General features: G+C 41.0%; 4 protein-coding genes across 6 annotated transcripts; 1 reads left to right on the top strand and 3 right to left on the bottom strand.

Annotated features, from left to right (window-relative positions):
* Positions 1-6,847: 6,847 nt before the first annotated feature.
* On the bottom strand, positions 6,848-7,956 carry LOC133461002 (zymogen granule membrane protein 16-like). Its single transcript, XM_061741749.1, has 4 exons — positions 7,868-7,956; positions 7,722-7,774; positions 7,398-7,521; positions 6,848-7,289 (listed from the first exon to the last, which is right to left on the bottom strand). Exons 2-4 carry the CDS (start codon positions 7,771-7,773, stop codon positions 6,965-6,967), a joined length of 501 nt encoding a protein of 166 aa, XP_061597733.1. The 5' UTR covers position 7,774; positions 7,868-7,956; the 3' UTR covers positions 6,848-6,964.
* A 25,220-nt stretch (positions 7,957-33,176) lies between these two features.
* On the bottom strand, positions 33,177-45,726 carry abrab (actin binding Rho activating protein b). The gene is made up of 3 exons (XM_061741735.1): positions 44,849-45,726; positions 38,381-38,785; positions 33,177-35,244 (listed from the first exon to the last, which is right to left on the bottom strand). Exons 1-3 carry the CDS (start codon positions 45,592-45,594, stop codon positions 34,761-34,763), a joined length of 1,635 nt encoding a protein of 544 aa, XP_061597719.1. The 5' UTR covers positions 45,595-45,726; the 3' UTR covers positions 33,177-34,760.
* Positions 45,727-50,648: 4,922 nt separating this feature from the next.
* Positions 50,649-56,599, bottom strand: rnmt (RNA (guanine-7-) methyltransferase). 3 transcript variants are annotated; one of them, XM_061741733.1, is made up of 11 exons: positions 56,463-56,599; positions 55,134-55,292; positions 54,866-54,995; positions 54,302-54,427; positions 53,912-54,027; positions 52,699-52,880; positions 52,321-52,485; positions 52,051-52,168; positions 51,800-51,895; positions 51,678-51,711; positions 50,649-50,853 (listed from the first exon to the last, which is right to left on the bottom strand). In XM_061741733.1, exons 2-11 carry the CDS (start codon positions 55,287-55,289, stop codon positions 50,816-50,818), a joined length of 1,161 nt encoding a protein of 386 aa, XP_061597717.1. In that variant the 5' UTR covers positions 55,290-55,292; positions 56,463-56,599; the 3' UTR covers positions 50,649-50,815. The 3 variants fall into 3 exon arrangements, with proteins under 3 accessions (XP_061597717.1, XP_061597716.1, XP_061597718.1); XM_061741732.1 differs by having other exon boundaries at positions 55,134-55,381; positions 56,463-56,591; XM_061741734.1 differs by having other exon boundaries at positions 55,134-55,315; positions 56,463-56,577.
* Positions 56,600-63,096: 6,497 nt separating this feature from the next.
* si:ch211-133n4.6 (uncharacterized protein LOC797776 homolog) lies at positions 63,097-67,931 on the top strand. Its single transcript, XM_061741808.1, has 9 exons — positions 63,097-63,163; positions 63,599-63,660; positions 63,763-63,786; positions 63,866-63,898; positions 64,568-64,600; positions 66,091-66,123; positions 66,666-66,695; positions 66,817-66,858; positions 67,135-67,931. The coding sequence occupies exons 1-9, from the start codon at positions 63,153-63,155 to the stop codon at positions 67,356-67,358; spliced, it is 492 nt and encodes a 163-aa protein (XP_061597792.1). The 5' UTR covers positions 63,097-63,152; the 3' UTR covers positions 67,359-67,931.
* Positions 67,932-71,350: the final 3,419 nt, after the last annotated feature.

Genomic DNA, 71,350 nt, shown 5'->3' with positions numbered 1-71,350 from the left:
TTTCATTGGTCATTCCTTTAAACTTGTTACGGTTGCAAAAAGACAATAGGATGTCACCTGTGGGAGGTACTTGTCACCTGTCAAAGTGTGCATGCATACTTTTATTTTTCGAAGCAAAGATGCCAGTAATCTTTTAATCAAGGAAGTTCTGCAGGATAATCATGTACATGATACTGCTGCTCGTTATGACCATGTTTTGGGTCATGTTAACCAAATTCTGGTCAAAGTTGTGACAACAATGACCTGTAAAGATGTCATTATTATAAACAGAATCAACAAAGTGCAAGTTATTTAATAAAAATCACACTGGAAAATGTTTTTAACTCTTTTTTATATTTTTCAACGTAGGCAGCCCTTGTTTTAGCAGGCAGTGAACATTGCTAACTTAGACCTTTGAAACTCTCTAAAGTTTGCATCTTCAGTTGGGTTTGGAGTTTCTTTTTTTTTTTACTTACAATCTGTGTTGTTATGTGTGCAATCCCTTGTATTCACTATTAGTGGGGTTGGATGCATATGTAATTCTTCTCAGTCATTTCAAATTGGTGTTAAAGTTTAGTTTTCACTTCTAAGTTGAAGTTTAGGGTCTATAGAACAATTTGAGTCCGAGTGTCAAACACACAGATAAAAAATGGCCTCTAGGGGGCGCCGCAAAATATGTAAACTGCTACAACTTTTGATTAGATTAACCAAATTTAACATATGAGGTATGTATGGATTCAGAATTAAAAGGAGAAACTTGTATACTAAGCATTTTGCGACCCAATACAAAATAAACACACTTTTAGCCCAAAATATTAAATAGACACAAGCGAAATTATGCTTTTTTAAAGATAAAGTCTGAAAATATCCTCACAGTTGCTAAGGAATTTTACTTTTTAATGTGATTTCATTAAGTCAATACTGTGTGGCGATTAAACTGAAATTGAAATGCTCCTCACTCTTCTATTCTATGTAGTAACAGCCATAATCTTTGTATGTATGGATATAGGATCAGGAGTCCCAACTTTTTTCAATGAATCAATGAATCAATGAATCAATGAATCAATGAATCAATCAAACAATAAATCAACGAATCAATCAATCCATCAATCCATCAATCAAGACATCACGCCATCATTTTATACACAAGTAATTTCCACTAAAGAACTTTATATCTGGAAGAAAGTAAATCAATAACAATAAGAAGAGAAACAATAGTTTTTCTGGCATTGAAAAATGAACAGAGGACCATGGGGCTAACATTTATTCTGAGAACTTCACTCTACAATGATAACTATGGTTTACTTCTTTGATTTATTCTATGTCAGTCTTAGAAGTTCTGACATGTGCACTTGCACAGACGTGTGCACTTTAACTTTGCCTTCATGCACTTGCACCGAGAACTGGCAGGTTGACTTGTATAAGTACTTGTACAACCGCACTTAACATCTAGTTGGAATACGTCTTTTGCAAGTGGTAGCGTACGGTAGTCCAAATGGGAAGAAGTTTGCTGTCCTCTTCTTTCCACCCATGGTCAGTGGGGTTGTAGACAGGCATTGTTGACTTAAATGAATGAAAAATAGATAAATAAATTGACTATTTTTTTGTGATTATATAGTACAATACTCAAATCCATACAGGTGCATACTTACATGTGGGCTGTCGTCCAGATGCTTGCTTGGAAGACACTCCTTTTGAGATGTAGATCCAAAGCATCCATTGTTGGGGGGATTCTTTCAACATCCCTCGTCTTCTGTGAGAATAGTCTCATTCGAAGAAGATCAACATAATTTTCCTAATTTGATTCACTGGAGTACAGCCTTCAGGTAAATCATTCTTGATGTCTTTCCAGTTTTGAAGCAGATCCAGATTTCTGCAGTTGCATTCAGTGTCTTGATATGATGGAAATTACTCAGCAAGGATTACAACAACATCTGTGTCTCCAGTATAGACCATCCCAACTGATGCTGTTTGGAGGGCATGGAGAAGATGCACTAGGACACGAGAGTCAGCTTCCTCTTGGTTGCAGCGATCCATTGGAGGACTGTTTCCAACATGGTGGATGCAATCATCTGCTGTTATGAAGACATCTTTGTCATCTGAGAACTGTCCATTTGTTACAAGCGCAGTTGACAGGAATGAAAACAGTTCTGTCTTATTATCTCCATTTGCCAGAAATGCCTGCCAATCTCTTGGGACTTTGGCAGTGCCAGAGATGCGTTGTCGGGTGCCTGATCCTCGTTTTTCTCTTGTTCCTCCTTTGATTGTCAAAGCACGATACTGGTCCCAGACGATGTCCACTCGTGTTGATCTTTTCAAGTCACGTTGAACTGTTGGGCAGAAGACCTTGTCGAAGTAGGACTCTAACCTTAACCCTAACACTAACTCTACCATAACCTTATTTTTGAAAAATCACAGTATTATCTATATGGATGAAAACAGTAAAATAATTAAGAAGTGCAACAATAACAAAAGGCCTGCAATTTGGGTGCTACATATCATGTAGGCTATGTGCAGCCATATGGGTATGGGTATACTAGCTATCTTTGTGCTATAGGGATATTCTGAACACCAATCTTAAATCCAGTTGAGTCATTACACAGCATTTATTTATAATAACTTTAAAAATCATATTTCATAGCAACTTTGAGGACATTCCCAGACAGACTCTTCAAAAAAAGCACAATTTTGCTTGTGTCCATTTAATATATTGAGCTAAAAGTGTATTGATATTTAATCTGGTCTCCAAATGCTTGATAAACCTGTTGCTCCTTTTAATTCTGAATCCATACATACCTTATATGTTAAAATTGGATAATATTTTACATATTTTACGGCGCCCCCTAGAGGCCATTTTTTATCTATGTGTTTGACACTCGGACTCAAATTGTTCTATAGACCCTAAACTTCAACTTGGAAGTGAAAACCAAACTTTAACACCAATTTGAAATGACTGAGCATTAAACAACCCCACTATATCTGTAAAACAAACACTCTCTGACCACAACAGGAAACAAATGCATTATGAATTCTTGTATGACAGAATCCACTGTTCAGTACTGGTGAAGGAAGTAAAACCACAGACCCTTTTCACCACCCAACATATCCTTGACTTCCTTATCTAAATATACTTAGATTTTACTTTCTGTGGTACATCCTAAACTGGCAGCAACTTCTCTTTAATTGGTAGAGGATCAACAATATTTCCAGTCTCTGTACGTTGCAATGCATTTGCATAATATTACAGTAAAATGATGCTTACAATCAAGACAAACCCGCAGTACATTGCCGAAAAGGGTCATTTGCAGTTTTGCACCACTATTCTCTTGCAAACTTCATATAATTGTTTTTATTTGTATTGAAAATAATTTAAAGAAAGTAATTAAAAATATGTTATTGCTGCTGAGTTGTATGATGAATATAACAGCATGTGGAAACAATGTAAGTGTAGCCTCGGTCCCGTAAGTCAGGAGTGGCCGTGGCTCAAGGTTGTGTAAATGTGTTAGTGTCAAGTGTTGGGTGAATATTGAAACAGCATATTTACCTAACTTTTCTGAATGATAGCATGTGCATTAGTGAATACAATTGATTTAGGCAACATATGTTGTTGTTATTACTATCATTAACATGATTAGATTGAATAGGATTCTTCTATTTTCTTTCATTGCCATATACTTTCTTGTATTTTTACAAGTTATGCAAAAACATAAAAAAAAAGAAGTGTTGATCCAGTATTTGCCGACCTGTCAGAGGTGGGAAAGTCTGCGTTTTGTTTTCTTATCATGGTGTAGGAAGACACTGAAGCAACACTTATCATGTAGAAATCAACCTGTGCACAGGAATTTCTAAAAAAAAAAAAATACAAACTGTTTGATCTGAGTTTGACAGTCTCTTCTTCTTTTGCAATAAAAACGTAATCAGTAATCAATAATAATAATAATAATAACACACGCAGTATACACTGTATGCACTTTAAAAGACAATACCAAAAATTAAAAATACATATCAGCACTAGTGACACTGGAAGATGCCTGCAGAGCTGGGAGGACAGCAGCATATATGTGCGTGTGCGTGTGTATGCGTGCGTGCGTGCGTGCGTGCGTGCGTGCGTGCGTGCGTGGTGCGGCGGTGATCCAATACGGTTCATTGAATGGAAAGCAGCGTTTACCTCGCTCATCAATTCGCCATTCAGAGAGCATTCAGAGAAAGGCTCTCCAATTGGCCAAGGATTCAAACTAAGGATGCTGAGGCGCTCAGAAACTTCTCAGACTTTCTGAATGCCTGTCAAGATGCCATGCCTCATGTCAAGGGCCTTGACATATTAAATGACTGCGAGGAAAACCAGAAGCTTGTTCATAAACTACCAGACTGGGTGACTTCACGCGGGAACCGTCAAGTCACACAAAGCCTGAAGGAGAGGCAAGGATTCCCCAGCTTCAAGGACTTTGCTAGCTTCATGTCAACTGAAGCTGAGATTCAAAGTTAAAGTCAAAGTAGCTTTATTATCGTTTCTTCACATGTCAGACATACAAGGAATCGAGAGGACGTTTCCCACTTCCCTCGGTGAAACATATTAAGTGCGCAGGCACAGGCACAACAGATAAGATTTTTTTTTTTTTTTTTTTTGTACAGTATGTAAAACAGTTTTATAAATATATATTAAAAACAGTGAGCAGTAAATTAAGTGAATTTAAAGTGACACAGTGGTGATATTAAAAGAGGCAGTTGTTTCGTAGTCCTGAGTGTTCATGGGGGGGGCTTTTGGGGGGATTTCAGTTCAGTTCCCTGTCGGTCTGGAGGGTTTGGCTGGGGGTAGTGAGGGGAGAGAATTTAGCATCCTGACAGCTTGGTATGCGAAGCTGTTACTGAGTCTGGTGGTGCGGCAACGGAGGCTCCTGTATCTTCTACCTGAGGGTAGGAGGCTGAACAGACTGTGTGCGGGGTGGCTGGTGTCGCTCGCAATCGCGATAGCTTTCCGGGTGAGGCAGGTGGTGTAAATGTCCTTCAAGGAGGGGAGTGGGGCACCTATGATCTTCCCAGCTGTGTTCACTATGCGTTGCAGTGCTTCCCTGCTGTATTCAGTACAGCTACCGCCCCACACAGTGATGCAGCTGGACAGGATGCTTTCAATGGTGCCCTGGAAGAAGGTTTTCAGGATGGGTGTGGGAGCTCTCGCTCTCTTGAGCTTGCGGAGGAAGTAAAGGCGCCGCTGGGCTTTCTTTGCCAGTGATGCAGAGTTGGTGGCCCAGGAGAGGTCCTGGCTGATGTGCACCCCCAGGAATTTGGTTCCGCTGACCGCTCCACAGCGGCACCATTGATGGTCAGTGGTGGGAGTTCAGTGTGGCCTCTCCGGAAGTCGACCACGATCTCCTTAGTTTTGCTGACACATATATATATATATATATATATATATATATATATATATATATATATATATATATATATATATATATGTATATATATATAGATGCCAGTGTAGTCAAATGGGTCATTAATGTAGTTAAAAAAAAAAATTCTCAGAGGTTAATGAGTTTTTAAAAATACAACAAAACTAAAAATCATATTTCTAAGTTCTTTTTAACAACTATATACATATATATATATATATATATATATATATATATATATATATATATATATATATATATATATATATATATATATATATATATATATATATATATATATATATATACATGTATATATATAGCTGCCAGTGTAGTCAAATGGGGCATTAATGTAGTTTAAAAAAAAATTCTCAGAGGTTAATGAGTTTTTAAAAATACAACAAAACTAAAAATCATATTTCTAAGTTCTTTTTAACAACTCCATCTATTTTCTATGCATGTATGAATTTGTTTGGGTCTGTGAGCCTGATCACTGTTCTCACTGATCCGTGTGGTATATCCTGGACAGGTGAGCCGTGTATTACAGTGCAACACAGAAATACATGTAAGTCCTCTTTCCATTATCTTTACCACTTATTCTCATTCATGAAGTCACAGGGATCTGCTGGAGCCTATCCAAGCTGTCTTCAGGAGAAAAGCAGGGGTACACCCTGGGCAGGTGCTGCACTTGTCTATATAGACCAGATATAGACAAGCAACCACATTGTCACACACACAGCCGTAGTAACCAGAGAAAACCCACACAGTAGGAGGAGAACACGCACTATCCTCACACACGGACTCCTGCCAAGATTCAAACCAGGAAATTTCTTGCTAATATCCGAGTCACTGCATTTCCCCATAAATGAGACAAAAACACAATAAACATATGCTGGAAAAATATGATGGTAGTGAACACGGAAACACCATGCTCGAATAATACAGCTGAGATGAACAGATTGTTCCTTCAAAACTCTTGAATGTGATGCTAATATTAAATTCTTGCATTGTTGACATTTTATAAAAACAAAGAAGATGGCCATTGAACACAGAAAATCGGCATCTCCACTTGTTTCTCTTTAATGAAAGTTCAGATGATTTAATAAATTAGCAACAGACAATTTCAGAAATCTTCACATCTCTGGAAGAGAACACCCCCGTGCTCATTAATAAATACAAAAAATCAAAATCTGAGTAAAAATCTTTCATTTTATTTTGTTCTTAATATGTTGTTAATTTTGCAAGAACTTGAACTAAAAGAGCAAAATCATTTTACAATTTATTGGCCTCATCATACCTCATCAAAATAAAGGTCAAAAGGAACAAAAAACAACTGATAAATAAACAACAGAACCAGGATTACAAATAATAGAAATAGATACAAGCAAATTAAATGTAATTGATTGAATTAAGTTATCAGGAAACGTTAATTTAAATTGTTCAAGTTAATAGTGCAATGATTTTTAAGAGACAAACAGAACTCATTGTAGTTGTATTTATTTATTTAATTCGACAGAGACAAACAAACAAACAATGTAAATGATCATTTTGTGAATATAGTGAAGTGGCTTTCTCATTTAAAGCCAGATCCCTGCTCTTTAGTGTCCAGCTGTGCTGTTGAAGGATGGATTAAGAACAGCCCAGTGAGTCCCAAGGGAGCTGATGCCTACATGCACCCAACCGCTGATGAAAACCAGTTCTGCCCCTCTGTGTTCAGGGTACATGTTGAAGGAGTGACCTGCAGGCTTGCCCGCATACAAGGAGCGGCCCTGGTTGGTGGTGAAGACCACAGAATCCAGATACTGAACGTACTTCCCAGACACCTGTACGATGGCTTCACCTTCATACAACTCTATTTCTTGGGTAGTTCCATGAATATAACCAACAACGGGAGACCAGACAAAGCCGTATCGGAACTGGATGCTGTTGAAAGGAGGACAGAAAACAAAATATGAATTAGAAAACGTTCTGTCTTGTCGAGTTTTAATTGGAAATATCCATGCCTCAGTATTGAATGTTTTTTTAATTTACCCTCGGATGTAGCCATTGTAGTTTTCCCATACTCTTATGGCAGTGATCCTTCCCTCTCCAGTGATGGTGTATGGGCTGCCAGTTCCTGACCCCACCGGTGGGGAGAATGAGTATTGAGGCCCGACTGCAAGAGGAAAGCACGTAGACGCCTCAACACTGAGCTAACACCAGTAAATCTTTTCAACTGCAAACTTAAACTTTCTGATCGTTTAATTTTTATTTTATGACACATATCTGTAAGTCAAACACAAACTTAAGATCCACAATCGCTCCTTTTGAAGCCATTTTGGTGGATTGTGATCACATCTGCACAGAGACACTCACCCTCAGATGCAGCACAAACTGCCAGGAGTGCAAGAAACGCAACGAAAAGCATTCTAGGAAAAGAAATCCCGGTATGATTATTGTAGTCAGTATATTTGGTGTAAATCTCACATACTGTACAAGAAGGAAAATAATTAGATTCTTACCTGTCAGATTAGTTGGGTTCTGAAGACAGTCAGAAGAGAGCAGACATGAGTGGACGAAGGCTCAGTCAGTGTGTAACTGTGCTTGTATATGTATATTTATAGTAAAGTGTTCTTTTCAGAAACCGATTTCATTGGTCATTCCTTTAATCTTTTAATCAAGGAAGTTCTGCAGGATGATCATGTACATGATACTGCTGCTCGTTATGACCATGTTTCTGTCATGTTAACCAAATTCTGGTCAAAGTTGTGACAACAATGACCTGTAAAGATGTCATTATTATAAACAGAATCAACAAAGTGCAAGTTATTGAATAAAAATCACACTGGAAAATGTTTTTTAACTCTTTAACTCTTTTTTATATTTTTGTTTTAGCAGGCAGTGAACATTGCTAACGCAGACCTTTGAAGCTGTTGTGCGTCGCCCATGTGAACTCTGGACTTATAAATGTATGAACATTTTGTGATTATGAAGACCAGTAAAGCCAGACTCGGCCCTTCTTCCTGAAGTCAGTTTTATGACCCCCTGCTGCTAACTTCTGGTTATCTCGGCCTGGCTCGAGATAGTCCGTTTACGACCCCCGCTGCATGGCAGATCAAAGCAGGACAGCAAAACCCAGTAAACCAGACCTCGGAGGGGGGGTGCTGCCTCTTTAAACATAAATGGTCCGCACGCGTGAGGTTCTCAATAGAAGCAATATTTGTGACCAAGTTTGTATGAAATAACAGAACATTAATTTTGATCGGGAAAGAAAATATTTTTATTTTTATTCCCCTCTCATTATCTGATTCCTACGGTTATTTTAAAACCTGTTAATGGCAACCTCGCTTCACTAAGGGTTGGTTGCTTTGTTAAGTTCTTTAATTGTATTAATTTGAACTTTTATTTTTCATCACACGATTATTAATCTTGTGAATGATTTCCTCTGCAACCTTACTTCACTGAAGCTAATGCTACTGCTTCACTGAAGGTAATGGTTGTGTTTGCTTTAAAGGAGCTGTATGTAAAAAGAATAATAAAACGAATCATAAAATGACCCCGATATGTCAACAGACATTTAAAAATCATGTTCATTTCAAATACTTATGTCACTGACAACAGCACTCAAGCCAGGATATTCCAGTTTAAAAAGAGAAGTTGCAGCCCTCAACTGATGTTTATGTTGTCATTTTTTGTTTTGGTCTGAAGCTCCACCCTCCACCTATCTCCCAATCACTAAGTCAGTATTGTTTCTGAAGCTCCACCCTCCACCTATCTCCCAATCACCAAGTCAGTATCGTTTCGGCATCCGGGTTGCCAGCTCGGCTCGCAGCAGCCGCTACGAACGTGTTGGATGAAAACATGTCTAGCGTTCCAAAAACTAAAAGACCTCGTTATGAATCCGAGTTACGTCGTGACAAGGTCCGAAATAAAACCAGGATTTGTATAGGAGATGCTTTTGAAAGATGGAGACGGCTGAAAGCGGAGAGGAATTTGAAGACAGACGCCAACGTTGCTGATTTTCTCCTGGACAGGTAAGATTCATAGCTAAATGTTTGGCTTTCATATATAAATACCATATTTTCGCGACCATACGGGCGCCGTTTGGAAAGCAGCACCCTCAGTTTTGTGTAATTTCTGTATTTAATACACACACGGCGCACCGAACCTAAAGGCCCCGTCTACACACACACACACACACACACACACACACACACACACACACACACACACACACACACACACACACACACACGTGCGCCGCGGAACACAAACACAATCACACGAGTGTGCGTATTTAAAAATAGAGCAGGAAAAAAACTTTGTTTGATTGTAGGCTACTTTATTTCAGTTTTTACATTAATCAAACCCATCAAAGTCCTCATCCTCTGTTTCTGCATTAAAGAGCTGCGTACCCTACGGCGTAGGCTCTGCGTCCATTTAACGCGGAACCATAAATCAGGGTTCACTTTGAACGGCCGGTGTTGCACCGGTGTTCTGCCAATATCTGCTCCCTGCCGTTAGCCATTGATGACGAATGCAGACGTAATTTTCCCCGCATTATCTTTGGTTAGACACTAGTCTGTGGTAAATGTGTTGGTTGTTGCATATTATGGTAAATGTGTGGAGTGTTCCATAATTATGACAAAAACACTTGTCTCTTCAGCTATTATGGTCCAAGCACTTCAACCCCAAGTAAAAGACAGTGGAAGAAGCACCACCTGACTGCACCATCACTTTCCAGTATTGGACATGCATCGTCTGAAACGTTTTCAAATCGGTCAGTGATCAGTGCCACATTGTTTTCATTTTCATTTCATATTTGGAAGCATTTTTTGTCTAAAATAACTAAACTATTTATAGAGAAGACCTGTCACCTACAGAGGAAGCATTGGAAGATGAGGAGTGCACCATGGATGCCTCAGAAGTTCTAGAGGAGAGGTATATAAATACTCTCAAGCTTTCGAATTTGTCTAAATATAAGAAATTATGTTGAACATGTACATTGTGACCGCATTGTGATTGACTGTTTTCTTTTAGTCTACAGAACATGAGCATCCAGGATGCTGAAACCCCGCTCATGAATGAACAGGAGATAAATGACCTAATGAACAGTGTGTAAGTTCAACTAGGTTTGGCTGTATAGTGTGTAACAAGATGTTCTGCTGTGTATTAACCATTATAATTTTCTATTCAATTTGACAGAATTGATTGGGGTGACAGTGAAGGTGTTAGCAGGGATGAGGAGGTTGAAGCAGATGACAGTGAAGATGAAGACTATGTCCCTCGTATTTGTATTCGGTATGTTAACAATGGATTCTCATAGAAAGTGCCACACAAATTATTCACATTACATCCTCGGACATGCATTCAATGAAATACGTAAACACAAAAGATGTGAGTGCTTTATAGAATTCCTGGTCTCTGTAGTACAGCCATGAATGCTGACCTCAACGATAACCACCTCTGCATTTGCCGTTTTTGTTTTATTCATATGATTGTCTTTCTTTCTGCAATTGACAAATATGTCTTTAGGTTGGGTGGAGCATTGCAGGCACCTCCCTGCCTTGACAATTTGCCGGTGATAGATGCCAGTGAGACTGTTCATGACATCCCGGATGTAGAGCCTCCATCAGTCGCCTTACCTCCTCTTCAACAGCCTGACTTTCCGGGTACTCTGGAAGTCATGACTGAAGATGACTTAATTGGGAAACGTGCCTCTATGATTTATGAAGACTGTTTGAAGCAGCTTGCAACATTCCTTGTGCTTCCGGTCCAAAAGTGCCCACACAGATGTGATGTAACCCAAGTGGAGTGTCAGTGTCGCCCTCCATTTGAAGTCTCCATTATCCGCAGGGGTACTGCAAGTATCATGGAATGGGTAGGTGTAATAATCCCACAACATTTCAAACAAGTGTAGATTATTCATGGGGAAACGGTAATGGGATGACAGTGGTTTTGTGAAAATCAGTTAAGCTTTGAGTTGTGGTCGCAATTTAATCTTTGTATTTGATAACGCTGAGTAGTTTTTGTGTCTCGTTTATTGTCAGACCTGTCCTGTTGGCCATACTGTGTGGAGATGGAGCTCACAGCCCACTGTGAAGTACGGGATGCTGGCAGGGGACTTCATGTTGGCCACAAACATCCTTCTGTCAGGAAGCAATTACGCCAAAGTCGCACTTCTTTTTCAGTTCATTTTTCACAATTCAGGATTCATATGGCGTAGACACAGTGAAGGAGTTTTGGAAGGAGTTCAGTCTCTGAACGTATGAGACACTGGTTTTGTCCCAGTGTGAAGACTGAACCAGGATGAATTTGTCCATTCCGGGTTGCATATTTAAAAATACAGCGAGGACAAAACTTAGTTTGATTTTACTTTAAGTTATTTACATTAATAAGTTGTCAGGACTCAGTGTGTCGGGTTCATCCGAGCCTGATCAGCTGCGACGGGCAAAGCCCGCACCGCAGCTCTCTGGTTGCGCTGCAGCAGTTACTTTCCGATGCTTTTGAGAAAGCCCGAACAGTCCAGTCCAGCAGACACGACAGCCCACGCATCTACATCTACCATCCTTCATCAGTAATGACGGAGCCCACCGCCCGAGCGGCAGCCTCAGCCGACCTCCCCGGCCGCGGGGACGCGCCGGGATAAATGATCACGCCGCGCTCGCTCGCTCTGGGCGCAGACCCAATTAATCGATCCCTAATCCTGGCGGATCTAAACCTACTCTGTGCAAAATGAAGGATTTTCTCTGCAAATACACACCATTTCTCTTACTATTACACGTACAGCTAGCTGAGTGTCTTCTTCTCCTCATTTGGTCGGGAGTTGCTATGCAGTCCCGCGGCCCTCGCGGCCCACACGTACAAAACTGAATTTTTTTTGGCGGCCCACTAGATGGCGCTCGCGGCCCAAGTGTGGGCCGCGGCCCTATGGTTAAGAATCACTGGCCTACAGGACAGAGATGTGGTAATAGTAGGTAATGTACAAGTTCTATTCATTAAGGCTAGATTGATTGTTGATGTCAATTTGATGTTCTGTGAAAATCATTGCTTCTTGTTTACAAATTGAATAGCGGATGGAAGAATGGACAGTCCTGGACATTGCGCCCAGTACTGCACTTACACTGCAATGGAGAATGAGTCCAGAGAAATAATCTCCGTAATAACTGTTGACAAACAGGAGACTAGGCGTAACTCTGTCATCATGGAGAGGGAGACATTTGTGCGGACAGTCGACACACTTTTGAAGGAAGTAAAACTTGTGGAGGTCTGCACTGATGCCCATGTCCAGATCTCCGCACTCATGAGTAAGTTGGCACTGAAATTGTGCACTAAATCTTTTTGGAGGGGTATGTGTGTGTGTGTGTGGGGGGAGGGCATTACTGTACTAATTGTACATGTTATTTTTCCTAATCAGAGAAAGGGAAGTACAAAGATCTTGGGCTACAGCACAGCTTGGATATGTGGCATGGGGCCAAGAATTTGGCGAAAAGGATCCATGCTGTAAGTTCAGCTGTTATTTCTTTGATTTTATTTTCTGCATGACAATCTACCGTAATCTGAGCTAATGACTACTGTATATCCCAGGCTTCACAGGTGAAGGGTCAGTCCAGTTTGAGCTGTTGAATAAAAGATATTGTCAACCACTTTTGGTGGTGCTGCAAAACAGCTGATTCATGCCAAGAGTTTCTTGTAAGTTGTTATAGTTTGGAAAATAGTTGTCAATAATGTATGAAACTAACATGCAAGATGTTACCTTGATGTTGGATATTAGCTTATTGATTACCATAAGTACCTATCCAGAGGTATCATTGTGGTCAATCAGATGACCCACTTACATTACTAACAATCATCATCATTAGCAGTGAATAATGTTCAATTGCCATGCTTTTTGTGAGTGTCCATTATATTTCTGTATTACTTTGTAGGAGCTGTGGTTTGGGCTCCTACACCATGTCACGAATGAACACAGGTGGGTACTGGGAGGCTGCCAGCATGCAGACTTGCAATCAGGAGGAACTCAAGAGTGGCTTGAGCGAGGCTCCATGGCACACGAGGCCCTGAAGAGTATTGTGCGAAACAAGCGATGGCTCAACGAAGTTCACAAATACCTGAACTTCAGGTAATTTAATGAGTGTGTACACATACTGTACCTAGAAAGTGATTTTCAAAAAAATATGTCCCACCCCCACAGGTCCACTGCTGATCTGGAGTCCTTCCAAAATCATATTTTAATGTATGCCAACAAGCGCTCAGCATTTAGCCCTCCTGTCTTTGAGGCCAGGATGCTCCTCGCAGCGATCGATTATAACTACCACAAGGACCGCCCAGAGTTGTGCAAGTCTGATGGAAGCAAGCAGTAAGTGACATGCTCATTTCTACATGTTGGATGTTGGGAACCATTTTACCTGATTACACCATTGAAACTCTATATAAAACACTGTACTGCAAACAGTGGTTCCCCTAGAATTTTTTTCAGGCCTGGTGGTACCCACAGAAAAAACCCTAAACAGACGAGGCGCGTGGGACGGCATATTGGACATGTGACATGCAGCAATATAACCAAGTTTTACATTAAAAATCATTGTAGGCCTATATTGCAGAATTATATCACTTCAATTAAATCATTAGGCTTAATCTAACCTTTAACCAAAGTGTCATGGGCCTGAAAGGCTGCAGTGGGCTGCTCTGACCCATATGAGCATTGAGCACATCTTTTCTATATATTTCAGAGGGATCTCTATGAAAACCCTCTGGGATGGTCCTCTTTTAACGGCTGCTTGTGCTGATGGGATATGTGACAAAACATCCCTATTCACAATTGAGATTATATCAGTTTTAAATAATTTAAACATTGTAGAAGATTTTTTTTCCCGTTTTGTTATAACAGAGTTACATGCATTTGACAATGCCTGGGGAAAAAATGAACCTTTAAGGGTTCTAGTGGAAAGACAATCTATTGTCTGTGTTATTTTCATCATTATTGCTTACCAAAAAAAGAAGCTCAATCAGAACAAAAATGTAAGCTAAACAACAAAGCGCTGCACAGGCGCTCCTAAATGTAAATGATCATTGATTTCTGAATGAATGGATATGCCGCTTATTTTTGGCATATTACTATTTTTTTTTTTAGGCCTGGCAGGGGGGCTCGTTGGCCTGGCGGCCCCGCCAGGCCTATGCAATGGTAGGGGAAACACTGACTGTAAAACATGGCCCTTGGAATGTGAACAATCTATTTTCTCTGCTTTTATTTTAGGTACAGGAGGCTGTACAAGAAAAATGCCCAAAGGTATATGCTGTACACCAAGAAGACATCGAAGACCTATGGCTACATCCCAGAACTGCAAACAAAGATTCTGCAAAAGAGGCTAGCTGGCAAGGGAATGCCCAGGCGGAGGAGTCTTCGACCCGATGACCCCAGAAAGTACGGCCCTCTTCCCCCTGTGCCGGCACCAACCAAGGAGGAACTCCTGCGAACCCAAGTCAGGAGAGGTCTTGGTAGGTAGAATACCCGTTTATTTCTTTTGCATCTGCGGCTACATACCACACACCAAGTTAGATGTAATGCATATTACATTTATTTTTAAAATAATCTAATTTCTGTTTTTATTTTGCTCTCCTCAGTGTCAGCATTCCAGAGTGAAGACCAGTGAAACCCGTTTCCAGAGCCTCTCAGCCCTTGTCATTTCCATTTTCTGCCACAAGCTGCTTTTAAACCATTTCATAAAGTTTCCACAGTACAGAGCAGCTAATTGTTCAATAGTTATTTATACAGTTTATCCCTAGTTTTATTTAATTATTTTTTACTGTTCCTCTATATTGTAAAAAGCAAAGCATTGTTATTATAAATAAACTTTTTTTATTGAACAAGGAAGAAGTCTCTTTACAAACTTGGAACAAAACAAACAATTTGTAAAAACAAAGTATATACAACAAGTAACTTCAAGTAAACTGGAGTCGGTAAAGTTTGTTCACATTGTGGGTATAAAGCCAGTGTACTGGCCTTGAGGGTCAGGGTATTTGTCCCTTATTCTCCAAATGCAGCAGCTGGGGATAACACGACGGTTACCCTGGCCCAGTGATCCATGCTGCCAAAAGGTGTACTGGCGATAAGCAGCATATCTAAACTGCCTATTATCATCGCCTGGTTCTGTAACTTCTGCTACCACCAACACATCATTCCTGTAGCCTCTGTGTATACGCAAATAGCCATCTTCCAAGCAGTAAAGCTCGAAATGAGGCAATTTGCTTATGCAGTGCTCAGGCCCCTGGCCACAGCATTTCCTTTCTGCATCTGTGGCCATCTCCCTGCAGTTCCCACAGGTACACCATGGAAGAGCAGCTGCAGGTGGAAGAGTGGTGCTATCCAATGGAGGCAGGGCATCAAAAACCAATCCAGGGTTCCGGGAGAAGATCCGGGTTGCGAGTGCTCGTAGCCCCATTTCACTCATGTTTTGAATGAGTTCCTAAGTAAACAAACCACAAAATAGCATTTGGCATTTACATTTGATTAAAACTACATAAGATGCTGACATAGATACAGATGGTGATATTACAAGTAATAATTTTACTGCTGCCTATCAAATGTTTAGTATAGCCTACTCTGGAAACAAACCTCTGTCTGTACTCGACGGTCATTTCGGAGCACCTGAACTCTGCCCTCTTCCTCTGCATCTCTGCCTCCTCTCCTTCTCCTTCCTCTGCCACCACCTCCAGCACTGGGACCTGAATTACCTCCACCTCCAGGACCTGCACTCTGTTGTCTTCCACCTCTTTGGCCTCTTCCTCCTCTTCGTCCTCTTCCACCTCTCTGACCTCTTCCACCACTTTGGCTTCGGTCATCTGGTGCAGCCTGAAACATGATCTGCACTCTCTCTCTCAGTTCTCTGCTCTCTGCCACCTGGTCCATCTCCTCCCTCTAGATTCTCTCCTCTCTGCTCTGTGTCTCCTGGACCAAGACCTGCACCCTCTCTTGTCCCTCTCCCTCTTCTTTTCCTGGGTCTGCTCCGCCTCCTCTCACCTGCCCAGCTCTCATCAGCCTCAAGAGAGGGTACCTCAAAAGTGAGGTCTAAATCAGGCTGAAACAAGAGAGAGCAGTACAGGCAAAGATCATCAGGTACAAGTGCTAGGCTACCTTGACATAAACGTGTATTATAAGCATATTCTATCGTTTAGCCTGTGCAATAATTTAGTGTTAGTTTGGAAGTATCAGGCATAATTCCACGGCAACATCCTCAATACCAAAAGCGCATAATTTGGTCCACATACATGGAACTTTTGGACGTGTTTTTGATTCAAATTCTACACGTCATGTAATTTTTCATTACATGACGTGTAGACATTACATGACTGATGTATTTTAGGAAAATTACCCTCGACTTTACATGTGGTATTGTCGACGTTACAAAAAGTTATCATCGATATGAGCCTATAGTGTTTCCAACCAAACACTAAATTACTGCATAGCCCAAAATTAGAATTTGCATGGATTTTTCAAATGCGTTCATAAAAAGCTTTACATCGCAACACTAGCCTAATAAAGACATTTTTAACAGGGTAACTAACTGAAAACTTATGCTCCGACTGAAATGTGGTAACATTTACGATTCTGTTTGGCTAATCGCCATTAGTAAATTTTGCAGTACATTATTACTTCACAAAAGATCTTTCATAAAGCATTAAATACAGAAAATAAACTTACTGTGTAGGACTCGTCGCTTGCCATGGCAGCCTACGTTCCTGCTGCATTCTGCAGCCTACCTGGCAACCTCTGGTCGGGGGGAGGAGGGGGGGAGTACACGCCGCTCAACAATATTTTGAAAGTGACTGCAGTACCAGTTTTGGCCATTTCTTACAGACGGCTCCTTTAAATTCTGTTAATTTTATTAACCTGAACTTTTTCTATCACTCAATTTTGTGAATCTGTTTGAGTAATTTCCTTTTGCAACCAGGTTTCGTGGAAACTAATGGTTGGCTCGCTGTAAATTCCTGATTTTATTAATCTGAACTTTTATTGGTGGATCACTATTTTATTAATCTCTGATTAATCCCCTTTTGCAACCATACTTAACTGAAGGTAATGGTGGACTTCAAGTTCTTTAATTCTATTAATTGAACTTTTGTTGATTACCCCATGTGAGTTATTAATCTTCTCAGATTAATCTCTACCGTGTTTTACTAAGTCGAATCTTTAATTTAAAGTTGTTATTTAAAGATTCCTCCTTTTTACAGTTTTTCTCTATTGCTTAAACACATTTCACGATACTGCCCTCACTTTTCACAAAACTCTAAACACAAAACACTTTTCTAAAGCTACGTACACTAAACCTCACAGTTTCTTTTCAAAACCAACCCATCACACCAAAACAGATGCTCATATGCTCAAAAACCAACCCATCACACCAAAACAGATGCTCATATGCTCAAAAACCAAAACCATCACACCAAAACAGTTGCTCATATGCACAAAAACCAACCCATCACACCAAAACAGTTGCTCATATGCACAAAAACCAACCCATCACACCAAAACAGTTGCTCATATGCTCAAAAGCAAACTCTGACACCAAAATACCACTCAAGGCCTGTGAAAATGTAAACACTACTGAGCATCATTAACCACATTACCAAAAAAATTTAAAACACAATGTTCACAGTGTGAGACTGTTCTTTTTACAGTTTCACAACTGCCAGGATGCATTTGAGCAACCCTTATTTATTCTCAAATATGTTTTGGGCATTTACTATAGATTTGTGCATTTCATGGGAATAGTTACATAATGCAGAAAATGCAGTAATATCACAACTCAATGCAAAAATGAGTACTGTAAACTCCATAGAGGATCCATTACACACAATAGATACAGTACAGTAACAATTGAGAACACAATGTTCAGGGTGGTATTTCTTTTATTACAGTACGTTTGAAAATGTACACAGTATGTTGTATGTTGACACCGAAATCATGGGGCGGCATCACGTTGGGCTGGGTGGGGCCACAAGACCTCATCAATGTCACAGGCAATATTGTCCATAGCCAAACAACGTGGGAAGAATGCCCTGGCATGCCACACCCAGCCTTGGAACACCTCCACAGCCACATCATCACAGGCCAGGTCCATAGCCCTGAGAAGGTTCTCTCTGGTGTAAGGTTGGCGGTCATAGACCTTCCACCGCCATGATGAGAAGAACTCCTCTATTGGGTTTAGGAACGGAGAGTAGGGTGGCAGACACACACTAATGAATTGCTGATTGATGTTACAGTTTTTCACAATTGTTTAAACACATTTCCTGATAGACTACCTCACTTTCTCAAAACTCTAAACACAAATTACAAAACTCACACACAAAATGCAAAATCCTACACTTCTCTTGCAAAAGCACACTCTACCCTCAAAACAGTGTTAACTCTTCACTAAATGGTATTTCCTTCTCAAATGCCAAACACATCTGACACGAACTCCTCTTCTCCTGTCTTGATCATCTATTTTTGTTTTTGAGGCTTCAGCAAACTGCACTGACTTAGGTGTGGTCACATCATTTGCAATAGGTGTTTTCAATTATGAGTCGTTGTGTTTACTGATTGACACCAGGTATGTTCATTGTGTTCAAGTTTTGCTGATTGTGGGGAGCATTTTGCATCACATGAGCTTCACAATGGATATTGGAGCAGAGTTATATGCAAAATGTGTTTTAGCACGGCAAAATGTGTTTAGAGTTTTGAGAAAAAGGGGATGGGTTTTGTGAAAAGTGTCTACAGGTGAATTGTGTTTGTGGTTGTGGCAAAAGGGGGGTAGTTTTACTAAATGTGTTTAGGCAACTGGTCATTTGGTTTAGAGTACAGGGTTTTGTGTTTTGGCAATAGAGAAAAACTGTAATTCACGTTATTCATTCCTTTCAGTTGGTTCTTGCTTCTAAGGTTATAACCAATACCCCAGTCTCTCAGGGTTTGTTATCGGTTTAATTTCTTCTAATCTGGGTGATAACGTGAGCTGACTTCGTTAATAAGTGTAATCTCTTGCCAGAATCCCAAGCGAAGCGCTGGTGTCTGGATTGTGAGCTGTGGTGTGGTTTTATTAATGGCAGAGAGCTCATCGCAGTGGACGGAGAACCAGCAGAGGTGGACAGGCTGATGGAGATGGACCGACAGGCAAGTCTGTTCTTAGGCTGGACCCAAAAAGTGGCGAGCCCGGTCATCTCTCATCTACCGTAAAAACATAAAAGTCACTGCTCTCACTGTCCCCCAACAATCCTCCTTTGAATGCCTAGCTGTAAAACTCTCTGGACCCAAACCCATCATCATCATTACCATCTACAGACCACCAAAACCCTCCGCTGTTTTCCTTACTGAATTCTCATCACTGTTAACAACTGTATGCACAATGTCCCCCACTGTTATCCTCCATGGCGATTTCAACATTCATATTGACGACCCATCCTGCACCCTAGCAAACGACTTCACATCACTTCTGAACTGCCTTGGTATCACACAACACGTCAACCTCGCAACACATAGCAAAGGTCACATTCTCGATTTAATCTGCTGCACAGACATAACTCCCGCCAACCTCACTATCATGGACTTCCCCATCTCGGACCACAAAGCCATACTTTATGACATCCACACCCATTTGCACAAAGTCAAAGAACAACGGATCATCTCCTTCAGAAACATCAAACACATCAACCCCACAGATCTCTCTACCCTTATCAGCTCCTTCCCCAATCCCCCCTCATCCCCCTCCCCTGCCGATCTGGTACAACACTACAACAACTGTCTCTCCTCCTCTCTCACTGCCCTGGCTCCACTTAAAACCCGCTCAGTTTCATTTACCCACTCTGCCCCCTGGTTCACCCCTGACCTCCACCAGCTCAAATCCACAGGCCGTCAACTGGAGCGACTCTACAAAAGGACCGGACTCACTGTGCACATCCAAATGTACTCCGATCACCTTCAGCTCTACAAAAATGCACTTAATACCGCCAAATCATCATATTACTCCAACCTCATTAATTCTGCCACAGGAAACAATAAAGTCCTTTTTTCAACCGTCAACCGCTTACTTCAGCCTCCAAAAACCCTCCCTCCAGACATCTCCACTGACCAGTGCACCGCCTTCCTGGACTTCTTCAGCTCCAAAATCAACATCATTCACCATCAACTGGCCTCAACACGCTCTTCCACAAATGACCCACCATGGATAACCACCACCAACCAACCCCTCTCCAGTCCTCTCACCAATTTCACTCCGGTATCAGAACACACCATCTCAGAACTCATTCGTAAAGCCAAAACCACCACCTGTCAGCTTGATCCCCTCCCCACCCTGCTTGTCAAAGCATGTCTGCCATCCATTTCCCCCATGATTACCAAAATAATTAATTCTTCCCTCACCACTGGAACCGTTCCCCCAATCCTCAAACTAGCTGCCATCACACCCACCCTAAAAAAACCAGGTGCAGACCCATCTGACCTCAATCACTACAGGCCCATCTCCAACCTTCCCTTCATCTCCAAAACTCTGGAAAAGGTGGTAGCAGCACAATTACAGTCCCACCTAAACTCAAATAACCTCCACGAACCCTTCCAATCCGGTTTCCGCCCCAATCACAGCACTGAAACAGCCCTGGTTAAAATCACCAACGACCTCCTCCGTGCAGCTGACTCTGGCCTACTCACCATCCTCATCCTCCTGGACCTCAGCGCAGCTTTCGGCACCATTTCTCACCCAATACTCCTGGACCGCCTGGCTGGCATTGGGATCACTGGTGTTGCACTCTCCTGGCTTTCATCTTACCTCACTGACCGTCAACAGTTTGTCCAACTACAGAACCATAAATCCGGGTGCACGGGTGTCACAATGGGTGTCCCCCAGGGGTCAGTACTGGGTCCACTTCTCTTCACCATCTACCTCCTACCCCTAGGTTCAATTCTCCGTCACCATGGGATCCATTTTCACACTTACGCCGATGACACACAGATATATATCTCCTCCAACCCCACCGCTGCCATTCCTCCCGCTTCCCTCACCACCTGCCTACACGACATAAATACCTGGATGAGCAATAACTTCCTCAAACTCAACGGCAATAAAACTGAGGCTCTTCTCATCGGCTCCAAATCCACCCTAACCAAGTCGCAACCCTCTCCCGCCCCTCCCATCATCATAGACGGCTTCCCGGTACCCTTTTCCCCCCACGTCAAGAGCCTCGGCGTCATTTTGGACAATACACTCTCATTTGCACCTCACATCCACAACATCACCCGGACTGCATTCTTCCACCTCCGCAACATCTCCAGACTTCGTCCAGCACTGTCCCAATCCAGCACCGAAATTCTGGTCCACTCATTCGTCACATCCCGTATCGATTACTGTAATGCTCTCCTCACTGGCCTCCCAACCAAACTCACCAACAAACTACAACTCATTCAGAACTCGGCCGCCCGGATCATCACCCGCATCAAGTCATCTGACCACATCACCCCCATTCTTATCCAACTCCACTGGCTCCCAGTCCAATACCGTATCATTTATAAAAACCTCCTCCTCACCCACAAAGCCCTTCACAACCTAGCCCCCACCTACCTCTGTGACCTACTGAAAGAATACACCCCCTCCCGTACCCTCCGCTCAACCTCTGCTGGACTTCTTTCCACTCCCACCTCACACCTTAGCAGCATGGGTGCCCGAGCTTTCAGTTGTACGGCACCCAGACTCTGGAACTCTCTCCCCCCATACATAAGACAAATAGACTCCATCACCACATTCAAAACGCAACTCAAGACTCACCTGTTTAAACTTGCCCATTCACTTTGACCGGTCACCACACACTACCTCCCACCATACTGTTATCTGTACTGTTGCTCCTTGATTGTCTATTTGTATGTATTGTGTATGTGTGTATGTATTATAATTTCTACTGTATTACTATTATATTTCCTGTATTGTATTGTTTTGTTTTTATTCTGTAAGGTGACCTTGGGTGACATGAAAGGCGCCGTTAAATAAAATGAATTATTATTATTATTATTATCTCATCCCCCTGAGCCCCCTGGTCAGACGCCACCGTGAGTAAGCCAATAAATTAATTACCCGAAAGGAGCTGCGGCCCTTCCCAGTTTCACTGTTACTGACGCTGAAGAAGTAGCTCAGCGTTTTCTTAAAGTAAACCAGAGAAGAACAGATCACGATTAATCGAAGGCGCAGACGCCGTACCTCAGAGCACAGGGGGGTCCCACGTTTTACCTTTTTAGCCAAAGAACACTGAACAGCTGCATTATCTTTATGCAGCGGCCCCCTCGCATTTTTTTCTGACCCAGAAGTGGAAGTCTGCTCCACACCTGGAAAGGGGGGTAGGATACCTTGGGGCGTTAAAGAAAATTCACGCCTACACACAATTTCCAGGCTTCCACAGCCAACATAAGTTAATTTGTGTGTTTTTGTCGCCTAGCAATTAATCAAAGAGTGGTTAAATTGTTAGCTTTTGTTTTTAGGTACAGTGTACATACTGAAACCTAACTAACCCCTCCTTTTATCTTTCATCTACCGCACTTTAAGAGTGACATCACTGTGTTAGGTAAATGAATGATGTTATTGCTTTGAATATGTTTTTCTTTTCATATTTTTGTGCATTGCTCGCCTAGTGGACTAACCAGGCCAGCTCACGCCCTCAGAGTTTCATGACCACATGGACTGACCGTTTTGTTTTAGCTCCGACGCGGACCCTGCAGTCCTTCATCGGATCGAAAAGGGGGGATGTTGTGCGTCGCCCATGTGAACTCTGGACTTATAAATGTATGAACATTTTGTGATTATGAAGACCAGTAAAGCCAGACTCGGCCCTTCTTCCTGAAGTCAGTTTTATGACCCCCTGCTGCTAACTTCTGGTTATCTCGGCCTGGCTCGAGACAGTCCGTTTATGACCCCCGCTGCATGGCAGATCAAAGCAGGACAGCAAAACCCAGTAAACCAGGCCTCGGAGGGGGGGTGCTGCCTCTTTGAACAGACCCAAAAGCTTTAAATACCAGCAACCCCCCCCAGCCTGAAACCCGCTTTAATGTGCCTCCTAAAATGGCGACCTTGCCATGAACTACAACCCCCAGCATGCCTTGCGTGGGGGGGGCGGCGCCTACAAGCGGCGCGCATCCAATCACAAACGAGGCACCGATGACGTCACCGCAGCGCGCGTAGGATCAAAACCCTGCCGCTGCTCCCTTTTTCTCTCTCTTCTCTCCAACTTCCATCGGTGAACAGCTGGATCTTTGGCTCCGGGCCAAGGTCCCATCTTCCTTTCTCCCCCCGGCTGGGGGAAGGTGTAAGGCCCGCATCGGATCGGGCCCGCTCCGTTGGACCTGCGGTCGGAGCCGCGGTCCCCGGGGAGGCTCCGGCTTCCACTAAACTCTGTCCTCTAAGTTTTACAGATCCGAGCTCACGACGCCCACGCGCTCCTGGCAATCAGATCGGGACACAGCTGCGACTGAACGCTCCGACTGAAGCCCCCCTCCCCGCTCCGAACCCCCTGTCTGCTGACCGCACAGGGATCGGGATGGACGGCCGGCGTCTCGCCCGGTTGTGAGCTCTCCAGGGGCCCGGACGGCCGCGCGTCGGCGACCGGCGAGCAGGGAAGCACAGCAGGAGAGACCGGTCCCCCCCGCCGCTTCTAGGAATGCGTGTGAGCCTCCGTTTGGTCCGGAACCATGGCCCGGCACGAGGCGGCCCCGCCGCTGTCTAATCCGTTTCAGGGGAAGGGACGGCCCAGTCGACAAAACCCGCAGGCACCTGATCCGGATCCCAGAGGAGACGTGAGCCCGTGAGCAGTGATCAGTAGGACTAAGAACGGTTCAGAACTGTGTGGAGTCGTGATCCCTGTTTATCAGTAACTTAAGAGCATTTTCAGAGCTAAATCTGTGTTCAGAGCTGAGATTACATTATCATCATGACTGTTGTCCTTAATTTGTAGTCACCACTTTCTGCTAGTCATTCATGTTTTAAAGCGCTATTTTCTGCCGTAGTCACGTTTAAAACACCGGGAGTAACATCCGGTCTAGATCTGCACGTGGCTTAAAGAGGGTTCCGCCATCTTTAAATAGGGCAGCCATCTTTATGCAGCCACAGTGTTTTAAACCGTACATGTTCGTTGATACCATGTTTATTATTACATTTGATTATTTTCTTTTCATTCCATGCATTTAACTTTCATTTCATTTTTATTGATTGTTGTTTTTCTAGTTAGTTAATGGTTTTATAACAATGTCGTGTGCCGTCAGGATTTATTGGGTATCTATTTACATCTTCTTTGATACCCGTATGTAAATAAATTCTGATTGATTTTTAATGAGTGGTTTCGGTTATTTCATACAAGATTTGGTCACAAACTGATTGTTTAAGCAGAACCAGTGCTCGGATCTCACGCCTTCAATTGTTATTCTGTAAGTGATAGTAAGATTTGCTGTTCTGCAGGATAATTCAAATCATATGAGACTGATTTTCTGCTGTGAAGTTATCATTTTTCCCCAGATTAAGGCCCCGGGGTGGTGCCCCTACGAGAATTATTATCATTTTGATAATTCAATACGATAAATAGTCGACTTTATTAATTATTAATAATTCTTTAATAGAATTATCATTAGCCTTCGATAACTGATCAGCTTAGCTACCTGTGTGGCACAACAAAGCTCTCTAAAGTTTACATCTTCAGTTGGGTTTGGAGTTTCTTTTTTTTAACTTAAAATCTGTGTTGTTATGTGTGTAATCCCTTGTATTCACTATCTGTAAAACAAACACTCTCTGACCACAACAGGAAACAAATGCATTATGAATTCTTGTATGACAGAATGCACTGTTCAGTACTGGTGAAGGAAGTAAAACCTCAGACCCTTCTCACCTCCCAACATATCCTTGGCTTCCTTATTTAAATATACTTAGATTTTACTTCCTGTGGTACATCCTAAATTGGCAGCAACTTCTTTTTAATTGGTAGAGGATCAACAATATTTCCAGTCTCTGTACGTTGCAATGCATTTGCATAATTTCTTGCATGTTTTACAGTAAAATGATGCTTACAATCAAGACAAACCCGCAGTACATTGCCGAAAAGGGTCATTTGCAGTTTTGCACCACTATTCTCTTGTAAACCTCATAGAATTGTTTTTATTTGTATTGAAAATTATTTAAAGAAAGTCATTAAAAATCTGTTATTGCTGCTGAGTTGTATGATGAATATAACAGCATGTGGAAACAATGTAAGTGTAGCCTCGGTCCCGTAAGTCAGGAGTGGCCGTGGCTCAGGTTGTGTAAATGTGTTAGTGTCAAGTGTTGGGTGAATATTGAAACAGCATATTTACCTAACTTTTCTGAATGATAGCATGTGCATTAGTGAATACAATTGATGTAGGCAACATATGAATACATGAATAGGATTCTTCTATTTAGAAGACACAAGGCTCCCGCTGATCCAAAATGCAGCAGCCCGAGTGCTGACAGGAATCAGCAGGAGAAACCACGTCTCTCCAGTGTTAGCGTCGCTCCATTGGTTACCCGTAAAATTCAGAATCCAATTTAAAATTTTATTACTTGCATTTAAAGCCCAAAACGGCTTAGCTCCGCATTATTTGCAAGACCTGATAGCATGTTCTTGGCAGAGCTCTCCGTTCTCGGAGTGCAGGTTTACTCGTAGTTCCTAGAGTATCCAAATGTAGATTTAGAGGGCGGGCGTTCTGCTATCAGGAACCATTACTATGGAACCAACTTCCAATCTGTGTTAAGGAGGTTGACACCACATCCACCTTTAAAACTAAACTTAAAACCTTTCTGTTTAGTAAAGCCTATATTTAGTGTTTATTAAACCTCTAGCTGGTGTTGGTAAATCTCTAGGTAGTGTAAACTCTAGTGTGTTAGAGTCGCTCCTGTAGTTTCTTGTGCTGGCCCCCCCTTTTCTTCTCTTTTTTCTTTTTTGTACATGTTGCAGCATCCTCTGCCGGTGGCGAAGAGCACCTCTGAATGCAAGTGAAGGGAGAAATATATATTTTGTGTCCTGGAAAATGCCCTGAATTCCCAAAACACAGGCTCAGTCTCATATCAGCTCTGCACCTGCTGTTTATTAACAAATGTAACTGTGAGAGAGGCACCCCCTATGTGGCTTGTTCACACGGGACTGAGTTCCCGTGGGACGCGAGCTACGTGGCGGGAGGCCAAGACTTAGTAAAGTTATAAAGACGGCAACAGCCGGAAGTTCGGGCAGAGTCAGCTGCGGGTTTTGTGCACGACGCCCAGTCGGGTTTTTTTGGCCACTCTGTCGAGGACTGTTCGGCTCTCCAGTCTTCTGTGTCAAGGTAAGGGTATTATAAGGCCTGGCCCTGTGTAATTGTCAGTGATCTTGCTCTACCATTTGTGGGGGATAACTTGACACTGAATCACAATGAATCACACACACACACAGAGTGTGTGTGTGTGATTCATTTTGTGCAGCCGACCACTCTCGAGCCTTAATTGATTTTCTCCCAAAACAGCAAGTTATGGGACTTCCGGTGTAGCGACTAATGGAGTAGGACGTGTTTTTTTGAGCTCCTGCAACAACCTTTAAAAATATCTATTTTTGGTACAGCTTTTTCATCTTCCTTCGGTTTATTTTTCCCGACCTTCATTATTCTACTTTGGCCCCGTATTTTTGCCGACCAAAATGCCTCCAACCGCACCACCGCCGCGGCCCTCTCCGCACGCCGCATCCCCGTCTCGTGGTGACCCCCCGTCCAGCCTGGCCGAGGCCGCCGGGGCCGCTCCTTCACACGACTTTAAGGCCGAGCTGCTCGCATCACTCCGCGTTGAGATGGCGGCTGTTTTCAGAGCGGAGCTTCAGGCTGCTTTAAATGAGAACCTGTCGAGCATCAAGACTGAGCTGCGAGCGGTGAAGTCGGAATTATCAAACAGCATTACAAACATCCAGTCTGATGTGCACGCTCTGAAGAACACCGTGGGTGAAATGGAAAAATCTCTTTCCTCCTGCACCGATGACATCACAACCTTACAGGCTAAAGTGGAGCATCTGTCAACTGAACTGATAAGGCTGGATAATAAATGCGAGGATCTGGAGGCGAGATCCCGGCGCAATAACATACGGATCGTGGGAATTCCTGAAGATTTTTCCACCTCTTCTGCTGTTACGGATATTCCCTCTCTGCTCAAGGAGGCTTTCAAGCTGGAGAAGGAGCCTCTCGTGGACCGCGCTCACCGCACCCTCCACCCGAAGCCGAAAACCGGAGAGCGCCCTCGTCCCATCATCGCCCGTCTGCACTATCATACAGACTGTGTGGATATATTGCGCCGAGCCAGGGCTCAGCAACGGATTACGTGTGGAGAGTTGACTTTTTCTGTCTTTCCCGACCACACCCAGAAGACGGCCCGTGCCCGAGCCGCTTTTAATGACGTCCGCCGCCGGCTCCGCGAGATCCCGGGGATCCGCTACGGTCTGCTGTACCCCGCCCGCCTCCGCATCACTCACAACGGCGCAGAGAGGGAGTTCAGGTCGGCAGAGGAGGCCAGCGCTTTCATCACGTCGCTCAAAGTCTAGTTGAACGTTTTTCAGTTCATCAGTGTCGGGTTTTTTTTTTTTTTTTTTTTTTTTCTCCCATATATACACGGTATGTGGTTTTCAGTTTAACTTGGTCGTGATTGGTTGTACCTCTCTGTTAATGTTGCTGGGCTTGCAGGAGCTCAACACGAAGCTTGTTAGTTATTAGTTATGCTTAAAGCCGTAAGTGTTCTTTTCAGGGATCTGACTCCTTCTGGAGTTTGCACTGGGTTCTCCATCGTTTGGGGATGGGGTCGTTGTAAGTGCAATTGGGGGGTGGGGGGTGGGGGGTTCAGTAGGTTAAGTTTGTTGTTGTTTTCAATTTTCCCCGTTTTTTATTTATTTATTTTTTCTCCCCTTTTTTTTTTTTTTTTTCTTCTTTCCTCTTTCTTTCTTTCTTTCTTTCTTTCTTTCTTTCTTTCTTTCTTTCTTTCTTTCTTTCTTTCTTTCTTTCTTTCTTTCTTTCTTTCTTTCCTCCCTCCATCCCTTTCTTTCCTTTCCTTCCTTGGGGATCCGCATTCGGTACATCTCTATCTTTAGGAATTTAACATATGGCCACTAATACTGGTACTTCTGTGAGATTGTTGAGCTGGAATATTAAAGGCATGGGGAGTCCAATTAAGAGATCGAGAATATTTGCTCACCTGAGACGTCTTAGAGCTGACTTAGTGTTCCTTCAGGAAACCCACATGCGCACCAAAGACCAGGTCAGACTTAAATGTCCCTGGGTTTCTGAGGTGTTTCACTTTGATTTCAACTCTAAGGCCAGGGGGGTTGCTATATTAATTGGTAAGTCAATGCAGTTTTCAGCTTCTAAGGTGATTTCAGACAAAAACGGCAGATACTTAATTGTGGCGGGTACGCTATTTCATATTCCCATATTATTAGTTAATATATATGCCCCCAATTTTGACAACCCACACTTTATGAACAAGCTTTTTGAATGTCTCCCCTCATTGAACGACAGTCTTCTTATAATTGGCGGGGATATGAACTGCGTAATTGACCCCAAACTAGACCGCTCCAGCCCACGAAATCTGGCTCCTTCTTCAATGTCGAGGTCTCTTTCAGATTTTGTGTCCAAGAACGGTTGCACCGATCCTTGGAGATTTTATAACCCTCGTACCAAAAAATATTCCTTCTTTTCTCAGATGCATCAATCTTTCTCTCGGATTGATTATTATTTTATTGATGCTAAACTAATTTCCAAAGTACTGTCTGTTGATTATCATCCTATTGTGATTTCCGACCACGCTCCTCTTTCTTTGGATATTCAGTTCTCTTCACAGCCACGCTACTCAACATCTTGGAGGTTCAATACATTACTTCTCTCAGATGATAAGTTCACCAATTTTATTACAACTAAAATTGATGATTACATCTCTATAATTAAAAATGATATGGAACCAATTTCATCTTCACTGCTGTGGGAATCATTAAAAGCATATTTGCGGGGACAAATTATCTCCTTCTCTGCTCACTTGAATAAGTCCCGGAAAGCCAAATTACAAGAACTCTCTATTAAGATCACAAAATTGGACCAACAACTTGCTACTTGCCCCTCTCCCAGTTTTCTTAAGCAACGTGTCGATTTACAGACTGAATTTGATCTCCTTACCACTAATGACGCAGAGCGACTTCTCTTACGATCACGCTCCGTATATTATGAACATGGAGACAAGGCAAGTCAGCTCATGGCTCATCAGTTACGTCGCCAGGCAGCCTCACGTCTGATCCTTCAGATAAAAGATTCATCAGGCTCATTGCATCAGGATCCCACCGCCATTAATTCTGTCTTTCACTCATTTTATTCCTCTTTATATACGTCTGAATCTCCATCTGGCTCCACTGAATTGAATTCATTCTTAGATAGCCTCAACTTTCCTGTTATAGGCTCCGATGCTGCTAAAAATCTTGACTCGCCATTAACGGTAGAAGAAATTAGTCTCGCTGTGAGAAGTATGCAAAATAACAAAGCTCCTGGCCCTGATGGATTTCCAGTGGAATTTTTTAAGAAATTTCAGGATAAATTGTCCCCTTTATTGCATGCTGTTTATAAGGAATCACTGGAACATGGCACTCTCCCTCCCACTTTAAGGCAAGCCTCCATAAGTCTCCTCTTAAAAAAAGATAAGGATCCAACTCTCTGCGGCTCATACAGACCTCTTTCGTTAATAAATGTAGATGCTAAGATCCTTGCTAAAGCCTTGGCTTATCGCTTGGAGAACATTGTGCCAACTATTGTCTCAAATGAACAGACAGGATTTGTTAAGGGGCGACAGTTATTCTTTAATGTGCGGACACTTTTAAATATTATTCACTCTAAAACTGTCACCACAACACCTGAAGTCGTAATCTCGGTCGATGCTGAAAAGGCATTTGATAGGATTGAATGGGACTATTTATTTACTGTACTGAAGAAGTTTGGGCTGGGGAATGGGTTCATTTCTTTGATACGTCTCCTTTACACGTCTCCACAAGCAAGCGTTTCCACTAATGGCATTCAGTCCAATTTTTTTACTCTAGCCCGTGGCACCAGACAGGGGTGTCCCCTCTCTCCCCTATTATTCGCACTAGCTATAGAGCCCCTGTCAATCTTTCTGAGGTCCTCCCCCACTTTTACTGGGATCTCCCGATTGGGAACAGAATATAAGCTGTCACTTTACGCTGATGACTTATTGTTATATGTCTCGGATCCTGTCCTCTCCATTCCTTCAATTTTATCTGCTTTCCAGAGATTCGGGTCTTTCTCAGGCTATAAAGTGAACGTATCTAAAAGTGAATGCTATCCCATTAATGACTCAGCAACACAGCTCGTACAGTCAGATATCCCTTTTAAGATTAGTTCTTCCGGCTTTAGGTATCTTGGCATCAACGTAACCAGAACGTTAAGCTCTCTTTTTTCTGCTAATCTCTCACCTTTAATGTCTACAATTAAATCTGACCTCCATAGATGGAAAAGCTTACCTCTTTCGTTAATTGGAAGAATTAACGCAGTTAAAATGAATATTTTGCCCAAATTTCTATTTCTGTTCCATTGTCTTCCACTTTTCTTACCAAAACACTTTTTTAAAATAATTGATCAAACTATTTCTGACTTCTTATGGTGTGGGAAGGCTCCTAGAATCCGCAAATCCACACTTCAGAGATGTAAATTCAATGGCGGACTGGCACTTCCCAATTTCCAACTGTATTATTGGGCAGCACATATTCAAAAAATTTCATTTTGGTTCAAATCGGTGAATATGCCATGGTGTAAATTGGAGGCACAGTCATGCATTTCATCCTCTTTACCTGCTCTACTTACCTCATCTATTCCATCCAACCTCTCTGTCTTTACAAATAATCAAGTGGTTCACTCCACACTTAGAATTTGGTATCAATTTAGGAAACACTTCAAATTTAAGTCAGCATATACTTTAGCTCCATTACTGAACAATCATTTATTTCGACCTCCGCTTACAGATTCAACCTTTCTCATATGGCATAATAAGGGCCTGAAAAGTTTTTGAGATCTTTACAAGGATGGTATCTTTCGCAGCTTTGCAGATCTCTCAGGTGAATTTAATCTCCCGCCTTCTCATCTCTTTCGATACTTTCAGATTAGACACTGCGCTAAAGCTTTGTTTCCAGTTTTTCCATCCTCTCCGCCGACTCTACAGTGGGAGGTGCTTTTAAACCATGATCCACTTCAAAAATCACTGATCTCTAAGGTTTACGATGACCTTCTGTCTTTCGATCTCTCTCCAGTTATTAAAGTTAGGGTTGTCTGGGAAGATGAACTGGATCTAAATTTGGAGGATGACTGGTGGGACGCTGCTCTTAAAAAAATTTACACAAGTTCATCCTGCGCTCGTCTTACACTTATACAGTTTAAAGTACTGTTTAGAGTCCACTTTTCTAAAGCTCGACTCTCACAGATCTATCCCAGTGTCACTGACGAATGTGACAAATGTCATGCCTCGTCCTGCAATTTAACCCATATGTTTTACTCTTGCCCACTACTTTCTCGCTTTTGGTGGAATTATTTTGACACCATGTCAAAAATACTCTCGGTGAATATAAAAGTCTCCCCCCATGTTGCCATATTCAGGCTCCCAGAGGACCATGGCCGGTTTACTTCAAACCAAATAGACATTTTGGCTTTTACTTCCTTACTGGCAAGACGCCACCTTCTTCTCCACTGGAAGTCGACTAAGGCTCCTTCTAGTACCCAGTGGCTCAACGACACCATGTTTTTTCTGAAGCTGGAAAAGATTAAATATTCACTGAAGGGTAGTTGCAACAAATTTTATAATAAGTGGCTTCCCTTTCTTACATTCTTCCACTCTCTCCAGTCCCTGCCTCCTGATTGACGGATCCCCCCCCCCCCCCCTCTCTTCTCTCATTCCTCTCTTTCTTCCTCCTTCTTTTTTATCTTTTTATTTACTTTTCTTTTGTTTTTGGGTTTTTTTTTTGTTTTTTTTTTCTTTTTTGCTTTGGGGTTTTGTTTTTTTTTTCTCTCCCCCTTTTTATTCATCTATTTTTTAATTCATACTGTTTAGCTTAAATACTTAAATATTACTTATATATAAGAATATAATAATTTTCGTGTATTTGTCATTGTTTTGTGCGGATTTTTTGTTCTGTTCTTAATCCAAAAAAAAAAAAAAAAGAAAGGAGGTAGACTGTATATCTTTTTTTGTTTATTCCTGTTCAACTGTGCCTTACCCCCTAATAAAAATATCAAAACAAAAAAAAAACAGCAAGTTATGCAAAAACATTTTTAAAAAGAAGTGTTGATCCAGTATTTGCAGACCTGTCAGAGGGTTAACCTCTGATACAAGAATGACGTCATCTGAGTGAGATAGATGAGATAGAGATAGATGGGAAAGTTATCGTTTTGTTTTCTTATCATGGTGTAGGAAGACACTGAAGCAACACTTATCATGTAGAAATCAACCTGTGCACAGGAATTTCTCCAAAAAAAAGACAAACTGTTTGATCTGAGTTTGACAGTTTCATCAGCTTCTTCTTTTGCAAAAAAAACATAATCAGTAATCAATAATAATAATAACACACGCAGTATACACTGTATTCACTTTAAAAGACTATACCAAAAATAATAAAAATACATATTCAATTCAATTCAATTCAATTTTATTTATATAGCGTCTAATACAACAGAGTTGTCTCTAGACGCTTTACAGAGACCCATACCCAGAACATGACCCCATGACATATCAGCACTAGTGACACTGGAGGATGCCTGCAGAACTGGGAGGAGAGCAGCACGTGTGTGTGTGTGTGTGTGTGTGTGTGTGTGTGTGTGTGTGTGTGTGTGTGTGTGTGTGTGTGTGTGTGTGTGTGTGTGTGTGTGTGTGTGTGTGTGTGTGTGTGTGTGTGTGTGTGTGTGTGTGTGTGTGTGTGTGATGTAAACTGATCTGTCTGGTTTACAGGACGAGTGTCAGGGAAGGTGCAGACCACCAGAAACAAATATGAACAGTCATCAGTATGCCAAGTTACTCTCCAGAAAATTCCACACAGGAGCTCATTTTATTATTTTCTCTATTTAGCTGAAGAAATCTACCGATTAAAGTCCGCACAAAGTCTTGTAATCTCACATGCAGCCCAAAGAAAATAGTTCTGAAAATGACTTAGGTGGTAGGGGACGCACACAATATGCAAAAAGGCGCTATTCACATTGATGAAGACTTTTTTTTAAATTAAATATACAATAGATATAGATGATTTCTTAAAAATATTCAGTGGATGGTGGAGTAGTCTAAAGTAGGATCTAATAAAGCAGGAAGTACACCACAGTTAAAATCCACGGTGTCAATGTATCACTGACAGCGCTCAAGAACCTTCGCCCTTTGGGACATTACCTCCAGGAGAGGACAATTAGAGCCTCGTCCTCAGACTCACTTTTCACACATTTAGTGTAAGATGTGATAGATCCATTATGACTTTGAACAGGGAATAAAGTACATGATTTAAAATCATATTAGCAGATATTTAACGATTTTTCATTTGCTCAAAGGCACCTCACAGTTAGCCACCTTACTAAAGGCTTCCCTGAGTTATTCAGGACTTAAATGTTAAATATTAGATGTTAGTGGACACACGCTTCAAAGAGGGCATAAGATCTCAGAATGAGATTGTGACACGAAGTTGAGAGTGAGCGCCTCACCTCACTCAGCTGTTATCATGCTCCTTGTACGGTACATGCCATCAGTGCTCCCAGGACCTTTCTGAATGACCAGTCAAGGAGAATACAGAGAGTGCCATTTTAAAAGCTTCGAGCCATTTCATTTTTCTGATGGCCCCAATCGTCCCTGCACCTTCATGCTACGCCTGTTTCGGTGCCATGCTGAGCTGCAGGTATTCAGGCAATGAAACCCAATACCTGTTTTGAGTGACTATGCTGCAAGCTGCTAGTTGTCAGGCACGTTAACACAAGTGTCGCATTAACACGGAGGCTATAAACAGTGAATGTTCTTCTTTCCTCCAGAGGTGAAAGCTAAAGGTAAAGCAAAGTTCTCAAACTTTGGTTCTCAAAACATGGTGCATGAGTTATATTTGAGATGTCCACAACAGAGATGGAAAACATATTCAACCAAAAATAGCACCAAACATGAAATTTGTCTCCAAATAACAAACAATGGTAAATCCACACATATTGGTAGCTTCTTTATTTTATGTAATATTGTCCTGCATGTGTTCACTGAAGAGCCCCCTATCTCAGTTTATTCTAAATCCTCCTCCTTGGCATGACTAAGAATTACTGAGGTTATCTAACAAACCTGAGAATGCCATCCAAGTTGCTTTAAGAGGATTTACAGTGCAACTTTTACCCAGCTGCAAATATCACACCAGCAGAGTGATTATCACTCCATCGTCCTGGCCCTGCCACAGCATCTCTCCTTCAAACGCCACCTTCCCGTGTTTCCTGGCTCTCATCAGAATCCCCACCACCTTGTCAGAGATCCGAACATATCTGTCAAATAGCTGTCCAAACGTGACACGGGTCTTTCCATCGGGGTCTGGGTCCGCCATAGTTCGGATCACGTAACACATGTCATCTATCTCGCGGTGGATATATCGCTCAGCTCTTTTGGCCCTTTCTGCTGTCTTACTCCCCTCCTTGGGGCGTCCGTAACCGTCCTGACCTTTTTGGAGGCGGAGGGACATCGAGTAGTCATAGTCAAAGTATTCACTGAAGGGGTTTAGCTTCTGGTTGACTGTGTGCTGTACGGCCCAGTTCTGCCAGCGACTCTTGAGGTTTCCAACTGCGCTGTAGTTCTTTGACAGGATGTTGATCTTGTTTGCATCCTCAGCTTCATTCTTGTGTCTGTGAGGAATATTGGATTACATTACAGATAGATAAATGATAAAGACTTAAATATACGCTCTCAGAGTGCAGGTTTACTCGTAGTTCCTAGAGTATCCAAATGTAGATTTGGAGGGCGGGCGTTCTGCTATCAGGCACCATTACTATGGAACCAACGTCCAATCTGGGTTAAGGAGGCTGACACCACCTCCAGCTTTAAAACTAAACTTAAAACCTTTCTGTTTAGTAAAGCCTATAGTTAGTGTTTAGTAAACCTCTAGCTGGTGTTGGTAAATCTCTAGGTAGTGTATACTCTAGTGTGTTAGAGTCAGTAGTCATAGTTGCAGCTATAGAACAAGACTATAATAGTTAGTCTCAAATATAGCTTTGTGGTAGATAATGCTGCTATAGGCCTATGCTGCAGGGGGACACCGACATGATCCACTGGGCGGTGCCTCTCACCCTTCTTCTCCTCTCCTCTTCCCTTCCTCTCTTCTCCATTTCCATTTTTATTTATAATAAGTATCTCATAGCCATCATTTTTGTCCATCGCTCCTGTAGTTTTTTGTGCTGGCCCCCTTTTTTCTCTTTTGTGCATGTTTGCAGGCCAGAGCTTCAGGAGCTGCGTTCTGGCCTGCGGTCCTGGCCCCCCCCCCATCCCCGGTCATCCCATTGCTGCTTCCACCTGCCTACGTGGCTGTCTGCTGTGTGCTGCTGACGCCCCCCCCCCCCTCTGATCATCCTGTTGCTGCTTCCACCTGCCTGCCCCCCCCCCCCCCCACCCCCGGTCATCCCGTTGCTGCTTCCACCTGCCTGCTGTGCTGCTGACGTCCCCAACTCCCCCAGTCTGGCCTTCGGCAGGAGGGTGCCCCCTTATGATCCTGGTCCTGCTCAAGGTTTCTCCCCTCCTAAAGGGGAGTTTTTCTTGCCACTGTTTGGCTTAAGGCTTTTCTCCCACTATGGGAGTTTTTACCTGCCATTGTTTATGTAATAAGTGCTCTGGGCTTATGTTCTGGGTCTCTGGAAAGCGTCTAGAGACAACATCTGTGTATTAGACGCTATGCAAATAAAATTGAATTGAATTGAATTTGGAGATAATGATCACTTAGTCCAAAGCAACATTCATTAATTCACTACTCTGGAACTAAGATTCATTGCAGTTTCTTTACGGGCCACTAGAGGCTGGCTGCAAAAGCAAGTCAATATCCATCGACTGAAATGTTAAAATGTACAACTTGGAACATCAACTTCCAACAGGTTTAATGAACCTCTGTCATGGTCTGAGGGGTCTGTATCGCCTTCACTGGCACTATGTAACTTTGAGGAGCATGGTAGGAACCCTTCCACACTACTGGTAAAGCACTACCGCTTTTGTCCAAAGGAGCCGCCAAACTCAACAAAAGCTGAAAGTTACATTGTGCTGCTTTAAATTTGTTTCCGAGGAGCTGATAGTGGCTAGCAATTGTCAGCTCCTCATCTGAGCCTAGTGTCGGCTAATCGCATTTGGATTTCACTGTCGAGAACATGTTTAGCGGTATATTTGACTGTAATCATCTGCCGTCTCAGTTTTGCAGCTAGGATACGATGAAAGAGCTGGTAGCCAAAGCTAACTTTGATTGACATGCAGTGGGCGTGTTCCCGTCGGCTTCCCAATCAACATGGCTGCACCCGTACGAAGAGAAATAGGCTTCAAAACCGCTCTTCATAAACCAATGGGTCACATGACCTAATGCTTTGTCCATTGTTTTTTACAGTGTATGCCCACGCACACCCTGGCATACACTCCAAATGTCCCAACATGTTGTGTCGACACAAATGAAAACAAATGTGATTGATAGCATTGTTCTTTGCGGTTTCTCATCATTCTTCTTTTTCATTGTTTTGAAAGTTGAAACTTCTGCAGTGTCAGAAAAATTCCTGTTCCTCAACATTTATCACCTTTTCCTCATATAAGAAAAGTTTTATTTTCCCCATTGCTAAGTCTGAGCCACGCAAAGGACATAAACAAAACGAAGCTCAGCACTGAACACTCCAACGCTCCAGATAAGAACCCAAACCATAAATGAGCTTTATATTGATGTTTTAGTTGTGTTGTAAATTTACTGAAAATAAGAAGAGTATTTGCAATATCTCCCTACCTCATACACATCCTACCTGCTTTTTTTTTTTGCACTGTTTTTTTTCTTCTCGTACTGCACTACTTTTACTTTTATTCCATTGTATATACTGTTTATATTTTGTTATTATATATTTTTTACTTTTTTCATCCTTCTTTCGCTGCATGCGTGTGTTGTGTGTACTGCTGCTGCACAAAGCGAATTTCCTCTTCCATCTAATCTAATCTAATCTCATCAAATCTAATCTAACTACTGAAAAAAAAAAACTGAAAAAACCACTTAAAGTATTCACGTAGTTCATAGACCCTTTGACATCAAGCTCGAGCCTGGCATGCTTTTCCTTCTGAGGTTTCTCTTGCTCTGCTTGGCAGAATCGTTCAAACCAGTTCAAACCTTTAGTTCTTATCAAAAGTGGCCGATAGCTTTTGGGGTAATATTTGCAGCTGTGAAACAGCAGCAGACAACGTCACCTTGAGAAATGTCTGTGAATGCGTGGGACCTGCAAAGACATTCTGGACTGATTGTGTTTTTAAATAACCTTCTATTTAAAGTATTTTGAAAAAACCAAAATGTCAATGTTTTTTTTTATTACTCCTCAGTATAGCCCCTCTAGAAAGAAACCTAATGTTCCCAAATCTAGTTAAAATTGTCTTATTTTAAGCAAAACTATCTCTGTAAACGGGGGGGGGGGGTTTCTTGATGAGAATTCTTAAAACTAGCAAAATAGTTTATAATAGTCTTTTAATTATTTCTTGAAAAAGGGTGATTTAACTTTCTTAGAAATTAGTTTTTGTAGCAGTAGTCTTCTGGTTTTCAAAAAACAGTCATCCTTTGTTACATGTGCAGACTGGGTGTAGTTTCATTCCATCGGAAAACAAAAAAAAACAAAAACACTTCCGGCTTTCTGTCGAATCAAAACCTCCCTATGGCTAACATTGGCATCTAGTTCTCTCAAATGTATTTCCTTGACGTCAAAACATTACGTTAAGGAAGAAACCAGTTTTATCATACTGCCAGATAGTGACAGTGACAATACTCACATTGACATTTGGGGTCTTTTTATCCTCACCGGGCCCCCGTCTGACTCATTTTCCTCATCTGATTTTGCAGAGGAATCTGTCGGAGCATCCTTTACATCCACAAACTCCTTCCCTGCATCTCTGTTGTCTTTGTCTTCTCCAGAGCTGTGTCCATCTGCTGGTCCTCCTTCCTGTTTAACACACTCCTGCTCACTCTCCACCTGCTTGCAGCTTGTGGTCAGAGAGGACACCGTGTTGGAGCACTTCCTCTGGCGTGTTGGTGAGCTCGTCTTCTCCAGCAGCCTGTCAATCTCCTCATCTGATGGCAGGGAGTCATTCTTTAGTTCTTCAGTCAGAAGTCCTATGCCTGAACTTTTCTCTGGGGCGCTGCTGATCACACTCTTCACCACCTGCTCTGTGTTGATGCTGTTGGGTAAATGAAATGCTGTAAATATTTTCTTGTAACATTCCCAAGTTATGTGCCTCAAGGCATCCTGCATCCTCTGCACTCCACTAGAGCTCCGCTGTAATATTTGCAGCTGTGAAACAGCAGCAGACAGCGTCGCCTTGAGAAATGTCTGTGAATGCGTGGGAACTGCAAAGACATTCTGGACTGATTGTGTTTTTAAATAATCTTCTATTTAAAGTATTTTTTTTTTGATCAAGGTATTTTTATTTAGTTTTACAAGTTATAGTTTACAGTTTAACATAAGTTCAACAGGACACACAAGAAGAAAACAAAAAAACCCAACCCCCCCCCCCCCCCCCCCCCTCCCAAATACCAGACATATAGAGTTCACAGTATGAAATACATAGTTCAGCATTCAGTGCTCATATAGCCAGATAACAAAAAACAAACAAATAGCAACAAAAGAGATACAATAGTAAAAGATGACTGAGGACAGCAACAGAGGTTTAGTGTACTATACTGTCTGCCTCCATATCTTCAACAAACATTAAGAAAGGCTGCCAAATGTTATAAAATTTTCTAGTAGACCCCCTTATTGTGTATCTGATCTTCTCCAACTTGATATGGTACATGATTTCCCGAACCCAATGACTGTATGTTGGAGGTGCTGGGTCTTTCCATTTCAGTAATATCAGTCTCCTAGCTAGGAGAGAGCAGAAAGCCACCATCATTCTTTCCCACATCTCTAGCTGGGAGTCTATCTGAGGTACACCAAAAAGTGCAATGAATGGAGACGGTGCAAGCCTTTTTGCAAAGATCTTAGAAAAAGTCTCAAAGATGGGCTGCCAGAAAGCTCAGAGCTTTGGACACGTCCAGAACATGTGTAGGAGAGTGGCTGGATCTCGCCCGCACCTATCACAAGTGGGGTCGATATCAGCACTGATCTTAGAGAGCTTTAGACTTTAGACCAGTACAGACGACGTACAATTTTAAACTGAATGACAGCATGTCTAAGACAGATGGAAGATGAAAAAATTCCCTGTATTATTTTGTGCCAAGTGTCGTCCGTAATTTGCTGATTTAAATCTGTCTCCCATTTATTTTTGAGGAGGTCCAAAGGCATCAAGTTATGAGAATATAGTATTTCGTATATTGTGCTAATAGTTCGTTTTCTGACTAGTTTACAATCAAAAATTGAATCCAATAGGCCAGTTGGAGGAGGTAAGGGAGAGCATACAAAGTTTGAGAATACAAAATTCCGGAGCTGCAGATATCTATAAAAATGTGATTTGGGAATGTGATATCTTTGTACCAACTGTTCAAAGGAGGCAAAGCTGCCATCAATATACAGATCAGACAGTGATACCATACCTCTTCTGGACCACATATCAAAGACCCCATCTATTAACGATGGGACAAACATATGATTCAGTGTAATTGGGGCAGCCTGAGAAAGTTCTGTAAGTGCAAAGGATCTTCTGAATTGGTTCCAGATCTTGATTGAATGCAAAACAACAGGGTTGGAGGTAAAGTTAGAAATGGGCTGTGGAAATGGCAACTTAGAACACAGTAAGGCTTTTAAAGATGTGGAATTTACAGATGCCCCCTCCAGATTTAGCCATCCAGTGTCAATGCTATCATTATTGTTATCCATCCAATATAACAGTACCCGAATGTTAACAGCCCAATAATAATACAAGAAATTAGGGAGTGCCATTCCTCCCATTGAGCGAGGTCTCTGAAGTACACTTCTTTTTATCCGGGGCGGTTTTTTGTTCCAAATAAAACTTGATATCTGATTATTTAATTTAGTAAAAAAAGATTTAGTTAAGAAGATGGGAAGACACTGAAATATATATAAAAATTTGGGCAGTATATTCATTTTTACTGTATTAATTCTTCCACCTAGAGATAAAGGCAGAGGATCCCATCGTTCAATATCCTGATTTAAGTTTGATAACAGGGGCTGATAGTTAACAGCATAAAGATCTTTATGTTTATCTGTAATCCATATGCCGAGATATTTGAATTTTTTGGGGCTAATTTTAAAGGGGAATGAGTTTAAGGATGTCGCATTATTACTAGTGCCAACAGGCATCAACTCACTTTTTTGAACATTGACCCTGTAGCCAGATAGTTTGCCAAATTCTTTTAGTAAGGTCATTAATTTAGGGATACTCAAAAGGGGTTGTGATATATATAGGAGCATGTCATCCGCATAAAGCGAGACTTTGTGCTCCTCCCCTGCTCGGTGAATTCCTCTGATATCCGCATTTTGCCTCAGAGCTAAAGCTAGTGGTTCCATTGCGACCGCAAAGAGAAGCGGTGACATGGGGCATCCCTGTCTTGTACCATGTTTAAGCTCGAAGAAAGGGGACAGATTATTATTAGTACGAACAGCAGCCGTTGGAGAAGTATATAAAAGTCTGATCCATGATATGAATTTATTGCCAAATCCAAATCTCTCCAGTGTGCTGAAAAGATAGTCCCACTCCACCCGGTCAAACGCCTTTTCAGCATCAAGTGAGAGGACGACCTCTGGCACACCAGGGGGAGAGGGGCTATAAAGGATGTTAAAAAGGCGTCGGACGTTGAAAAAAGAGTAACGGTTCTTAATAAAGCCTGTTTGGTCAGGTGATATAATGGAAGGCAGAACCCCCTCTAGTCGACGTGCCAGAACCTTGGCAAGGATTTTTGCATCCGTGTTAAGGAGAGAAATCGGGCGGAATGAATTACACTCTAGAGGGTTTTTTCCTTTTTTGAGAATAACAGAGATCACTGCTTGGCGCATCGTCAGAGGTAACACCTTATGTGAAAGTGACTCTTCAAAAACAGACAATAGTAAAGGGGCAAGTTGGTCTGAGAATTTTTTGAAGAAATCTGTCGGATACCCGTCTGGTCCTGGGGACTTGCCGCTTTGCATAGATCTGATTGCAGATATTATTTCCAGGGCCGAGAAGTCTTTCTCCAATGAATCAGCCATGTCTGGGTCTACTGATGGAACATGTAGGGATCTTAAAAAATCCTCCAACATTGAGGGTTCAGTTGGACATTCCGATGTGTATAATACTTGATAGAAATTTTTAAAACAGGAGTTAATTTTGAGGCTATCTGTACACTTTGAATCTTGTTCATCATTGATCGCAGGTATAGTCTGATTGGCAGTTCTTTGTCGTAACTGATGCGCGAGAATACGTCCAATTTTCTCCCCATGCTCATAGCATCCGTGTCTAGATTTGGAGAGGAGATATTCCGCCTGTTGCGTTGATAAGATATCAAATTCGGTCTGCAAAGACAAACGTTTTTTCACCATGTCAGGAGATGGTTGACAGCTATATAACATGGTGTGATGACATGTTTGGTAAACGAGAAAAAAATTTTGAAAAGAATTCTGGATTGTCCCAGTTTGGTGCATAAATATTGGCCAGGATGACCGGGAATGAAAAAAGTCGCCCTGTCACAATAATGTAGCGCCCTGCAGAATCAGAATCGACATTAGCCATTGTAAATGGTATATTTTTATCAATGAGGATGGCTGCCCCCCTGGTTTTTGTGTGGAAATTAGAATGATAAACCTGTCCTGACCATCCTCTTTTTATTCGGACCAGGTCTGTTGTGCGCAAATGCGTCTCCTGAAGAAACGCAATATCGGTCTTAAGTTGTTTTAAGTGTGTAAATACCTTTTTCCTCTTAATTGGATGGTTAAGTGACTTCACGTTCCAACTCACAAAGTTCACTGATGAGAGTCTGCCCAGCCCTCTGGTAGAATTAGGATCAGTCATAACCTACTGAGTAAGAGATTTATTGCACTTGAAATTTGAATCTGGCTGAGCAAATAGAAAGGAAAAAAGACATACATAAAATAAATCCAAGAAATAAACAAGTCTGGTATATTCCCTCATTAACCGCTTTCAGGCTCTAAGAAAAAAAAAAAAATGAAATGTATATATACATATATAAAATAAATAAATAAAATAAAAATAAATAATAAAAAAATTATATATATACATATATAAAATAAATAAATAAAATAAAAATAAATAATAAAAAAATTATATATATATATAATTTAATAAATTAAATTTAAAAAAAAAAGAAAAAAGAAAATAAACCCCACATCTCTTATGGAATCAGTAATTTAAACACTTTGGATATGTCCTCATATAAAATTAAAACAAAAAGGAAAAAATTAAACCCCACATCTCTTATGGAGTCAGTAATTTAAACACTTTGGATTAGTCTTCATATAAAATAATAATAATAAAAAAAAAATAAAAAAAAAATAAAAAATTAAAGGAGGAGGATCCAATCATTTTACATTTGTCTTCCACTTTGAACATTGACAGCAGAAGCTGGTGAAACTGAAACAGTCTATCAACAGTGACATTAGTCCACTGGTGCAGCCAGTTTAGCTGCCTTTCCACGGAAGAAAACAGAAAAAGTAAGTAATTGTCAGAATAGTTGAGAACACGAAAAACAGTCTCACTCACGCTCCTCGGCGGGGATGATGTGTTTCTTCACGTAAGTCATCGCTTTTTCTGCGTCGGTGAATTCCTTTTCTTCCCCGTTATGCGTGACACGAAAACGGGCCGGGAACAGTATTCCAAAGCGGACGTTCTGACGGTTGTGCAGCAACTTTCTCACCTCGGTGAACGCGGCTCTGGCTTTGGCGACTCTTGCAGTATAATCCGGGAAAATAGCAATTGATTCTCCGTTGTACCGGAGCGGCGCGCGGGCGCGCGCCCGGTTCAGCACCCCAACACATTCCTGGAAATAGTGAAGCTTGGCTATTATTGCTCGTGGTTTCCCACCGGGTTTTCTTGGAGCCAAACTTCTGTGCGAGCGATCAATGAGCACATCCTTGTCCAGCTGCAGCGCCTCTCGTAGCAGCTTTGAGACCGACGTCGTGGAGCTTGATCCCGGGGTTTCAGGCAGCCCCAGTATCCTGATGTTACACCGCCGCGCTCTTCCCTCCATGTCCTCGCATTTGTCCCGGAGCTCCGCCACCTCCGTCTTCAGGGAGTCCACCGTTGTCTGTAAAGTCACCACCTGGTCTGACCATGCTGACAATCCGGTCTCCATGTCTCGGACCGAGGTTTTCACCTGGTCAATCTCAGAGTGAATCGCCGCCGTGTTATTTTTAACTTCTGCCTTTAAAGCCTGTAGCTCATTTTTAAGGAAGTCAAAGTCGTCGGCAAGAGCGTTTTTCATTTCTGATTTTATCACTGCCGAAATTTCTGTTTTCAGCGAGAGAAGATTCTCTGACTTCAGGGACTCAGCGTCCATCTCTGGTTTAGCGTTAGCTGACCGTAGATGCGGTGGAGATGGTCTTGCCGCGGGGGTGGTAGTAGTGGAGCCCCCGGGGGTGTTGGGCCTCGTGTTCGCGGCCCCAGTATATTGAAATTTTTTCAGATTCTTCGCCATTCACTCAAGTGTAGACTTCTTCTCAGCCTCAGAAATGTTTTCAGAGCAGATTAGTCGATGTTTTAATCTATTGCGCGCTTATTAACTTAAAATAAAAAGAAGTTCGACGGGAGCCCAAACAAACACGTCCTACTCCATCGCCAGCTCAGCAGCGCCCCCCCTATTTAAAGTATTTTGAAAAAAAACAAAATGTCAATGTTTTTTTTTTATTACTCCTCAGTATAGCCCCTCTAGAAAGAAACCTAATGTTCCCAAATCTAGTTAAAATTGTCTTATTTTAAGCAAAACTATCTCTGTAAACGGGGGGGGGGTTTCTTGATGAGAATTCTTAAAACTAGCAAAATAGTTTATAATAGTCTTTTAAAATTATTTCTTGAAAAAGGGTGATTTAACTTTCTTAGAAATTAGTTTTTGTAGCAGTAGTCTTCTGGTTTTCAAAAAACAGTCATCCTTTGTTACATGTGCAGACTGGGTGTAGTTTCATTCCATCGGAAAACAAAAAAAAACAAAAACACGTCCGGCTTTCTGTCGAATCAAAACCTCCCTACGGCTAACATTGGCATCTAGTTCTCTCAAATGTCTTTCCTTGACGTCAAAACATTAAGGAAGAAACCAGTTTTATCATACTGCCAGATAGTGACAGTGACAATACTCACATTGACATTTGGGGTCTTTTTATCCTCACCGGGCCCCCGTCTGACTCATTTTCCTCATCTGATTTTGCAGAGGAATCTGTCGGAGCATCCTTTACATCCACACACTCCTTCCCTGCATCTCTGTTGTCTTTGTCTTCTCCAGAGCTGTGTCCATCTGCTGGTCCTCCTTCCTCTTTAACGCACTCCTGCTCACTCTCCACCTGCTTGCAGCTTGTGGTCAGAGAGGACACCGTGTTGGAGCACTTCCTCTGGCGTGTTGGTGAGCTCGTCTTCTCCAGCAGCCTGTCGATCTCCTCATCTGATGGCAGGGAGTCATTCTTTAGTTCTTCAGTCAGAAGTCCTATGCCTGAACTTTTCTCTGCGCTGCTGATTACACTCTTCACCACCTGCTCTGTGTTGATGCCGGACAAAGGAGGCGCCTCATCCGAGGTCACGACCTCTTTATTTTTGGAGGATTCTTTAGGAGTTGACGTCGGAGGCTCTGCACAGCCATCCAGAGTTGGCTTGGACTGCAAAGGAGGAAGCTTTTTGGGGACCCATGTCTTCCTGCGCTGTTCTTGTGGTCCTCTAAGTGAAGACGGAGCCCAGCCGCTGGGCTCATCCGCCTGTTTCTTCTCATTCTCCGTCACCCACTGCTGCCAGCTGCTTGTCAAGTTGCACACCATGCTAATCGTGCAGAGCTTCTTAATGTTTTTGTTGCTGGATGGTTTCCTTTGGGAAGCTTGGCCAGTACTTTTTTCAGACATAATTATATGTATTTATATATCCCATCAGGCACAAATGATCCTGCTCCGAGCAGTCAGAATTAACTCAAAAACCTCATCTCCTCTGCTTAAATTGTTGTTTTCTGTTGCCTTTTCTCCGACTCTTGCCCCCGAACTTCACAAACACCGCTACAGATCTAAATTAGTGAGAGGGAACCCTAACATGACGGGGGAAAGTATTCCAGTCATCCCGGGCTGCAGACCTGATCGTCTTTCCCTGACACTGATTACTCATGTTTCATCACAGTTAGCGCTTGTAATTAGAGGTGAACATGGCAGCAGGCACGAGCAACTGAGACAAATGAGCAGGTGCACAAATATTGAGTATTTACATACATTCTGCACACCCTGTTTACAGAAACACACAGATATTGCATGATAAAATATTTTTTATAACAACTCAGCTCAGTGCCATCAGTCCTGGTGGTGTGGGAGGCAGTGAGATGTTTTTATTTTAATGAGCTGGGATAGGCTCCAGTAGACCCCTGTGACCCTGCACAGTTATAGAAATGGATGGCTGGATGGACCTTGTGATTTAAACATTAAAAAAGAATCCCCTTCAAATAACTTTGAAGTTCATGGTGACATATTAGTTAAAAAGCAATTTAAGACATAGAGCATGACCCCTGAGCAATTATTAAATAAACAATGGCAGGAAAAGACTTGCTGAGTGGGAGAAATACCTTAAGTCAAATAGTGGTAAGAAAAAACTCCCTTTTAACAGGGAAAAACCCTTGAGCAGGACGTGGATCATGAGGGGGGGCCTCCTGCTGAAGCAAAGTCTTTTCTGCTTTTGCAACTTACTGTCTCTTTTTCCAAATATCCTGCTATTCATAAATATTTTTAGTTTTCAAATGAGCCTTTCTGGATTAAAAGTCACATTTACTTCAGATAACCAGTTTATGTTGTATATTGAGTAGTTTCAATGACTTGTGACCAAAGTAGTTGCCTTAGTGAAAGTCATAAAGTGTAAAACTATTCCTGTTGAATAAAAGCTCTGAACTGAGCTAAGTAGTTACATGTACACAAACAAAAATGCTTTTTTGAGCAGTGATTCAACCTCATGACAACCTCCCTTCTGGGCGGCGCTATAGGCTTCCCAAGGCCAATAGCAATAGGTATAAATTTTCTTTTATACCAACCGCTGTTAAAATGATCAACTCGCATGAATTTATATATTTTTAATACATTTTTATCATTCTGCCTGCACTGCTGAAAGCACTTTTGCTTTTACTCATTTATTATGGTTACTATGTCACGTTTTAATGTTTTAATTGTTCTTATTGGTATGTCTGTGTTTGTATGATGACTGTTTTCCCAGACTGCTAAAAGAATTTCCCCTAGAGGGACAATAAAAATGATTCTGACTCTCTGACTCAAAAGGTTGTTCAAGAAAATAAGTTAAGAGTTCCATCATTTTAGTCCAGATTCATTCGTTTTTGTTTCGTTTCTTTTTTATTACTCTATTGAACCACAATTCGATAGCAATGCCTGAATTTTATCAGTCAATGTTCAGTCATTTTTAGAAAATTATTACATAAGTTTCATGTTATTCCAGTGACCATTGTGGATTTTTCTTTCTTTATACCAACAGATTGGTCCATGTGTGTATAAAATGTATAAAACACATAAAAGAAATCCACACATTAATTTTGTGTTGTGTTTTGTGCAAAAGTCTCCATATAAAAATCCATCTGGGAGGAGAATCGTAACCTCAGGAGCACTGAATTCACCAGTCTGCACTTTCACTCAAATCAGCCGAGCCAAAGGAAAGCAAGAAGACGGAATCTCAATGAAGATCCAGACAACCACACACTTGAGCATGAGGAAACACTTTATCTGTGATGAGAAAAGAAACAAGGAACTCCTACCCTGCAAAAAGAATGTGACACCTGCACTGGTCAGTGAAACTGGTTTATCCCGGCAAAGCTGCTGGTAGACATCTTACATCAGAGCACTGAACCGTAGAAATTCTTTCACAAACATCAAGAATTTATGCTTTGCAAAGCTGTGGAAGCAGTGTGTACAGGTTTAAGAGCTGTGCTTTATGTGGAATGCATCATTTGAGCTCTTTGCATGTGTTGATTTTTTATACCTGCATTTAAAGAGGGAGTCTGTTTTATAAATAGAGCTCGGTAGAAGCATTCAGTTGCAGCTGCTGGCAGTCAGTCAGTCACAGGAGGAGACTCAAGCATCAGCAGGTTCCTCTCCAGCCCAGTCCTGATACGTTACTGCCCAATCTGAGCAGGGAAATGCTGCTCCTCCACCAGGACTAACGGCCTCATTACACTACATGTTTAAGGTTGAGAACAGAACCAATCACATTTACTTCAGATAATCTTCTACATGATTGTAACCAGTACTCGAGTTGTAAAAGAAAAATCAGGGGGGGTGGTGGATTTTATCATATGGGGACAGATAATTTGTGCTGATTACAAATAATATAATATATTACAAATAATAGCACTGACCAAAACACCTGCAGAAATACTGCAGGAATGACATAGCAGCCTAAATGCAGCCTTCTGTAAGCTTTAAATATCCACTGGGCTTACATCAAATACATCCAAACACAACAATAAAAAACAGTAAAAAAAAATATGACTGTCCTTCACATAAGTAAAAATGGATCACTGCAAAAACTCAAAACCTTAACAAGAATATTTGTCTTATTTCTAGTTAAAATGTCTCATTTTAGTGAAGAAATCTCATTACACTTAAAACAAGACTCATCACTGGAAAAAACAACAATTTTCACCTGTTTCAAGTAGATTTTCACTTAAAATAAGTAGAAAAATCTGCCAATAGAACAAGATTTTTTTGCTTGTAAGAAGATAAATCTTGTTCCACTGGCAGATTTTTCTACTTATTTCAAGTGAGAATTTACTTGAAACAGGTGAAAATTGTCAAATAAGTTATTTTTCTGGTGTTATTTTTCTGGTGATGACTCTAAATGTTGAAATAGCAGTAAAACCACATTCATTGATGAAATGACATAAGGGATGGAAAGGGGGAATGGCAGTTTTACAGGGGGGGATGATTTGGACCGTTTTTATTTCAGGAGGGATGCCATCCCCCCTCATCCCCCCTCATCCCCTGTACTGATTGTAACCAGTAGTGGTTACAAATGACCAAGAATAACTTGTACAGGAGATATTAAAAAATACAACAGTAATCATGGTTTGTTTGTCCAGAAAATCAAGACACTCCACCACATCCAGAATTCTTCATCTAAATTTCAACTGCTTCGGTAATCCACTTAATTTCCTCAAGACAGTTCCCACTATACATGTCAACTTCCCTTTTTTCAGATCACACATACAGTAAACAAACACACCCGCTTAGCAGGTTCCTCTTTGTTATTTTTAGCCGCAAAGAAAAATGTGTGGGATACGCTCATGTCAATGCCATGCCAACACTTACAGGTAACGACACGATCAAGGCTTCCTCGTGCAGGAAATGAAAACAAGAAGGGGCCAGATTTTTATGGGAAACGCAAACGTAACGAATGGAGGGTTTCTGGTTTCCTTTGCAACATCTCCCTTCTGATACAATCAGACCTGACTGCAAATTAATATCAACACTTTAACTACATCTCTTTTTCAAGAGACACATTTGTTCTTTTTTTTTTTTTTTTAAAGAACATTTTCAACCACAAAAGAAAGATTGTCCATCATAGTGGGCTTACATACAGAAATGTTTTAATGACAAGACACCTTTAATAGATGCGCAGCACAACACACTGAAGAAACCTTTCGTTTTAGGGAGGTTTTGACACAATAGAGTCAAGATAAAGCCGACCGTGTCTCCAACTGCAGCCAGAATGAAAATATGTAGGATGAGTTTATCAAAAAGCACTTTGTATTCAGTATGACTGTGTAACCTCCTGGGCCAAACCTTTCCACTACCGACGTTCAATGAATTTAATAATTTCACCCACCTCCATTGTGGTACCAGATAAGCATACAGTCTCTGACAAAAGTCTTGGAAAGAAAGAGGAAGCACGGAAGATGAAACCAAAGAACCTTGATGAACTCTGGGAAGCATGGAAGAGCTTTCTTTAGTCCTGATGACTTCAATCAATAACTTGTATGAATCAGTCGATCCGCATGGGAAATGGATAAATAACAACTTTTGTCAGGGACTGTATGATGAAAACTAGAAAGCTATTAGGATTTTTTTTAAAACAGACGACGAAGTTGTCAAAAAACAAAAATACAAGCGTTTCCAAATTCTTTTTTTTTTTTTAATTATAGAACATCTCACAGCATTTATGATAATAAACCACAAAGCAGCTAAACGATTGCATTAAAAAATAAAGAGCAACCCAGAGATGCTTCAAGAAGTGGACACAAGGGCCGGTTCATCACTCAGCCAAAGAATTCAGGGCCAAGTGGCTCAACTGTATAAAAAGTTTAAAATGTCTGAACAACAACACCAACAGTAGTACATAAAAGTAATTTAATGATTCACAGAATCTTAAGACATATCTGTAGGCGAGGTGTCAATGCTGCAATGTGCCCATGATTTTTAAGATCTCATACAGGACTGAATTAAAACCAGTTGATATCAAGAAATATTCTAAAAACCACAATCCGGTCAGCAGTGATGCTGCATCTACATCTTCTATGAGATATTTCTAAAAAGATATAGCCTAACATAAAATTAACCATTAGCTGTTTGTTAAATATGATTGCAAACCATATAATTACAATGAACATTGGTACTTACAGGAACATTTCAAAGTTAAAAGAACTCCATGTCTATTATAAGACAAATAAGAGTTGTTTGAAAAGGCATATACTTCTGGTTGCAGCCACCTCTTTATAAATCTGTACAAGTCAACTAATGATGTTGCACAAACTAATGTCCGTCTTTTTTATGCTTATTCTGTACACTTCCAAGCTAAATTTGAATCAATTAAGAAATGTTATTTGGTAGAAGCACAAAAACACGTTTCAGTGAGCCATGTTTAGCCACTTCCACAAATGCAGGACCACAAGTTTCTTATAAATAAAAGAAGAGAACAACTGAGCTTCATTGTAGTTTGATTCATTTATCCAACAAAACTAGTACAGTCCTCACACATTATCAAAAACAACTTAAAAAGACAAAAGAAAACTATACAAACACAAAGTGATGAAAGGATGAGGTGTGCAGCAGGTGACTAGAGAACGTAAAGGGGACACATTTGTTTTCAGCATCAGGACATCTTCTGGAACACAAACACCAAGTAGATACCTGCACAGAACAGCTCAACGTTACTCAGCAGCTCATAGCAATCTGTTTTAGATTAGATTTAACTTTATTATCATTGCACATGTTAAGGTACAAGGCAACGGAATGCAGTTCGCATCTAACCGGAAGTGCTTGTGCAGTGAAATAAACACAATGTACAGCATATACACATACATATATATATATATATATATATATATATATATATATATATATATATATATATATATATATATATATATATATATATATATATAGTATGTACAGGACTGTCTCAGAAAATTTGAATATTGTGATAAAGTTCTTTATTTTCTGTAATGCAATTAAAAAAAACTAAAATTGTATACATTCTGGATTCATTACAAATCAACTGAAATATTGCAAGCCTTTTATTATTTTAATATTGCTGATTATGGTTTACAGTTTAAGATTAAGATTCCCAGAATATTCTAATTTTTTGAGATAGGATATTTGAGTTTTCTTAAACTGTAAGCCATGATCAGCAATATTAAAATAATAAAAGGCTTGCAATATTTCAGTTGATTTGTAATGAATCCAGAAGATAGGACATTTTTGTTTTTGTAATTGCATTACGGAAAAATCACAATATTCTAATTTTCTGAGACAGTCCTGTATGTAAACAGTGCAGATTAATAAATACGTCCTTCAACAAATGACAAGCAGAGAATCATCTCTCTGAGAGCACTTTTACAAATTGAGGTAAACTATATATGCACTTTCTATATGATGATTCTTGCAGAAAAGAGTGAAAAATTACATTGCAAGAGAAGCAAATGTGACGTGTACAATGAATGTTAGACACTTACTGGTTGCCTCCCACTCTGATCTGCTCAGGGTTCCCTGCAGCACACGGACAGACAACAGCATCAGTTAAACTGGACCCTCCACCCTGAATGTTACTGTGTTTGTGCGGTGACGGCAGACTCACCACGGGTGTCCTGACTCCAGCTCTGTCACAGTGCTCTTTAGCATGGCGGTACTCTTCTCTGCTCTCCACCTGTCGACCATCCTCAGAGGGAAAGGGCTAAAAAAAAAGACAAAAAACATTTTTATTCATAATTATCTTTAAACTGGGAATGTATTTCCTGTACACCAATACATTTTAGAAAATAAAGATTCAACTTAATAGATTTGAATGTTCATCTTGAGATAATAAATGTTGATTGTTCACAGTTCTACCTCGAGGGCCATCATCTTCATCATGAGGCTGCGATGCTGCTCCTTTTTCACTTTCTCCTCAAAGAACTCAGAAAACCTCTGCTTCAACACCAGACGCATGTTATATCGCTCTGCCATGCTGATACAGAGAGTGACACAAGTACAGTCCGTTAGCTCGGCAACACAGTCTGGCTACTGCTGAGTATTAAACAGTAGATGCATTTTTAACAATAGCAGTGTAATACTTCTGTACATAAGGGAGAGTGAGCTCTAACACAAAATGAAACTTACTGTTCTAAAAGAGGAAAGTAAACCAGGAACTCTGGAACATTAACGACATCCTCCAGGCTGAAGTGATACTGACATCCAAACAGAGGATAGGACCCTTTGGACTGAAAGGAAACTTTGAAGACATCATTACCAAAAGACTGAGAATCTGACGCCTCCAGACGTTTACTGCAGAAAAAAAAAGAAGCACAAAAAAATGCAATTATATAGTTAGGCTAGACATTCTCTCAAGTGTTTAGAGAAATAAATCTCTGCAAGAACACAGCTGAATTAATCATGGTCACTCAAAAGTGAGGGCTGTTTTTAAAAAACATCTTTCCCGCCAGGATCCAGCAGAGAGCAGTCTTGTGTAGAGCTGAAAAGATAAACCTTTCTTCTTACACAAGTTCATACGCATCTGGTGTGGTTCCGATGAAGAGGCCTCCGGGCTTCAGACGCTCACAGGCGTTTCTCAGCATCATGTCTGCCTTTTGCTCACTCTCAAATGAGTAGTGGTAGACAAACTGACAGCTGCAAATGTCAAACATCAGCTCTGGCTCATCCAGCTTCTCTGACAAAATCTCCTGCACAAACAGGGTGAGAGAAAATAAATTCTTATTACATATTCTGTCTCTCTACAACTTATTTCATATTTGAGTAAATGTTAGTGTCTTTACTATGTGCGACTAACTAACTGACAGAATTTAATGCTAAGGGCCAGTCCCAATACTCCCCCTAGTCCTACTTTTCATCCCTACCCCTAAATTTTGCGCGTTCCCGTGAGGGTAGTGGTGTCCCAATTCCTCTTTGCATCTAGGGCTAGTGGACATAACGAGGGCTAGTGGTTATCAATCTGGCCCTTCAGAGTGAGGGATTTCAGATGCTGACTTCATGACCGAGGGCCTGAGAAAATTTCCCAGAATGCTTTACGTCATCATTTGCAGACTGAATTTTAAAAAAAAACATGGCGGACATTTCTTATTTTTTAGTGAATAAAATCAATATTTTGAGTTAGTTTCTGCATAAAAATGCGTTTTGATTACATTTCTAGCGAGAAATATATATTTTACTTTCATAATATTCACTCAGTGAATGTACATAATCACTCGCTTGCTCGTTGTTGCGTTGTATCTTCAGATCTCGCCAGAATAAAGGCTGATTTATGGTGCCGCGTTACACCAACGCAGAGCCTACGGCGTAGGTTACGACGTACCCTACGCCGTAGGCTCTGCGTCGATTTAACGTGGAACCATAAATCAGCTCCCGAGCCGGCGGCTCTTCTCATCCCGAAAACATCGGAGCAAATTTCTTAACAGGCGTTATTTGGATAAACTGAGCCCAGGTTGGGGATCTTAACGGTGACTTTTACGACTGAAAAAAATATTAAAACTTAATAAAGTGGCATATTAACAGCGCTACGGCGGAAATTAAAACAGCTTTTGACGTAGCGAGTGGTGTCCCAATCCCTAGGGAAGATTACAAGGGCCCTACGCCTGTGGCTTCATTTTTAGGGCTAGTGGTAGTGAGTGAGGGCTAGTGTTAGAAAGTAGGGGGTGTATTGGGATTAGCTCTTAATGTCTTCACAGATGAGTTTATTTAGTTTGCGCTGGTCTACCTTTGAGCAGTCAGCAGTAATGAACTGAGCACTAAAGATCTTCTCATGAGCACGACTCTTTCTCTTCATCTCATCATAACGAATCTGGCATTGCTCCACTGAAACTCCTGCAATGTCTGAGAACAAAAACAACAAACAAAAACAAACAAAATTTTATTATGGACAGCTCCCCGTTTTCAGCAGCAATTTCAAAAAACACATCTTCATTTTGGACTGATAGTTAATACACTCAGAGAACTGGTGGATATTTACTACTAAATTAGCAATTATAAGATGAACCAAAGAGTCAAAAAGTCCTAAAGAAAAGGGGTTTATTGATAACCTGTGTGATTACTTCCAAACTCAAAGCAACAATAATAATCTGAAGACAAATCAGTAATCATGGTTTACCTGCACAGACCAAATGATCAATTCCTCCTCTTCTCCACTTCAGTAGATCTCCACCTTTACCACAGCCCAGGTCCAAAACAGACACCTGCTTGTTCCCTGAACCCCGGACCTTCTCCAGCATCTCACCTGTCAATCAAACAACCAGTTTTAAGATTTTAACATTAGGTCAACTTACACTAAACTTAATTCAGTTAAACCATTATAAGCCACGAAAATAATTTAAAACCCTCTTACAACTCGAGTTTTACAGAATACTTAAAGCTGCCCAATAAAATCCTTTTTTTTCTTAAGACGCTTAAGAAACTAGAAACCATAAAACAAAAGCAATTGAGATGTTAATCCCTCTGTTTTTCCTATAAATGACTTTGTCTAATACATTTATAAATACTTAAAAATGCATACACACGTATCAAATAATTGTTATTTAACATAATGCAACTCCTTTTGTCCTATCAGGTAAGTTATCCACTACGAACTGAGCACTAATGTAACATTGAGACAGTCTTGAGAGTTACAGGCTTGAGATCATTTAATTTAAAACATTGATGATTTCTGATCATTTACCAATCAAGACACTCTTCAGCCAGTTGTTGAAGTTCCTCATGAAGAAAATTCTGCTTTGGCTTCGGACTGCCAGACCAACTTCCTGCAGCTTGTTGTAATGAGTCGCCACTTTCTCACTGTGATCGGTCACCTGACAGATCAATAACAAGTCAATACTTTGGATGTTGAACACTTTCCCCTTACAGCATGTTGTTACTACAGTGGATTCATCATCAGATTCCCACAAAAGGTTACATTATTTAAACAAAGTGACAATCAGCAAGCCTACCAGCTTCTTGGTGGGTGACGTCTCCTCCTTATCCTCTTCCTCATGTCTCCTCTTCATGCCCGACTTCTGGCTGATTTCTTCGCCTTGTTGTGTCTCTTCTTCTGCCCCTCTCCTTTCCTCTCCACCCGGCTTTAACATCTCTGACTGGACAGACATCTCCTTCAGGACAGTGGACAATGGCGCTGATTAGAAATCACAAGTGAGCCCAAATTTGTTTCAATGAGTGATTTTCCACCTTGTAAAGGTCTCTACAGAAACAGATAGAACAAACAGTTTTAAAAAAAATAGCAAACATCAAGCAATCTGAACAATAAAGCTCTGAAATAACACACAACAGCAATCTATGAACAAAGTCTTCAGCATATCCAGAAATAAGACATTTGCAAATGTAGACAAACAATAGGAGGAAATCACTTAGAATATAGAATCATTTAAATGTAAATTAAAAAAAAATGCACCAAAAGCTTTGTTTGAGTTAAATATCAGCAGAAACAACCAGGTGTATAAAGTACTTAAAAAAACTAAGCAAAAGTAGAAATACCATAACTGAAAAAGACTTTGGTAAAAGTTAGTCACCCATAAGAAAATGACTTGAGTAAAAGTCTTAAGGTAGCTCACATTAAATGTACTTAAGTATCAAAATTATCTTGTGAAAAAATATACTCAAGTATCAAAAGTAAAAGTACAAGTATTTTATTTTTTACGCATGAAAAGAAGCAACAAAACCAAAAATGATCCTTCCCTTGTTTTTTTTTTTTTATTTCACTTTCAGGTGAAAGAAATGTGGTTTAGAATACAACACCAAAAATAAACTGTCTTTCTTGCAAAATATAATTATTTGATTATTTTAATTTGTAACGAGTAACGAGGTGGCAAATGTCAAAGTAACGAAGTAAAAGTATATTTTTTAACTTTTAAATGTAGTGAAGTAAAATTAAAACTCCCGATTAAAAAAAAAACGCAAGTACAAATCCTCAAAAAAAAACTAGTGTAACGAAGTATATGTACTTGTAACGAAGTAAATGTAGTTCGTTACTATAAACCTCTGGAAACAACCAGCTCCAAAACCTCCACATAAACACCTGTTTGGGTTTTCTGATTGGGCTGATTGGACTGGTTTTACATCCCCAGTTTACAGCGCAGGCAGCGATAACCTCACATTAATGACCAAAACACAAACACAAACATCTTTTTATTCTGTTTTAGCCGCTAACGTTAGCAGCTAGCCGGCTAACAGTCGTTAAGTCGGATTTGTTTTCAGTCGGGAAGAAGCTAAAACCTCTTAAAATCACAGTCTGGAACCAAACAGTCAATGGAATATGAACATACGGTTTGTTGGTGTGTGTGAGGCTGAAGTTTGGTCCAAGTTTGGTCCAAGTTTTCCTCTCAGTGTTTCAGCTAACGCTCACATCTCTCTGCAGCTTCCGCTACGAGCAGCTTCCGGCTGCGCGCGCACCATATTTGCGTCTCCATGGCGACGATTCTTCTTCTTCTTCTTCTTCTCTGTTTTATTGGCGGATCGCAAACAGCTTTAAGGTGCATACCGCCACCTACTGTACAAGAGTGTGTAACATCATTTCATTTAGCCTGTTTTTTAAATTCTATTTATCAGCCTAGTGTCTTTAAGAAATGAATTTGTGCCTTTCTTATTTTACTCCACAGTTCTCACACTGTCTTTTTCCCATAACATACAAAGTGCCATTTAATCCTTATTTCCTCCCTTCTGTTCCTTTCTGTATAATTCTTTGTTATGATAGACTTTTGTATTTTGTGATATCCCTGTCCTTTCTGATCTTCCCCCCACCTTTTCTGACATATTTCCATTCCTTTCTTCTTTATTACTGCTTTACCTTCTCCTTTTTCCTAGTGGAACTGGTATTGTTATTTCCTTATGCAGTCCCATTTTTGCTAATTTATCTGCACCCTCATTCCCTGTTCCTCCCTCATGTGCTGGTCCCCAACAGAACTGTACATCTATGCCACATCTGTGTATTCTTAGTAAACTATGGTAAATATCTATGAGTAAGTCTTCTCTGCATGTTGTTGTTGATTGTATACTTTCCAATACAGCTATTGAATCTGTGCACACCAGCACCTTATCAGGTTTGACCTCTTCCACCCACTGTACCATGGCAACAACGATGTAAACAAGCGGAAGATAAAAACAAACAGACAAAACCTCTGGCAGAAAATGTGACTTTTAAACAATAGCTCAAGTATACACAGTGCCCATTTGGAAAAGTAGGACACACACACACACACACACACAAAAATATCAGAAGAAATATGTAGCTAAAACAAGTTAAAAGAATAAAAATATGTAAAATAAATGCAAAAAAGGAAAAATTAATATTTTTCGCACTACTTCTGCATGTTTCATGAATGTTGAAATGTTATTGATAATGATTGTTTTCATTCATTATTTCCATACACTGCATACTTGTCTTTTTACTTATTTTTTTTTGATTTTTTTTTTAACTTAATGAATACCAAGTCTTTTTTTGTATAGCACTGTACATAAGAAAGTTTTTCCACTATGACCATACCCCCATTGTTATCGCCTGCTGTGTTTCCATTACAACGGTGGTTCTGGCGTCAGCTATGCTGCAAAATATAAACAGATTTACCTGCTGCTGACAGGATTAACCAGAATTGTGTGAAATCTTTTGAAAAGGGTCTGAATGTAGTAGATTTTACTTTGTATTTTGAAATCCACATTCCAGTTTAAAACAATCCCGCCAGGGGGCAACAGTTGGCACCTGGCGAGGCTTAGATAATCCCCCCAAAAGCTTATTCATAACTCAATCAGTAAATCTTCTTACAATAACAGAGCTAATTCTTAACATTCTAATATTATGTGATCTTTTTTAATTTCTTTTTTTTTAATCAAAAGTCGACAGTTTGCTGAGGTATTGGTTACACTTCTCTTATGCGATTTGGTAAAAATGCCACAACAGGGCTACATAATTACAGCAGACTTTGCTTTTCTGCAGGGAGCGCTATCTGGAATCAGTTATACAACTTCACACTACCGATTCTTTGGGTACAAAAATGTAGCATCATGTGAAGTTGGGCATGAAACTTGGATAATTCCCTGATCTGAATGTGTGATGTCACAGAACCCATTTGAAAAGCTTATTTAATTACATCATTTTAGATCCCGTTGCCATCAAAACAAAGTGGGAAAGGTGTTCCGTGAAAGATATTGAAAGTGGTGGTCACTTCAGACATTCAAGTATAAGATGCCATTTCTGCCTTAGATTGATAACTGGAATGTATAAATATTTAAATAACAAGTGCACAATAATTTCACCTGAGAATGGATGCCAACCGATCTCAGTGTTTCTATCTGTTGTGAAAAGTGTCTCAGTGTTACAGGTCTTTCTTGGTATTTTTGACCCATTTAGCTTCATACTGGATGAGAAGATGCAGACAGACACATTGAGCTTTAATTTCATATCAGCTGGTCCTGGATCGGTTTCACGCCGTGATCCTGTCTGGTATGTCTGTAATTCATCCTGCTGATGGCGATCTAAGAGATGAGACTTATTACCCTGACGCCTGCTGCCATCCATCCCAACCTTCGCAAGCTCGCCCGCAAGATCAGTTAGCCCAAATCCAAAAAACTAATAACAGTCTGAATTCCTCACTGTAATGAAAAGAGCCACAACATCTTAGGATAAATGTCCTTAAAATGAACATTGTCTTTTGCCATGCGATACATCAACCTCCAAGCTTAGGGAGGCTATCTTCTATTTTCACTTAGATCAGCATGAAACCCCAATTTATTCAGTTTATTTAGTCAAAGAACAGACAAAAACAGAACATTTGGCACAACGAAGAAACTGGTATACAGTTTAAAGTAGCTGACAGTTACAACACTTGGGATTTTTACTAGTAAGTCATTTTATATTGTAACATGACCAATCTAAAAAATCTACAGTGCCGTTAACCTGTATTACAAATAATGACTAAATTGTATTTGGTTAATACATATGCAAATACTAACTCCACTCCCAGAAAACTCCACGAGGCCTGGGCTTGGGCCTTGGATGACTTGGCGGGGAACTTGGACGACTTGGCGGGGAACACAGGATACGAGGCGCTGGCTGCGGGGGAACCCGGGTCCTTGGCGCTGGCTGCGGGGGAACCCGGGTCCGGGGTGCTGGCTGCGGGGGAACCCGGGTCCTTGGCGCTGGCTGCGGGGGAACCCGGGTCCGGGGTGCTGGCTGAGGGGGAACCCGGGTCCTTGGTGCTGGCTGAGGGGGAACCCGGGTCTGTGGTGCTGACTGAGGGGGAACCCGGGTCCGTGGTGCTGGCTGAGGGGGAACCCGGGTCCGTGGTGCTGGCTGAGAGGGAACCCGGGTCCTCGGTGCTGGCTGCGGGGGAACCCGGGTCCGGGGTGCTGGCTGCGGGGGAACCCGGGTCCTTGGCGCTGGCTGCGGGGGAACCCGGGTCCGGGGTGCTGGCTGAGGGGGAACCCGGGTCCTTGGTGCTGGCTGAGGGGGAACCCGGGTCCGTGGTGCTGACTGAGGGGGAACCCGGGTCCGTGGTGCTGGCTGAGGGGGAACCCGGGTCCGTGGTGCTGGCTGAGAGGGAACCCGGGTCCTCGGTGCTGGCTGAGGGGGAACCCGGGTCCGTGGCGTTGGCTGAGGGGGAACCCGGGCCCGTGGTGCTGGCCGCGGGGGAACCCGGGTCCAGGACTGCAGGCCAGAACGCAGCTCCCGAGGCTCCGGCCTGCAAACATGCACAAAAGACCAGATATACACAAGGGGGTAACGAGGCACAGGTGTGAACAATCAGGGCTTATTTCTGTGCATGGGGTCATTACAGATGGACAGAAAGACAGTGAATACACGTTCTGTTGTCAGATTAGTCCATGTTTCAGTTTCCTTTTGAGAAAAATAGATGCTGAGTTCCAAGAGTCAAAGATGTAAAAGACTGCCTGTTAAAATGCCAAAGGTGCTGCAACCAGCAACTGAGATGAGAATGATGTGTGTTGGTGCCCATGGCAGCCTAGATCTCTCTGCAGGTGAGAATATTACACAGTCATCAAGAGGAGAATCAGAGATCAATGACCATAAACTGTTAAGTAGCTGAAAACAAGTTTTGAACAAAAGCAGATACAGATTTCTATTCTAAAACTATGAAAGCCAAAAGCTAAAACTAAAATGCATTATTATACAATGACTGGCATGTTCACCAGTAGGGCTTTCTCCCACATTTCTCCCAACGTTCCTTGAGTCTGTTTCTGGAATCAAATTCTTGCTTTCCTCACATCTTTCTAAATAAAGTAGAGTTGGTCTCTGATGACAGAGAATTTATTTTCCTTTTTGGTAATTCTGCGGGCCATCAGCTCAGTGAGCACCACTGGCAGCAAGTAGCCGCCAACAGAAATGATTCTACAACACTACAGAAATGGAAACAGATGTTATTTTGTCCCATTCCCACAGAAAACTACTCAAATGCATCCAACAGTAAAGGACTGTTGTTGCTTGATTTGTTACTTTTGGGGGTAACAAACTTTTGGGGACACATCAGAACTGCAAGCAGGCCAGGACAAAACCCCACACCTCCATATTTACATACCCATGCTTTTGTTATGTGTTGTTTTTTCTTGTGTTTCCACTTCTTGATGGTCCGTCCTTAATGCTTCAAGGTCAACTCTGTTTCAGTTAACAGAAGGTTTCCTTTAAAGTTTTATAAGTGACCAAAATTTCTCAATTTTAAATGGTTCTTGATGATTCTTGATGTTTCCTTGCCTTCTGAGGAATCCAATCTCATGGGTTTCGGTATTTGGTGGCCCCTCAGCTTCCCCTCAGAACTTAAAGTAATCATTCAAAACTGACAGTAGGATGTTTGGTTGATTATCAGTCCAGAGTGGATCCCACCTCTTTGTTATTTATCTCTTTATCTCTATTTTCTGAAGAGCACACAAAAAGTAAGTCTCTGTAACGGACATGGAAACATCAGCACAAACATTTATAAACTTAGGTGACTGAAGCTTTTACGAAGAGGAATATATGAATCAAACTTTGTAGTTATGGCATTTCTGAACTGCTTCCCAATGGTGCAGATGAAAGGATCCATCAAGGATACATCCACGTATATTACTATATGAACTTACACTCTGATAAACCAGGAGAATTATTCTAAACATCAACCTGGTTCACCAAGTAACCAGTGTTTCTTACAGTCATGCTCTGTTTGAGGCCCATACGTCCTCCTGCGTGACGTATGGAGGGATGGATGGGCTGATTAATGGCTGCAAGCTCCATAAACATGTAAATCTGACCTTACAGTATTTCAAAGCTGCTGCATTGGCTGAATGAAGCGGTGCTGCTTTAAAAAGCTTCCTTGGACTCTCCATTTACACAGAAAGACGTTTTCAGACAGAAGAGGCTTTGATACACAAATACCACACAGCCCCCGCGCACAAAAAAAAAGACTTACCTACACACTGCCCCCTGTAAACCCCCTGCTGCCATTTATCACTGTGTGTGTGTGTGTGTGTGTGTGTGTGTGTGTGTGTGTGTGTGTGTGTGTGTGTGTGTGTGTGTGTGTGTGTGTGTGTGTGTGTGTGTGTGTGTGTGTGTGTGTGTGTGTGTGTGTGTGTGTGTGTGTGTGTCTCCAGGGACAGAATCCATTGTACCTGTTTTTCCATTACAGCAGCACAAACGCGCGTATATGCTCACATGTCCACTTGTGTTACCTTTAGATATTAAGTTATATTATTATATTAAGGTGCTCTTAGCCACACACACCCACCTCAAGAGTTACCGTACTGTAGACAAAAACGTAAGATTTTAGATGTTAATGTTAACAATACATCCAAGAGTTTCACCATGACCCATCAGTTAAAGTTTTGTGCTTTCACCTTTAAGAACTATTGACGGATGAACTATTGGTACTAATGAGTGAATGAAAGAAGACAATGTTCTTTTGCTAAAATATGTCCCTCTGGTTTAGTTAGTAAGTTTTTAATGAAATGGGAATAGGTTAATTGTTTAATCGTCTTCCTCCTGGAAATTCAACAACAGATTGAGCGTGCGTGTCAGCTCAGCCGTATCGTACGTTTGATAGCTGTGTTATTTTAGTGACTTTTAGATTTATTACCCCCGAGCTCTTTTTAGTGGACTCAGGTTAGTGGAGTAGCTGCGGTCCGTTTTGTGAATCAGATATGAGGCGGTCTTGGACTACAGCACCTTGGTCTATGGTGGATCTGGTTCCAGGCAAAGCTATTGTTCTGCTCTAATTGTTCTGCAGGTTCTATCAGTGGATCTGAGTCGCTGAAACCTGACCAGCTGAAAATGTCCACACTGGCTGTATTTGTAAGATGGGGATTCCCTGAGCTGTGAGGACACCAAGAAATCCCCAAAAAAGCTATTTTATAGGACATGAGGAGATTACACTGAGGTCATGACATTCCAATAATGTCAGCAACATCTTCTTTCTTTCAGAAATGTTAAAAGTGACTATTAATAATGAAATGTTGTTTCCTTCCAAGGTTTCGCAGTCCTTCTGTTGGTTTTGTACTAGAAAAATCTCCAATAATAGTGGGGACTGTAACAGAAATCAAGAGTTAAATTATTTTAAATTAATTGTAGTCATTAGATTTGTGTCAAAGCATCACATTTTCCAAGTTCTCTGAATTTCTCCCTTCGCCACATCAAGCAGGTTTTTCTGAATCTAAAGTTAGACTTGGATTTAGGTCAAGTTCACAGTCGTTGCAGATACAGAGGAACGTCTGTGAGCGTCTTCTTCACCTGCTCCCGTTGAACATTAACATGGAAACCTGACACACACACACACACACACACACACACACACACACACACACACACACACACACACACACACACACACACACACACACACACACACACCTTGGTCCGTCCTCTGGACGGGTGACATTTAGGCAGATATATAAACCTGCACCAGATGCTCAGAGCCAGGAGATTCCTGCTGTCCTGTAACAGTCACCTGTCTGCCCACCTGTCACACTGACTTCCCAGCATCATGCTCACCAGGTACGTCCATCTCCTCGTCTTTATGGGTTTCTGTCCAGAAATGCTGTAAAATAGGAGCAATGTTAAAATGGAAGCATGCAGGTTTCCATAGAGATGGAGAGCAGAAGTAAATGAATGGGAACAGAAAGAAGAGGCATCAGTGAGGAGGTCTGTAAAAATGTTGAATAGTTTTCTTAAATCTAAAAAATCTGTGTATCCTAAGAGTTAACATTTGTTGAAGTTCATTGGGTCAGAATGGTTCTGAAATTAATTGTTTCTGATTCATTTATCAAATTCACCTTTACCTTGATGGCAAAAGTCTAATTATAAAGTAAAACTGAAGGCTGACTTGGTTTAAACCAGTGTTTGTTGTCATGCTGAGCTCTTTGTGCAATCCTTACAAGACCACAAAGATCATCAGACTAAAAGTAACTTCTGTTTTTTTTTTAATTACAGGAACATTGTTCTTTTGTTCTCTCTTTTTGTCCTGCTGGTGGAGGGAGATCATGACTCCAGCGGTGAGACTGCGTCTTCTTTGAAATTCATAAATCATAGATAGATAGAAAACATCTCTATAGGTGACTGTGTTTGTGCTTAATGAAATTGTTGGATGTTTGCAGATGCAGGAGTACAAGCCAAAACTGGTAAAGCACCTGCTTCTCATCACTCACATCATGTCATAAAGTCTGTCTGTCTCTAATCTGTTTCACCTGTATCTATTAGATAAAGATTCACTCTCTGAAGAAGCTCCCACAGGTGAGTAACACTGTCCACATCAAGACTTTAGATTTCATTTCTAATCGCTACAATTTGCAATGAAAATATAAATGGTAATTTTTCTTCCTTTGAGTTGAAAACATGGATTTTAGGTCAAACTCTAAAACCAAACATGTCACTTTGTCTAACTGTGACTGATCAAATATTTTCTAAATCCTTTAAAGAGTATATTTTCATCCAAATGTTGATTTCAGTCATAAAGGATAGAAAATATGACTTAGAAAACCCATCCAGGCAGAACTAAGATAAACAGTCATATATCATCTGCATATCAATGAATCGAATGTCAGAGGGAATGACAGTACTTCTTTTTTTTATGACTTGTCCTGTTTCCTAAAATCTTGTTCTAAACTAAACTAAAAAATGTATACTTGAAAAAATTACCTGTTAGAACAGGAACACGTGAATGTTTCTCATAACAACTAAAGTGGTTACCTTGCATATAAGTTGAACATCGAGCTAATTTATTTTCCCATACCATATCTGGTTGCTCAGGTTGCAGAAATCAACCATAAAATCACCAACGAAAAGCACAAAGAATGCAAGTTGTCTGGAAAAAGTGCCACTTACCGGCACAACCACATGACAGTCAGTGTTGAGTTTAATGTCTGGAGACGTTTTAAATCAGCTGTTGTTCTGTTGTTTCAGAGAGCACGAGCGTCGTTTCTCCTGATCAGCCTGGTAAGACTTCATTCTTCTGTTCACTTCATCAGACCTATTTATCAGGAACAACCTTAAAACATCTTTAATTGTTATGAAACAGCTGCATGACGTGACGGCATTATATAAACTTTACTGCTGAATAACATAACATTATCTACAGGCACATATGGTTTTGAACAGTTTTAATTGTGGGTGTTCTCTCTGGAAAGAAGAAGAGAGAACTAAAAAAAAGGAGTGGGAAATTCCAAACAATTAAACATACTGATTAAAAATAGTTGCATCACAATGAAGGTTTCCTTGACTCACTCACTTAAAGGTTAAAGGTTCTTGCCACAAGGTGGAACAGTGACACAACAATTGTTCCCAAGTGCCTTCTCTAAAGCTATCCCATTTTTGTTGTATGTACAGGACTGTCTCAGAAAATTAGAATATTGTGATAAAGTTCTTTATTTTCTGTAATGCAATTACAGAAACAAAAATGTCATACATTCTGGATTCATTACAAATCAACTGAAATATTGCAAGCCTTTTATTATTTTAATATTGCTGATTATGGTTTACAGTTGTAGATTAAGATTTCCAGAATATTCAAATTTTTTGAGATAGGATATTTGAGTTTTCTTAAGCTGTAAGCCATGATCAGCAATATTAAAATAATAAAAGGCTTGCAATATTTCAGTTGATTTGTAATGAATCCAGAATGTATGACATTTTTGCATTACAGAAAATAAAGGACTTTATCACAATATTCAAATTTTCTGAGACAGTCCTGTATATTCTTTTTATTTACAAGGTTTCGCTTGTTTAAGTGCTGTAAATATGTGAAATCATGACAGGTAAATAAGAAACAGCTAACATAACTCTGCAGCCTGGGTCAAAATGTTGTATAGCAATTGCTATGCTACATTTTAGTTTTTTTTTGTTAACTTGAGTTTGAAAAAGGAAAAAAAATAAAAAAAATCCTCCAGGAAGTTAACCTTTGTTGTTAAATACAACAATAACATTTTTTTTCTTAATTAACTTATCGCAGTAGAGGTGGACTTTGGGTAATCAAGCCATCAATCAGGCAGCCTCTAACTGAGCTTAACGCCCTGTAGACCCTGGCCAGTGATCAGCTTCATTACATCTTATATTTTGACAAATATCAGGTGTTACTAAAAACATTGGAGAAAACTGTGAAAACTGTAACTGTGACACAGAAATGGGATAATAAATACCACAACTGACATCTTTTTGTCAAATTCTTGACAGAATTTTCATGTTTATATTCTGCCTGTTCACAAATATACCTACACCTAACTTTGTCTTTGTTTGGATTGACATATTCCATATTCCAGATGAATCCCAGTATTATGGAGGAGGAGCATCAGATAGGAGCATGATGATGACATAAATGATACTATCACCCAAATATAATCTAGATATCATCCAAATCCAGTGTATTGATTCTGTAACTCCCCTCTTTCACTGGTCCGCCTGTTTTTCTGTTTCTGTTTTTCTGTTTTCAGACACCAGCAGTTCCAGTTCAGAGACGGCAGACAGTGAGGACACATTCCTTATGTTTCCAAAACTTTTACTTTAACTTTTTTACACTGATCCATCCATCCATCCATCCATCCATCCATCCATCCATCCATCCATCCATGCATCCATCCATCCATCCATCCATCCATCCATCCATCCATCCATCCATCCATCCATCCATCCATGCATCCATCCATCCATCATCCATCCATCCATCCATCCATCCATCCATCCACCCATTCATCCATGCATCCATGCATCCATCCATCCATCCATCCATCCATGAATCCATCCATCCATCATCCATCCATCCATCCATCCATCCATCCATGCATCCATCCACCCATCCATCCATGCATCCATCCACCCATTCATCCATCCATCCATCCATCCATCCATCCATCCACCCATTCATCCATCCATCCATCCATCCATCCACCCATTCATCAACACTTGTTCATTTGTAGATCCGCTCATATGCACTTAAAAAAAAAGAATTGAGCCACCTTTTGGTTCTTATGGATGAATTGATCATTTTATTTTTGATTTGTTTTTATAGCTCCACCAGCTGATCAGATGACATTAGCTGGTATGATTCCTCCGTTTTTTTTTTTGTAGATTTTTTGTACTGTTTTTGAACTTGATTATGACAATCTTTGTGTTTCTGTGTTCATTAGATTTTTGATTATTAATGAACTATTTGATTTCAGAGCTGGCTGTAGCTGCTGCAAACAGTGCTGAGGAAGAGGACGGTGAGGCAGACATTCCCTCAACCTTGTTACACCTTCACTTATGTTATGGAATAACACTTATGTTATGTAATAACATAAGTGACTTCTTTTGTAATAGACGCTATATAAATAAAATTGAATTTAATTGAACTTGATGATACAGAATAACACAAATATAGGAAATACCGAAGACATTTACATTTTTCCTAATGTCAGATTTTAAATCAGAGACCATTTTTACTATTTTATTTTTACTTGCAGATGTTCAGACTTTGTTTCAAACTGTTTTTCTTGCAGAAAACGAGAACAGCGATTCTGACGAAGGCGGGAAGAAAAAGTTCAGCTCCCGCTCAGTGAAAGCTCAGAGTGCCACGCACGTCCACCAGAGTCCCGGCCACGCTGTTCAGATCCCAGCTCAGATCCCAGCTCTCCCTCAGCAGCCGCTCGTTCTGCAGGCAAAAGCTCTGACAAGGGGCCGAACATCCAAAAGAAGATCCAGAACCAACCGCCGGCACATATAAAAACACAATAAACCCATAATAACGCTACACACACAACTATGTAATCTATCATGCCTGGAGAGTTACACACATGATCACATATACTCAACAAAATAAACCCTCACGTACTGTAACAACACTGGAACATTTAAGATAAAACACACATACAATCTCAAAAGTCTAAATGAACCCTGCAGACTCACGGAGAGATCTGACCGGTGATCTGAATGATCCATCAGAACAAATACATGTGTCCAGCTGCGGTTTTAGACAAGATTTCTTTACTAGAAATACATGTTTGGACAGTTTGATATCCATAACAAAAGCAAACGGGGTTGGCAGCAAGGCCGAGGAACTGCTGTTTTAATCACAGCTGTGAAACTTGGATGAATTTATGTTCAACTTCACCATCATTTTGATAATCAACAAAAAGTTACCAATTTTCAGAACCACTGATCCAGCTTTTTGTAAGGATTTTGCCCTCAGAGTATTAAATCCACTCAATTTATCTGATTTCCTTTCTTAACCTTTCTCCTGGTATAAGTTACACAATGCTTTCTTTTTGTTTCTTGTATCGTATTTTAATAAAGTTAAGCTGAATTTGAACTTCTCCTGATCTCAGCTCTTCCTATCAGGGAATAATTTCAATCATCATGTAATGATTTTTTTTTTTTTAAATGTAGCCACGACCGTTTGTTTGTTAGTTATTTTTGCCCCCACACACTTCCTAGACTGAACTGTTAAGAGAATTGTCTCAGTGATGCAGGAAATAGACACGGTCTTTGAAGAAGTTCCAGTTCTGCATAAAGTATTGAAAGCACTAACGGGATGTGTTGTTTGGACGTCGACTCTTTGATGCTCAGATCAAATCTGTATGGGATTCAGCCCACCTGCAATTGTGGCTGGAGATGAAATGTTTGCATGTTCTTGTACTTCACTCTCCTGACATCAGACTGTAGGAAACGTTTGCTTCATTCTACTCATGCCACAAAAACTCTCGTTTCCTTCTTCCTCATTACTCAGTAGCAACGGGCCTTTCTCCAACACTTCTTGAAGTGATCAGTAAAGATGATCAGGTGGATTCCTCCTTTCATTTCTTTGAGTCAAGAACAGAAACAGAATAGGGGCACAGATTTTAATTCTAAAACCGTTGTGACGCCCCCCGCAGGGTTTCTTTAGAAGAACTCCCAATGAGCTATTCAGTGGGAGTGAATTCAGCAAAAGCACAATGACTCATGTAAAAAAAAAATATATATATAAAAATAAAAAATAAAAATACTATCTTAAATAAAAATACTAGCTCAGCGAGTCTTTTAGAGAAGCGTTGGACTAAGTGCCTTGCAGTGATTGGCTGTACTTTAATGCACTTACAGTAGATGGCTTCATCCACCCTTGAAACAGCCGTGGATGAAAACATGCAAAAGTGTGTCTTTTCGCATGCTCACTGCATTAAGTTGTTGTTTTTAGAATTTCTAAATTGTGTTTTTTTTAATTCTGAGAGCAAGTAACAAAAATCCAAGAACATGTGAATGAGCAGAAATTATTTTTTTAAATTAGGGTGGTAACTTTTATTTCACAAGAAGTAACAAAGTAGGCAAAGGTCTATGTAGTTGAAGCAAAGTAGTAAGAGGAGGGATTAAAAAAAAGAAGAATGTCATGCAGCAATGGCTGGCTAGATTATAAGAGAATGCAGTTGAAGTTAAACCTGCTTCAGGTCTGACCGCATACATGTCACGCAATCATTAAAGAAATGTTCAAAACCCATAGAACTCCAAGAAGTCCATGTTAAATGAACTCTAGAGTTATTAGTCTCACACTGAATTTTATTATTTCTAATGTTACAGCAAGAATACCTATGATAAAAAGATTGCACATGAACAGTTACATAATTTTTTAGGAGGATTTCTTAATAGTATCACTCAGCCTGCAGAGGTTGGTGTTAGACCGTCTGGGACATGGCAGCCAATACTCTTATTGTTGTTGTTTTATAACTTGGCCTTGAACTAAAGTTTAAAAAAAAAGTTAATATTCATTAGAGGAGGAAGGAGTATCCATGTTTGAGGGGTGACGGTACAACTCTGGATGTTGGGTGGACAGTTATCTTTATTCCTGATTCAGACAGAGAGAGACTATTTGCTGGAGTGCACTAAAGCAAATACAATAGCATTTGTGGTCTTTATCCATGGGATCGCCACAGAAATCATTCATTCAATTATTTATTTATTTTCCATACTTCAATATTATTCAAGATCCCAGAGGTATGGACGGTTCGGGTAGATGGGGGGTACACCGTAGATAGGTCACAGTCCACCACCAGTCCACGCTTTCCACAAGTTTACATGGCTTTTTAGAGGTTGAGACTTGAGGATAAATGGAGTTGTGGTTTGGGGTAAGAGGTCGCTCTATTGGTTAAGATCCAAGTTGATCACCAGGGGAGGTGACAAGAATGTTATTCCTGCATCAAAAACTCTGTGTCTGGATGTTTTCACCTGTTTCTTTTGGACTCTGGCTGAACAGAACTGACACGATAAATCTGTTAAACTGCTTTTACTTCTGATCTACATTTACTGTACCGGTAATTCCGGGTGCAAACCTGATTCTGAGTGTGTGTGTGCGCGCGCGTGTGTGTGTGTGTGTGCGTGCATGTGTGTGTGTGTGTGTGTGTGTGTGTGTGTGTGTGTGTGTGTGTGTGTGTGTGTGTGTGTGTGAGAGCACATGCATGTGTGTTCCAACAAACAGCAACCAAGCATACTTGTTTGGTTGATGTTTGTTGCTCCAGAGACGAAACAACAACCAAGTGAAAAACAAAGCAAACCTTGGGAGAAACAGCAGCTCGCTCTCTCCCACATGCTTGTGGAGTGTTATCACTGAAGGTAGCAACAGACTTGGACACAGTCTGGCATTGTGGCCGCTGGCAACCTCTCTTTTGGATTCTTGCTCTTAACTCAAAGGATTTTTAAGTTACCACTGTTTTCTAATGGAGACACACACTGTGTTTATGTCTGAAACGGCTTCAGGGTGTCTTTCCTTTCCCCCAGAAGAATGGCCGCACCAAACTGAAGCAAAAAATGGACACCCATTGTCATTAAGTTTAACAATCAATGCAAAGGAGAAATCTGGACACTTGGCATCAGCTCTTAATCTGAATACTATTTTTTGAAAACAGCTTGCACGTGCAGTTTTTCTTTGGTGACTAATCTGACTTCAAGAGACATCATCATCATCATCATCATCATCCCTTTCTCCTCCATCTCCTTGCCTCTCCTCCAACTTTTTGGTCATACTCTTGACTGTCTTGACTTTTCTGTATTCGTTAGAGGCCAGTCGCATCCCTGTCAAGCTCCTTCCAGGACCCCCCAGATCAATAAACCCAGAAGGCCTGAGAAAAACAATCTGAAGATTGAAGTCTGCAGGGAGGATGTAGCAGCAGGGCTCCAGCATCTTTTTGACCTCTCTTGCAGCGGCAGATGGAATCATGTCAATGTTTATCATTCAAACGAATGGTCATCATCAAGGTCTGCACATTTCATTTGCATCAGGGTGTGTTGAAGCCGAGAAACACCTGAAACATGCAGGACTGCGGTCCTCGAGGACCAGGATTGCCCACCCCATCTCAGGCCCTTGGTGCCACTGCAGGATGTGCACCAACACCGACACCGCTCCTGCGTGCACAGTTGAGCTCAGACATTCGGCCTGTTTTTATTGGACTAATGTCCTTGTCTGATTATACAAGCTAGAAGGAATCAATTTATTAGCTCACGTATGTCGATGCTGCTGCAACAGGCAGCATTACACCAGCTTTTGGCTTTTCCGGATTGACTTATAATTAGGGTTGTCCCGATCAGGATTTTTTAGCTCTCGATCACTTGAGTTTGAGTTTCTGCCGATCCCGATTTTTCCCGATCCGATCACTTTTTTTGGCTCCCGATACATTTCCGATACTTTTTCCCGATCAGATACATTTTGGCAATGAATTAAAGGAGCTTGAGGCCGGGTTGTGGCAAGATTTATGA

This window comes from Cololabis saira, chromosome 15 (assembly GCF_033807715.1).
Source record: "Cololabis saira isolate AMF1-May2022 chromosome 15, fColSai1.1, whole genome shotgun sequence".
In the NCBI taxonomy this organism is placed as follows: domain Eukaryota; kingdom Metazoa; phylum Chordata; class Actinopteri; order Beloniformes; family Belonidae; genus Cololabis; species Cololabis saira.
This window is presented reverse-complemented; position numbering and strand designations above follow the sequence as displayed.

Coding starts and splice junctions, on each gene's coding strand:
- LOC133461002 (XM_061741749.1), bottom strand. CDS start 7,773: ATGCTTTTCGTTGCGTTTCTTGCACTCCTGGCAGTTTGTGCTGCATCT. Junction 7,522..7,721: donor AGTTTGTGCTGCATCTGAGG/GTGAGTGTCTCT, acceptor TTCCTCTTGCAG/TCGGGCCTCAATACTCATTC. Junction 7,290..7,397: donor TACAATGGCTACATCCGAGG/GTAAATTAAAAA, acceptor TCCTTTCAACAG/CATCCAGTTCCGATACGGCT.
- abrab (XM_061741735.1), bottom strand. CDS start 45,594: ATGTCTGAAAAAAGTACTGGCCAAGCTTCCCAAAGGAAACCATCCAGC. Junction 38,786..44,848: donor AAAAGACCCCAAATGTCAAT/GTGAGTATTGTC, acceptor TTTACCCAACAG/CATCAACACAGAGCAGGTGG. Junction 35,245..38,380: donor AAAAGACCCCAAATGTCAAT/GTGAGTATTGTC, acceptor TATTCCTCACAG/ACACAAGAATGAAGCTGAGG.
- rnmt (XM_061741733.1), bottom strand. CDS start 55,289: ATGTCTGTCCAGTCAGAGATGTTAAAGCCGGGTGGAGAGGAAAGGAGA. Junction 54,428..54,865: donor GCTGAAGAGTGTCTTGATTG/GTAAATGATCAG, acceptor TTTGATTGACAG/GTGAGATGCTGGAGAAGGTC. Junction 54,028..54,301: donor TGATCATTTGGTCTGTGCAG/GTAAACCATGAT, acceptor TTTTGTTCTCAG/ACATTGCAGGAGTTTCAGTG.
- si:ch211-133n4.6 (XM_061741808.1), top strand. Junction 63,661..63,762: donor GGGAGATCATGACTCCAGCG/GTGAGACTGCGT, acceptor GGATGTTTGCAG/ATGCAGGAGTACAAGCCAAA. Junction 63,787..63,865: donor AGGAGTACAAGCCAAAACTG/GTAAAGCACCTG, acceptor TGTATCTATTAG/ATAAAGATTCACTCTCTGAA.